The sequence below is a fragment of the Strongylocentrotus purpuratus genome, unplaced genomic scaffold (assembly GCF_000002235.5).
Source record: "Strongylocentrotus purpuratus isolate Spur 01 unplaced genomic scaffold, Spur_5.0 spur5_scaffold_5, whole genome shotgun sequence".
NCBI classification, from domain to species: Eukaryota; Metazoa; Echinodermata; class Echinoidea; order Camarodonta; family Strongylocentrotidae; genus Strongylocentrotus; species Strongylocentrotus purpuratus.
Genome location: NW_022145611.1, coordinates 5,593,326 through 5,645,864, shown reverse-complemented (window position 1 = coordinate 5,645,864; position 52,539 = coordinate 5,593,326). Strand labels below are relative to the sequence as shown.

Sequence of the window (52,539 nt, the reverse complement as noted above, 5' to 3'; positions counted from 1 at the left end):
GGTAAAGCGAAAAAAGCAGTACTATTGTCGCATGTCTATGACATTAAAGGGAGTATTGAATTCGGGTGATGACGGACGCGAGTTGGTCTTAGTCTGCAAGCACAAACCCTGGTCAGTCGTAAAATGAGTCTGCACTATAAGACTACCATAGACCATGTACTGTAGCTGCTCCTGACACAACCAGTAGGTAGCTGGGCTAGACTTCTCTCAAGGCAAAATGATTTTTTTGATTAAGTGTCAAATTAGGGTCTGTGCCTGTAGACTAAGTTGGTCTATAGTGGTTGGCCCTTAAGTCTGACATGAGGGTATGTGCCCCCGGTAAAACCTCAACCCACTAAAACACATATCTCAAACACACTAATTATTTTTTAAAGTTCATGTGCACCCCTAACAAATTATGATCTTTGAATGTTTATGCACATAATAGGAAAATTTCAAATATTTCTCGTCTATAACAGTGGCATTCCACGTTTAACCTGTTTTATAAGTTCAAGCTTTTTTTCAGCCTCCCCCCCCCCCCCCCGTTTCTCTCTATTCTCAATGGCAGATAATTACCATCTTATATTTCGTAAAATAACTTCATTCATCTTTTAACAGTCAGTAACTTAAGAATTGTGCTTATTTTAAGATAACATTCGGTTTCCGCAATTTGTTTTGGGCAACAGATGTTGCATTATCGGATAGTTCACGGATTTGCAGGGTCTAATTTTGTAGATTCAGTAGGCCTATACAGATTACAGGTGGATTGTTGCATTCTTGTTGGAGATTGATAAAGATTTCGTCCTTGGCAGCCTCAATAAGGTGTTATTCATCGAATAATTTGATTAGAGATGAAAGAGGGTTTGGAAGAAAGGGGACAAAAAGGTTCAGAGCTACGAGCACCGAAACTGTCTATTTCTTCTGATGAGGACCAGAACGAAGTGTTGATCATTCTCATAACGTTCGAGTTAATTCAATTGACCTAAATCAAGTAACAAAATAATTTAAATCAAATCAAATCAATTCAAACATGTAGGAACGTAAAGAAGGTAAACCATAGGTCAGATAGTTCACTTGTTGCCAATTAAAAAGATATTACTTTTGCTGTCCTCATAAAAACACTTTGACAACCCAATAAGTCACGTACTTTATCACATAATAAATCATGTTTTGAAACTGTCTACTGATTTTGAAGACATAATATTTACGCAGATATTTATTAAGAGTTACCGCAGGGGCAGGGTAAATATGACAATGAACTGTCAATATAATTTTATATCATTTTCAAACATACCAATTACCTGTGTAATGCATGCGTTGAGTGCACGTGTATTATTTTGATTTCCTTATTAAAACGTTTTGGCAATTTGCTTCTTTCCTCTATTTGTTCCCTTCTCCTTCCCTACCAAGTTTTGAGAACATAATATCAAACATTTGGGGGAAAGGGAGAGAATGTTTGATGCAGTAGAGTGATTGGGGAGGGGCCCCCGGGGGGGGGGGGGGGGGGAGGGGTATGTGATAGGGTTCATGCGGCCCTCTTTCAGCCCCATATCATTTTCAATCATTTTGTTTGATGTATCTATTCACGCATTTTTTTATTCAAATAAACAACGTGACAAACAGTAACTGACGAAAAAGGGGTATAACGAGCAAAGGAATTAATAGTGACAGATTAATGTCATTGTTTTCTTATGATAACTCATTGAAAATTAGCAAAACATCAACGTGCACGACACGCATGGTAATACATGTGACGGAGGCATTACAGCTTGCAAATTTCCTAACCATTTTGGAAACGGAAAGTGTGACAATAACATACTGGTAGCTGTGATACAACCTACACTCATTGTCTCTAAGCATACAAGTTACAAATAAAACAAAAACACAAAAACGAATCATTGAAGCCGTAGAAAGCTTATATATATATCTATAGAACCCAACCGCAATGTAATTTGAAGACGATCGGAAAGACCTTCGAGGAAATCAACTGTAAACCAGATTGTATTGCATAGAGAAGCAGTGTTGGGATTACGTGATATAGATTGTCATGTTTTTAGATTGATATTTTTGTTTGTTGAAATTGTTTTCGATCGTGTATGAATACAGTTTTTGAGATCAAAGGTCACCTTTTTTGTGTGGAAATTAAAAATGAAAGCAGAATTTAATCATCCCACATACATCTTCATGACTTTATAATGAATTATTAGAAAAAAGAAAGTAAAACTCGTGATTCAAGGAAGGAAACCGTGATGATATCGACCAAAGCATTCATACTTATGATAGTTGGCCTCTGCATTATCTTTACTCTTTGATTATATATATGCATTTTGTGTGTATTCAAGTTGTCCTTTTTTATGTAAATCAATTATAGTATACCATTATTGTTATTTGAATATTTTGTGTTTGATTTTTCAATAATTGCACAAAACATCTGCGTTTAAAAAAAAATCAATATATATAACACATGCTATGATAATTTAATTCATTCTAATCCAACTGCATCATGTTAATTTGATTTTAATTTAACGCAATTGAAATCCTATACATGTACCTCTGGTCGTGCATAAAATCAAGTGTTATCACATCAAAGATGAATCCACCCTCAATTTTGTTTCGAATTAAAATGAAGATTAGATTACATTTATTTTGGTAATTTGTTTGATTCTATTACTGAAAGCATCCTTGCAACAAAAGTCAAAATTGTACCTAGCTTTATTTACCATGTTTACGCATACAGTACTGAAAGGGTTGGTATTATAGTTTCGATAAGAATAAACTTTATTCTATTGTAGTAGAGTTACAGTCTTAACAAAGGACACATAAACTGTTATTTCTTTATGCCATATGGCTGCGCGAGGACAAAACTCTAGTTCTCAGCGCCTTTTCCTCAAGGTTAGCTCCTTATGATTGCTCGTAAAAAGAATAATCATGAAAAGAAATCGTTTGAAAGAGCCATTAAGGAAAGATGTAATGGCGTTATGATTTCAAGCTCACCGCCTGCACCCACCCCCAAAGCAGCTGATTTCTCATGAAACAACAGTAAATGGTCCAAATAACATAGTAGTGCTCACAATGTTTAGTGGGCGCTTTCGTAAATTTCTAGGATTCTGGGTTGTTTTTCTTTATAATTAAAAAAAGATAGATAACTACAGGACGAAACAGAATATTAGGAAGATCGATGAGGCACAGAATGGCGTAAAACAAAAGGAACATAATTAGATTGACAGTGACATCTTATGATTGAATGTGTGATAAGGGCTTACATGTTATTCATAATTATGTCTATAGAGAAACACTCATGATAGAGATTTCATTTAATTCGAACTCATGTAGTAAATGTGCACAATATAATTGTTTACAAAATTGTGTAAGTTAATCGAATAGAATATGGTTGGCTGATCACAATTTCCCAAGACCATCATCTTCTATGATTAAAAGAAAGAAAGAAGAAGACTGTTCCGTGAATTCAAATATGTCCCTTAGTTTAAAGCCACACTGTCCTACTTGTAGCTACTTGCCCCTCTATACCGTATAAAACAATGCCTAATCGGTGACCATTGGTCCCCCATGATACTCTTTTTCTTATGTTAATTGAGAGCTGAGTTGATGAGATAACCACCTGTCCAGTGACCTTGCAGTGTGGTTTAATTCCTCCTGTAAACTAGTACAGAGAAGCTTTAAGGAAGTATATTTCTACAGAATATATTGTATTGAGAAATACTCTGTTAGTTACAGAAAGTCTAGTTGGTATTGGTACAGCATACAATCGCCATTGTGTGTAGCAGTGACCAGTCGTATAATGTAGCTTCTTTCCAATGCAAACATGCTAGGTCCAAAGGTCATTTTTGTTGTGTGGAAAATAAAAATGAAAGCAGAAAAAGCATTCGGGGGGGGGGGGCGGTCTGGTTTATTCCAGTGATTTCATGTTCATCTAGATATAATAACAATATGATGATTGATAAACAAAGGCAAAACCTCGTGACTCAAGAATAATGGAACAGGAAAAATAAGTATCATCACGTTACACATTTTAAAGAGTACTCCACCAGCAAATATAACCATACAGCCCTACTTGAGTTTGTAGTGCAATGCCAAAGTCAGGTGCTATAATAATGAAGTAAAGATGAGGGTTGTTTTTTAGTTGTATTTGTTCATTCTTTAATTTATTTTTGTCGTGTGCGTGCACTGCAGCTAGGTATGGTTTACCATTGCATGGTTGCCCGCACATTTCCCACTGTTATCGAAAAACACTTTAAGCAGCTTAAACTACGTCGAGAAAAACGTCAACAAACCTGGCCGTGAACAGTTTCTTCGCATTTTCAGCTTGACATAAACCCTTAGCGACAAGGGAAAGAAGCCCTTTAATTTTAGGCAGCCTGGATCGCTCGTGTGCTTGCGAGCCTGTGATTGGCTGGATGAGCGCGCGTGACCCCAAACGTCATAATAACCCTGATTAGTTATGCGCGATTGTGCCCGTGCTTGTAGGCGTTGACAATAGTCGAAACAGCTGATGGGCCCCAGCTGATCGTTCAGTATTGCGATATACACACACAATCGTGCATGCAGCAGCGAAGTGCTGAACCAACCGTGAAGTTCGGCGCTCGCTCGCCATCAACAACCTACCTTTTCTTTGTTGCACCAGTAGAAATATTGATGTCTGGATTTTATATCTAAACGTCTTCTCATTTTACCGAGCAGAACCCAAACCTATGAGATCTCTTTGTGGAATAAGTGCCGATGTTTTCTAAGAGTTATAGCAGTTGATTAATCATTTTTGTCGCGGACGAGCAACAAATCAAGTCAAAATGTGTTGCTTTTTCAAGAATTCGTGGGGCTGGTTGGTGACTTTTGCAACCTTCCTCCTCATAATGCCCGTTACGGGTATCCTGAGCAGTTTTGGAGTCATCTTTGTGAAATTACAGCTCGAATATGATATATCCGATTTTGCATTAGGTAAGTGATATTAGAGACCAGTCGCCACATCTTATTATTTTATGTTTATAACTGTATATTGCATTGGCAATATTTAGGCTATAGATTCTAGACTTATTTTAATAGCTCTATATACATGATATAGTCATGCCATGATAAACACAATGTATAGTACTGGTTTTGAATGACGGCACAAGTAGGAAAACATAACATCTCCGCAGCAATGGCTATTTATCATGTCGTTGAATTTTCTTTTGTAAACCTGCATTGATCTTGACACGCTCTATTCGTTGTCGCAATATTCGCGATTTCATCATCTCTGAGTGAGGGCTAGCACACAGGTTATGCATGGTGCACAATACCACTGTGCGCATGTGCTGCAGCGAGGCCGAGCATTTCAATACGAAATGAAAACCGACTGCATCCCGCAGGGCATGATATTATTACATTGTCAATTTATTATTCACGAGATGATTTTACCTGGATGAATCGGACATAATGACAATCAGACAGCTTTGGGATATACTTTTATAATGATATGTATGGGTATGGTTCTGATGGTGATTGTTGTGGTGGTGGTGGGGGTGATGGAGATGATTTTGATGAAGATGATGAGAAGGAAGATGAAGATTGTTAATGATGGCGATGTTGATGATGATGATGATGGTCAGGTGGGGGTGGTGGTGGTGGTGGTGGTGGTAGATGGATAGTTGTGGTAACGACGACGATGATGATAGTGGTAGGTATGGTAGAGATGGAGAGAGATAATGGATGAGGCAGATGGGAGGAGAAGCAATGTGATCACCGTCTTGTTGTTTGGTCATGTCTGATTCTAGGTGATGGACTTGAAATGGGCAAACCACAAATAAAGGGCCTAAATATTGTGCATTAAAAGTCAAAACCTCACCGGGTTACAACACGATATTATTTCTAACTATACATTCAGTACATTGAGAATGCTAAGAGGCATTATCTTTATTTCTTTTCATCCATTTTGATGTTCAAGGTCAAATCTCCCGTCAGTCTGACATTATGTTTTTAAAGTGCACGAGACGTTGAAACCAAGCAAACGCATTATCAAACGATGTCTCGAATATATTATTGCAGTCAGGTCCTGAACTTAATAATTGCTGCTGTTTGTATATTCAAGTGCCACGCGGAGAATCTATTCAAACGAAACATTTTCAATTTCACTGATTTGAAACAAACTTTATAAAATGATTACTTTCATTTTGTGACAGACTCTGTGATGACTACTCGTTCTTCAGACTTCAAACCGTTAATCCCGGCACCTTCTATACCCCTATTTATAGTGAAAACAAACACAATTTCGTAGATTATGACTTTTGCTAATCCGACAGACAAATATTCGCCAATCCTTATCTCACAATCATCGTCACGTGAAGATTATCACTGCCCTTAAACGAGACACAGTGGATTAAGATTCCAGGGGGCAATCCACTTTGATAAGACAAACCCCTTTGATGGACATGACGTTTTACAGGATCCATTATGCTCATATATGCTAGTATTAAATAAAATCAAATTTCACAGCCATATTCAACCAATGTGAATTACATGAACACCTGTCGCCTTCGCGGAAGACCGCAAATCGATTGGTGGAATTAAATTTAACAAAAAACACACCTTACACCACAGGAAGTGGTATTTCCAAGATTTGCGCAAATATGGCTTCGAATAACATCGTTACTTGTTGGAAATTCAACAAAAGAATGTTAAACTTGTATCTCTGTAAGTGCCTTATGACACAATCATAACTAAGAGACAATATAATGAAATTTGATATTTATTATTTAGGCCATAAGATGACAAAATGTGTAATGCCTTTTAATTTGTTTTGGCAATCATCTGTTTAATTAATGAAATGAACAAGGCAGAATACCACTAACTCAGAAATGTACTGAAATTCTTTACAATAAACGCGATATTCCTTTTGTTCCCAACTATCAAGTGCATCAATACTATTTTTTAACACGTTTATAGATTGTTAGTTCCCTATCGAGGATTTAGTTGGCTTTTTAAATGACGTTTTGCAAGTTTGCTTCATCTTTCACTCCGATTTTCTTACCCCAACCCCCCTCCACCCCTCCACGCCCTCCTTATCCCCTTTCATGTTCATCCAAGGAAAGCAACGGTCCTTTAACCATTGTCATTGGCTTCGATGAAAGCAATTATCCGCGTTGTTCAGATAGGCCTTTTGTTCCACACCTTTTAAAAAGAGTATATTGCCGCTTTACAGAGGCTATCCCAAAATAAAATCGCACGGGGGTAATACTATTCTTATGCACAAGAGAGCTCCTCATCATAAAAAGAAAGCCGTTGTGAATTATCCTAAAAGAAGTGGGTTTACTATTGTCAGGGGCGCGGTGCGATCTGACTGGCGACTCCGAGCTCAATTCCTAAAGCCAAAGATATTTTGCTTCTGACTGAATTGGTCCTGAAAAGTCAGATTGACATCATTACACCTATTGTACCTAGTGTATACTCTCTTCTATATACACCTACAAGTGTACCGTCTTTTTTATACAGCAGTGCAAACTCACTATTCACAGAATACAGTTGAATGAAAGCTTCAGAGTATTTTGAAAATAATAAGGACTTACCTGAAAGGTGTATTGTGCGGCAAAAGAAATTCCAGAAAGCTGTAAAGAATTAGTACTTTAAAGATTGACATTTTAAAGGGAAATCATAAGAAGAAAAAAAAAGTACCAAACGGCATAGCATAATTTACAAAATGTTGCACATTAAATTCTGAAAACTAATTATTCATTTATTTTTTTGTTTAAATTTTAAATTCGGGATTTAGCATTTAGAAATCAAACAAGGTATTAACGGACTAATCAAAGTCTAAATGCAATTTTTTTAATATGAAAAGGTGTCTTGTTTCTGAGTCGTTATACTTCATTCCTTATCCATGTATTGTGCCAGTATTACTTTACCCTGTAAAATAGATTTGATAATAATTATACAGGTATCGAAATGCGTTCCTGCAATTCCATCACGCATTTTTACTTCATTAATCTAACCAATATAGTAGAAAAATATCAAAATTCAACTTGGGTCAATAGAGCAAAATTGTATTGGGATCGCTAACCGGTAATAGAGGTGCTAAATTAGCCACCGCAAAGAGATAAGGTTTTACGAAAGTTGCGAAATTTCTACTTTATCATGTGACATCCGTATCATCATTCTGACCAAAGTAGATAAGGCTAGGTTGAGCAATATGTACTTTGTCGAAAAGAAAAATTCATCACACAGGCAACATTCACTCTAAACTTTTGTCAAAGTTAAACCAAGAAAAGAACCTTTGCAACCTTTGCAAAAAATATATATTAGTATGGCACATTAAGAAATATAATGACTAAAATAATAAACAGTTTGAAGCAAATGGAATTCTAAATACTTTATAGCTTTTAAGTAGGCATATTCATTCATATTAATTATAGGGTCTGCGAAGTTCCTTTACGTAATATATTACAAAAAACAATAATTACGCAAACAATATAAAAGACGTCCCTTTTGGAACGTGCCTAGACATTTTAATGTGATCTTTCTTCCTTTCTGCAGAGTCATCTTACTTTAACTAGGGTAAATCATTTATAAACATGTTATGATACTGGTATTGTCTTGTAACCTTACTCTCTTTCAACCGTCATTGTCCGATTAAAATGAGGTTAGGCTACTATTCAGACAGAAGGATTTCCCACTCCCTCAATGATCTCATGATTCTTGCGAAACGATTGTATTTCGTTAAAGATATAGGGTTAGCGTTATAGTAGGATTGTGGTATGGTTTTAGGTTTTAGCCAAGGGTTAGGGTTACATAATGTAGGTATAGTATTGAGTCCAGTGTTTAAGTTAGGAATTCGGCTCGGGATCATTACCATTAGAAAATATGTCGTATAAGTATATATTACACGCAGTACAAAAGGAGTCATTACAAATACATGAAGACAAATTAAATATAGATAAATAAAGACATATGTATTTTTTTTTAAATTCATCAAAATAAGAAGAAGATGCATCAAGAACGGGGATTTTGAACTACTCTTTGAAGCCAGACTACTATGGAGTTGTGAGTGAAATGCTCAGGGAAATGGGTTGAGATCCGATTACTTTCATTTTCTTCGTCGATTGTTGTATACGGAACAAACAGGAAGGCCTATATATTACCACCTTTCCTTATACCCTCATCCATTCATGTCTCTTATGACGGTAACTTAAACCGAATTACACTTGTGTACTAAAGTCCACACCGTCTTGCTTTCGAAAAGTTTGAAATCAAACCCATTATTTGTTGGATCAATTTATTCCGCTTTGGGGCCGTCTTACTTAATTCGTTTTTTCTATATCGTAGTCCGAGCTCCGAAATAAAAGATTCAAGGGAGATCTCCCTCGAAAATTCGAACCCATAATACATTTAGTTAGTTGCATGTGAGACACACGCATATGCTGTTTATCGAATATTTCTTTCACGTGCTCTAAGATTGTTTAATACCACGAAAATACGTTCCTCCTCCATTGTTCCGACTCGTTAATGACTGTCATTAGCCCGTAGAGAGGGGGTAGAATAAATGGTCCAAAGTATAAGAACACCCGAGGAGATTGCCTATTTGTTCACAGGCAATCAATTTTCCATCTTTCTATTGTACTTATTGTATCCGAAAAATGAGGTTATCGAATTCTTATCTATAATGGGTAACATTTCCAGATAAGTCATCATCTTATTCTTAAACAAACTTGTACACGTGATCAGATGAGAAACAATGGGAAGAAAGAAAATGTATAGGCTCTGCTTAGATAAAGATCATTGTTACACGATGTAAGTGTTTATAAATGGCTCCTTGATTGCTGCGATTGTGTTAGGATATTTATTCTATAATATTTACTTTCATCCATGTATTCATCAATCCATTCATTCATTCAATCTGTCATTCATTCATCAATCCTTTAATGTTTTCATCAATTCATTCATTTATTTATCCATTCATTTTATTCATCCATTCATTCATTTATTCATTCATTTATTCATTCATTCAATCTTTCATTCACCTCTTCATTCATTTCATTTATTCATCCATTCATTCATGTATTCATCCATTCATTCATTTATTCATTGATTTATTCATTCATTCAATTATTCATCCATTCATTCATTTATTCATTCATTCATTCAATCTTTCATTCACCTCTTCATTCATTCATTTATTCGTCCATTCATTATTTATTCATCCATAATTCATCCATTCAATCATTCATCCATTCATTCATTCAAAAGAAGACATTGTGTTTCATATTTTCGAACCCATTTTCTTCTCCCTCCGCACTATTTTAGGCGACGGTTGATTTCTCCTGTCGTTTAATAACAAGGCAATGAAAATTGATGTTATCAATATCAGTTTTAGGGTATAAAATCGGGCATATTTTGAGCGGACTATTTTTTATTTTTTGACTTTTGAAACCCTACTTTCCATTTCGTATGAAACTGATCATCTATACGGTGTCAAAGTTCAATGTAAGATCTATTTTCGGATTTACGACCCGACCTAGACCCTAGAGAGACGATATTTTCATCATGTGACCGAGTGAAATTAGACACTTTGGGTTTATCCCATTCTTCAAGCTTCACATTATCTTTTTTAAACGTTCATTGCTGGATTTATGCCCTTCAAAACATGTCAAATTTACATGTAGCTTTTGAAAACACTTTGTGACCTGTGCGCCCACGGGGTCAAGAATCATGTTTCGATATTATAATAAGGCGTGTATGGATTCCATATCACGTACAGTCGCGTTGTACATATTGCAAATATCTAACTCGGGTAATTCTAAATCTTGCTGAGAAAATGTACTTTGTTTTGTTTTATATTAAAATAATTTGTATGAAGTAATAATTAACCGTGGTCTATATACGGTCATGAATGCGCTGTTGAAGAAGGACGGGCCTTTCATTGTTACCCTGTTTTAACTTTTAAGCCACCCAAATAATAATTGTGCATAATATTTCATTCTTATATCGTGAACAAATTTATCACGTCTTCTCCTCTGGTTCTATTTCCCTTCAAACTAATGACTAATAACACTGTTTATTTTAGTCAAGTAGTTCACAGTACATGTAAGTATGTAACTGCGGTCATTCACAGACAATCATACATCAAGAAAAGCAACTTTCAAAGTAAAACTTTACAATATGCTCAAGTTTACTTGAACTTTTGAAATTCGAAAAAGAAGGGAGCAACATGAATGAATTTGCGATTTCGACAAACTATCGAAAGGTGATTGTACTATTTCAATTGATAACTAACTAAAATAATTACCAATACAGTGATAGGAAGTTAACGGAAATTGTACTATCTGGAATTTACTATTACTCGAACTGGGGACGCTATCAGTGTGGGTGTGCGTGTGGGTGTGTCTTGTTACATCATAAATTGACTACGGAGTTCACGGTTAGACTGATAACCAAATCTGGATTCGATCCTTGTGATAATGTGCCATATGCTCTTTCAAAAATGGCTATCAGACTGAAAAATGTCACTGAATTAGCATTCTGTATTATAATGGAGTTTGTTCACTGGCAGCTTTTAAACTTCACCAACACCTGTCAAAATAGACGACCCAGTTTCCTCTCTTTTTGGTGGTTTTCCTGTCCTTCAACTCCAGTCTGAATGGGCCTGTGGAAGTGATTGTTTAAAAGAGAAAACAGTCATTAAAAAACAGTGTTGATTGGTCCATCTTCTTTGTAGAATTATGACATCATTGGAGTAGCTCCAATTTCAGAATACAATCAACATTGAATGAATATTTTATGTTTGGTATATACCGCTTTGGCTTGCAATGGCTGATGAGTGCCTCCTCGTCACGATTATTTCTCTCTTCCTTTTTATCTGTAAGACTTTAGTCATCGACGTTTCTCAATATCAGAGTATAGACTAGATTTAGTTTTTAGTAATCACTTTATATGAGAAATGGGAAACGAAATATTACTTTGTATGATAAATATGAGGAAACTAATTTATCTTTGCAAGTCTGCCTGAGCCTGAGGTTTGTAAAACCTATATGCTAAAACTGGAAGTGGAACATGCAGCGAATCTTCGCATGTGTCGTAGAGCCAACAAGAGCCTTGTCACGATGGCCAAGTTCCTCAAAGTTCTATTCTTTAATTGAGTCCAGGAAATGCAAAGATAATTAGTAATTAGCCGATTAGAGTTTACAGCATGACAAATGCAATATTATCCGGCTAATGTGTAAATGTGTCAGTCCACCTGTTGCCATTTTGGGCTCTTCCGCGAGCAAAGTGCAAATGACCTGCTAGATATTTTCCTAGCCGCCATAGTGCACCATTACACATGTTCTCTTTGATTCGAAAAACAAATAGGTGTGTTTCTTCCAGGAACTTTCAAATCGTTCTCTTATGGATGCAAACTGTCCTAGCTGTAAACAGGGAGGTGACTCCTTGATGTAAACGACATCATAAAGGATTTTATGATGTCGTTTACAGCCAGGACTGTTGGCATCCATAAGAGAATGATTTGGAAGTTCCTGGACCAAAACACACGTTTTTTTTAAAAATCTGAGAGAACATTTATAATTATATAACATTGAACAGAGGATCTTTTTTGTTTAAATACTTAAATTTTACATGCATTTTGAAAAAGCTAGGTGATGTCAAACGGTTTAAGTTGTACTTTGCTTTTGAATATTGGCATAGCACATAGAGTAGAGTTTAGTTTATCCTTTAGGTAGTGTATAATTATCTCAGTCTAGACTCTAAATTCCCTTTCGTCTTCCAATGTTGTCTCATTTCCCTATTTGACATAATAGCTGATTTGAGATTCACAGTTCCTTAGACCTCTCTATTTTCTCTCCATTGTTTCTTTTTCTCCCACTGTCCATGACCTTTTGAAATATAGACTATCACGATAAAAGGTTGTGGATATTGTCTGCTTTCCGTTTTCCGCACAAAAAATTTCAGTTCACCCCAATAAATTCGCTATGGTATACAGAGAGGGTTGAAAGTACCTTGACAAAAGTACAGAAAGGTTGAACCCAGTCATATCTGGTAAATTCAAGTACATAATACTTGCTCACAATAAAAATAAAATCGTGGAATGAAATCAGTAACGGATATTCATCACCATACATAGGATCGGAGACATCAATGGCATCAAGTTGTTGCATAATAGTCTGTTATTGACCTCGCTGTAAACAGATAAGCAAACTGAAACGATGAACATAGATATATATACTATTCATGTGGTATTCATGAGGTAAATCGTTCCAGTATCAACTATTGTAGATAATGAATTCATGTTTGTTTTGTACATGCGGCTGTACCATGCAATAATTGCAATTCATCGTATAGAGGGCACCAAGGTTACATTAAATGATACAGGTTCATCAAAGTTCCTTCCTCTGTTCACCCTCGAAGACCACAGGTGTCCGGTATGTTGCGAGAGGCTTCCTTGCATGATATTGTAAATTATGTGACATCTTTGACCGCTGCTAATTATGGATTAGTGCCTGGGAAGGGGGGGGGGGGGGTGCTAAAAGTTCGTGAGGCGGCCGAGGCCTCACCCTAGGTAGACCCCTCCCTTCATTCGTTAGTGCTCATTTTTACTCCGGTGACAATTTTTTCCAGGCTTTATATTTCGTCATGAGCATGGGGGTTAGGGTTGCTATGTGGGTATAAACTAAAGTTAGGTTTAGGGTTAAGCTACGATGCCTGGTCTAGGATTGAAGGCATGTGGCGTACTACCCATCGGTGGCCCACTTATGTATCCTGTACATTTTGTTGCAGCTAGGAATTGTAGGCAGCAAGAGGCTTGTATGATATTGCATTAATTGCATTTGAAGAGTGGCTCGCTCGACCATTTGGGATTACTACTTAGGAAGGAAATGAAAATCAAAATACGACATGGCCCCAACCCTACGGCCCCACCCTTGTCTGTACGTGTCATTCCATTGTTGATATTCAGCACCGTGGAACGCCTGTCGCATCTTCGGGTGGTCTCAAAGTCATCTTCAGAATCACAAAGAAAGTACGGTCGAAAACAACAATGGCTTCCTTTAGCTCTATAAACAATAGCATGTTCAAGTATAGCCTTCCATAGCCTTAAGCAGAAGGGACATGACTGAGGGTCATATCAAGTCGATCCATGGGCATTGACACGGACAATGACCTTCGTTCAAGCCAGCCAGGTCCCAACTAAACTATTAGATATGACACGATAACATACTAGTATAGGTACTTCTTGTTATAATTATGACGTAACTCCATCCAAAGTATCACTGGAAATGTACATGACAAAAAACACCAAACAAACAAGCAAACACAAAGTGGTTTCTTTAAAAGAATTATGCGGGTATATGTTTGCATTTTCACTACAGTGCTTTTCGATGCACACAGGGTAAAGAAAGAAATACCAAGCCAAGGAAGGTCGACACACTTTCATGTTTCAGTTGTAAAAAGGGAGAAATAGCTAGGTAGGTCATTCCTGGATTTTGGGGTTTTAATATAGTTAATTATCGCTATGGCAATTTTGGGAGTTTAGACTGGGGATTCAAACGTCGAACGGAACAGAATGAGACAATAGCTGAGAAGCAAATTTGTGAATCTCATGCTGATAATGTTTTCATGACATGAACATGCATGGTCATCATATTTGCATGTGAATGTTGGCCTACCGCTGTGCATTACTGTGCATGACGCCAACAGGTAGACAGGAATGGAGTCCAGGGGGAGGGGGGGGGGGGGGGACAAAAGGCAAGTGCACCCAACAAAATATTCAACCCTGCAATAATGGAGAACTAAATTGTATTTTGAAATATTTTAGATCTAGGTAAGGCTAACTCCGATCATCATTCTCGCTTACCAAATATAAGGTTTACATATTGGTTAAGCTTAAAAATAATGTAGTTATTAACAGCCTTTTTGCGTCCAAATTGTCTGATCATTTCCTTTTTTTGTGCAAACGCTTTCTTTCCTGCAGTGTAATGTGACTCTTAAATTTATGAAAGGTTTAAATTAATATTGGTCTTTCGTGCTAATTAGTAATTACTCTCGACCCTACTTCTTTTTTTTTCTTCTTCACACTCATTGTCTCACCTGTAATGCCTATAGACCTGTTTCCTTATGGTGTTAAGTTCTAGGCTTATTGTTCTAAAAGAGATTTCCTTCCTGCATTACAAAAATGATAACTAGAATGATTACTACAGGATGTGAGCTGAGCCAGTTGCAAACCTACATCCCTCAGGCTCAATGCAGGTAGCCTGTATAAAATTGTAGCTCTAGCTTACAAAATAAGTGCATATGATAAGTACGCCGATCAGGGAGGTGGGATCGAGGACACAATGGTGTAAATATAAATATAACTCCTTGGTGCATACTGTCTGCTATCGTTTTGCTCAGCTGTATGTTATTAACGAGGTGTAGGCTCATATAATAATTTATAGCAATCATATTTTAAAACCCCCTGCTTTTCTTGTTCGACATGGAGCGTGGAATGTATGGGACTTAACCTAATTTCAGCTTGCCGACTGCTCTGACAATGACTTTGAGAGTTTTGTTTTTCTGTAAAACTGAAAGCGTTTGTATTTCATATCTGTGTGTGTATCAATTTCTTCAGAACGTTCCATTGTCACTTTAATTTCTTTCATGCATATTTTGCATGGAGCAGCGTACAACCTGCCAAGTTGTTCTGAAGGTGACTTTGAGACGAACCCGTGTAAGTGCTCGTTTGGCATGTAATGAATTACGATCAGCTGTGTGTGTGTATGTTTGCGCTGTGGCTTATCATCATTGAATGGGCTCTCAGATCCCTCAGCGTTCAGTCATAATTTACGAAGAGGAAATAACAACAACCTGATAGAAAATAGAAATCCCATGTTCGAGTTCATGTACAAGACAGAACGACTCAATCCACTAACGACATTTCCTGTTTATTACATTGCGTTACCGAGCAGGGGCTCGATTGGAGGGGATGGGGGTGTTTATATATGTGGTATGATTGAGACATGAAAAGTATGATGAAAACATTATAGAGACATGCATACATATGAACAAATGAGGGATGGAGAAGAGAGGGAGAGAATGAAAGAAACAGATAGATTGTGAAAAAGACAAAGACGTAGGGGAATCGGGCATAGGTAAGGGGGCGAGGAGTACGCAGTAAGAGAGAAAATAATGGGGAGAAAAGAAAGAGAGAGATAGAGAGAGAGAGGGGAGAAGATAATTGTGGAGGGAGAAAGAGGGGGTAGATTGATAGAGAGAGAGACAGAGAGACAGATAGAATGAAAGGGAGCAGGTCCATGGTGTAAGAGAGGGCGGTAGAGAGAGAGAGAGGGAAAGGGGGGGGGGGCATAGATAGAGAGAGAACTGACAGGTATACATACTGAATGGGAACTATATGGTGGCCCTGAAGGGACATCGCGAATAGACTAAATCGTGAAAAATATGCGATAAAATTCACGATATCGTCAATTTTATCGCATATTTTTCACGAAGAAATTCACGAAATTGACGATATCGTGAACTTTATCGTGAACTTTTCACGATGAAATTGACGATATCGTGAATTTTATCGCGAAAAGTTCACGATATAAAGTTCACGATATCGTCAATTTTATCGTGTACTCTATCGTGTACTCTATCGTGTACTCTATCGTGTACTCTCCTGACGGGCGCTTCGTAAACAAAACCAGCCCTAGCTGGGGGAGACAGAGAGAAGGAAAAAAGGGAAAGGGAAAGAGAAGATAAAAGGAAAGAAAGAATAATAAGAAGAAAAGAGGGAAACGGGGGGGGGGGCGAAGGGCTCTTGCCTCCTCCTCACTCCCCCCCCCTCCCCGCCAAAAAATAAATCAGAGAGAGAGCGAGAGAAGGGAAAGGGAAAGGGAAAGAGAAGATAAAAGGAAAGAAAGAAGAGGAAGAAGAAGAAAAGAGGAAAACGGGGGAAGGGCGAAGGACTCTTGCCCGGCCCCCTCCCCCCGCCAAAAAATAAATCAGAGAGAGAGAGAGAAGGGAAAGGGAAAGGGAAGGAGAAGATAAAAGGAAAGAAAGAAGAGGAAGAAGAAGAAAAGAGGGAAACGGGGGCAAAGGGCTTTTACCTCGTCCCCCCGCCCCCCGCCAAAAAATAAATAAGAGAGAGAGAGAGAGAAGGAAAGGGAAAGAGAAGAAAGAAAGAGAAAAACGAAAAAGAGGGAGAATAGGAAAGAAAGGAAAAGAAAGAAAAGAAAGGAGGCAAGAGCCCTTCGCCCCTGTTTCCCTCTTTTCTTATTCTTTTTCCTCTTTTTTCTTTCCTTTTATATTTTCTTTCCCTCTCCCTTCTCTTTCCCTTTATGGCGGGAGGGGGGAGGGGGAGGTAAGAGCCTTTCGCCCTCCCCCCGTTTCCCTCTTTCCGTCTTCTTCTTCTTTCTTTCCTTTTATATTTTCTTTCCCTTTCCCTTTCCCTTCTCTCTCTATCTCTCTCTCTCTCTCCTATTTATTTGTTGGCGCGGGAGGGGGGGAGGAGGCAAGAGCCCCTCTTTTCTTCTTATTCTTCTTCCTTTCCTTTTTTATTCTCTTTCCCTTTCCCTTCTCTCTCACTCTCTCTTATTTATTTTTTGGGCGGGGGGATGCAAGAGCCCTTCGCCCCCGTTTCCCTCTTTTCTTCTTCTTCTTCCTCTTCTTTCTTTCCTTTTATCTTCTCTTTCCCTTTCCCTTTCCCTTCTCTCTCTATCTCTTTTTTTTTTTTTTTTGGCGGGGGGTGGGGAGGGAGGAGGAAAGAGCCCTTCGCCCTTCCCCCGTTTCCCTCTTTCCTTCTTATTCCTCTTCTTTCTTTCCTTTTATATTTTCTTTCCCTTTCCCTTCTCTCTCTTATTTATTTTTGGCGGGGGGGGGGGGAGGAGGCAAGAGCCCTTCGCCCTTCCCCTGTTTCCCTCTTATTCCTCTTCTTTCTTTCCCTTTCCCTTCTCTCTCTCTCTCTCTCTCTTATTTATTTTTTTGGCGGGGGTGGGGAGGGAGGAGGCAAGAGCCCTTCGCCCTTCCCCCGTTTCCCTCTTTCCTTCTTATTCCTCTTCTTTCTTTCCCTTTCCCTTCTCTCTCTTATTTATTTTTGGCGGGGGGGGGGGGGAGAGGCAAGAGCCCTTCGCCCTTCCCCTGTTTCCCTCTTATTCCTCTTCTTTCTTTCCCTTTCCCTTCTCTCTCTCTCTCTCTCTCTCTCTTATTTATTTTTTTGGCGGGGGGGGGGGGGGGAGGTAAGAGCCTTTCGCCCTTCCCCCGTTTCCCTCTTTCCTTCTTCCTCTTCTTTCTTTCCTTTTATATTTTCTTTTCCTTTCCCTTTCCCTTCTCTCTCTCCTTATTTATTTTTTGGCGGGGGGGGGGGGGAGTGAGGAGGAGGCAAGAGCCCTTCGCCCCCCCCCGTTTCCCTCTTTTCTTCTTCTTATTCTTTCTTTCCTTTTATCTTCTCTTTCCCTTTCTCTTTTTTCCTTCTCTCTGTCTCCCCCAGCTAGGGCTGGTTTTGTTTACGAAGCGCCCGTCAGGAGAGTACACGATAGAGTACACGATAGAGTACACGATAAAATTGACGATATCGTGAACTTTATATCGTGAACTTTTCACGATAAAATTCACGATATCGTCAATTTCATCGTGAAAAGTTCACGATAAAGTTCACGATATCGTCAATTTCGTGAATTTCTTCGTGAAAAATATGCGATAAAATTGACGATATCGTGAATTTTATCGCATATTTTTCACGATTTAGTCTATTCGCGATGTCCCTTCAGGGCCACCATAGAACTACCATGACGCATATAAGTAGAATATTGCATTACAATTGCACAATATAGATAAGAAAGAAATGAGGTTAACGAGGTTTGCTTGAAGAGGAAGGAAACTCGGTAAGATAAAACTTGGTATTAAATGTGTGTAACAAATTAAAACAATAAGAAACGAGAATACAGGAAACGCCCTAAAGGATATCTTTTTGATCAACGCCCACTATCCTATCTTACCTGTAAACTCAGTTCGATGACTTTCTCTTTCGCTTTCTTTTTCTTGCATGGTAAATATTGTCCTGTTGCAAAAAGATGTTCATTTCGCATGCAGATAATACCCTAGCAATGATAAAGATACTGTACATAATAATTTTGAATACAACAGTTATCTATCGTAATGCTGATGATGTTGATGATGATGATGTTGATGATGATGATGATGTTGTTGATAATGTACTGCGTTATATTCATAGTTGCATTTCATCTGGTTGCCCTGATGAGGCGCTAGAGCATGCGATGAAGTTCTTTGTACCGATTACCCATTTACTGAGTCTGGGTCGAGTGTGGCTACTGGCTAATGTTGTTGAATGCCTTGTCAAAAAACATAAACGCCGTGGCGGGGATTCGAACCTCTAAACTTGTGATCCATAGTGCGTTAACATGCGCGCAAGAAATGACAGCCCTGTGAAATGTATTGTAGCAATGAAAGAAAGTATTATATCTGCGACACTCGAGGAATAGGCAAACCTAAGATTTTAAGGGGGATCGTACTTTCATTTTTTCGACAAGCAGGCAAGAGAAATAAAGAGAAAACATCAATTATGGTAATTAAATTTAATGATTTGAAACAAAATACTCATTAATTCTCTGATGAGCAGAAAGAAGATAAAAAGGGGGAACTAAAAGGGCCAGACCCTCGTGGTCCCGTCTGGTTCCGCCTTTGTGATAAATGATTTAAAGTCAAATAGCACGTTTCTCATATCTTATTTCTTTTTATTTTCCCATTACAGGATGGATAGGATCAGTGGCCTTCGGGATAATGTTCGCAGCATCGCCGATCTCGACCGGTCTCTTCAAGCGTTTCGGACATCGTAAAGTCGCCGTAGTTGGCGTCATCCTGTGCAGCGCAGGTCTCCTTCTGTCGGCTGCCGTACCTAACCCATACTACCTCTTCGTCACCTACAGTCTCCTCTTTGGTGTCGGCAGCAACTTCATTGACAACACATCACTCAACTTGGTCGGGACATACTTCCCAAGGAAGAACAGCGCCCGTGCCTCCTGTTTCGCCACACTCGGATGGAGTATAGGTCAGTATAAAATAATCATTCCCCTTTCCTCTCATCCCTTTAAATCAAATTAAGTATGTATTCCGTCGATTCCTGCAAAACTAGAAACTTTCCCTCTCGTTAAATTAATAGCGGCCGCTTTTGCGGCTAGACACTTAGTCGAGTGTAGATCTGGCAAAAAGTTTGAAGTAACTTTTTTGAATTGGTATGACAGCCTTCATTTTGAATCATATTAAACATGTCTAGATGTCCTTGAAATGAACAATTAATTTCTTTGCAAATAAATCGTGACGTCAGTCAGGCAAAGCAGGAAACGAAGTATCATGCAAAACTATAGATTCTACATCTGACGATACTTCAAAGTAAGATTAATTTAATGAGAATAACAGAAAAAAATGATTTTGTAATTTTAGTGGGAATGTGAAGTCAAAACTTGTTCCTAACTCGTCAAAAATTCACATACCATTAACTTGAACGAAAATACTCACTTTTCCACCCACTTTTGTGTTGTTACAGGTTCACTTACTTTGAATCCCGCTGTCGAGCTTCTGTGCGAGAAATTCGGCTGGCGTAAAACCTTCATCATCCTCGGCTGTTGCCTCTTAGTTCATGGGCTCCTCTGCGCTTGCCTCTTCAGGAAGAAGGTCGACTACGTTGAAATTGCAATCTCTGAAGAGGAAGACGCAGAAGACAAGGAAGAATACTACAATGATGACGAGATCAACACGGTCGACGACAATGTATTCAAATCACAGACCAATGGGTATATCCCAGTAAAAGGAAGCTTCCAACTTGGCGAACCCGTTCTCCTCAGCACGCAGTTGTCAACCATCGACGAATCCGCACTCAGTAACGAGAATATCAACCAAAATTGTCACACAGGCACGGCACCAGTAACGAGAAAGGAGAGCGTGACATTCGCGCCTTCAACTCAGCTACCGAACGATGGGGAAGAAGGGCTCCAGCGAAACGATAGCAACTTATCACAACTGTCAAGTAACGGATCAAGAAGCAGTGGGTCGAAGGGACGTCAGGGAAGCAGCAACTCAGGGAAGAATGATCAGAATGGAAGACGGGACGGCTCAATCACCAGGAAAGACAGCACAGGCAAGATGAGGAGAAACAGTTCCATGAACAGACGGGACAGCATTGTTAGTTTTATCAGAAGAGATAGCACATGGTCAAGGAAGGACAGTATAAGGATTCCTGTACCAGACAACACGCCAAAGCACACAACGAAACAGTATATCAAGGCTTTCTTGCACACCATGAAGGCGCCTGGTATCTTGTTATGGGGCTTGGCCAACATTCTTATGAACATGTCACTCATCTTTCCATTTGTTAATTTTGTAAGTATGAGAAGTATGTCTTTACCTCTACACTGTCCAAATAATTTGGTTGCATACAGACTGTCATGATTATCGTTATCTTGTCAAGAGCTTAAGAACTCCATTATTGGGGATATATTCTTTTGAAATACTGAATGATGTGTTTAAAAATCATAGTTCGGCATTTGTGTCTTTACGCAGGAATAAGGGATGGTTTTCAGGACTTGAGATGTAGCCACAACCAGAGGGTGTTACTGCATTGTTTATAATAATTGAATTGAAACGAGGTTTAAAACATCATGTATACTTCATAATTGAAAAGTCGAATGTGTGTTCCTTTTTGTAGAATATTATTGATGCACTGTTTCTAATAGGAAATCTACATGATACAGAACACCTGCAAAAATAAAATATCCGTTTGTAATTTTCCCTGGAGTGATGGATTTAAAATAAAAAAAATTTAAATAAAAAAAAAAAAAAAAAATCGAAAATTGAACGTATCCTTGAAAGTATTCTCTTTATTCTCTACAGATAAAATACATGGAAACGATAGGCATCCCATCAGCAAAGGGAGTCCATGTTTTAATGGTCTTCGGGTTGTCGGATATGATCGGCCGTGGTGGTTCGGCCATCTTCGGAGATTACATCCCTTTCCACACCGTGTATGTATACCCGATCTGCAACCTTATCATGGGTGCTGTGACGATGTGTCTTCTAGTCATTGACACCATACCTGGACTTTATGGCTACGCTATAGGTAAGTTCAGGCTGATGCAAGTTGCTCCAGTGACTGTTCCTCTGGGCTTTTTTCAAACACATACTAGGCCTGCATTCTACTAAAAATTAAACGACGCTGAGCTTAAGCTTAAATTCAATATTGAAGCCTGAACGAAAGTTCTTTGTTAAACATAATTTTGAACTCATCGGCGGGTTAAATTGTATTTGGAGAAAACAGACCATCGGGATGACCTGGGTTGGAATTGCGTTATACATGAGCTTTAGGGTTAGAGTTTGTTAAATGTTTATTATTGGGCCCTGTGTTGAAGTTCGGAATGTTTAATATCATGGGTTGTTGTATTTTTGTTTTAAATATTGTTGTCATTAAATTTATAGATTCGTGTAATACACTCTTGCTAACCCCCTTTCTTTATCTAAAATTGTCAATTGAAGATTTTATCTTAAAACATTAAAGAACTTCCTCCGTTGCTCTGCTGTTTTCCATTGCCGGTAATTATTGTCTGCCAAATTCCCAAAGCAATGATTTACCTCACTTTTAAAACTGTTTTGTATTCCTTCTTGTATCTCACAGTTGTGGGTACGCTGACGGGAGTTGTGAATAGCATGCTGCTCAAAGTATCAATGGATCTTTTTGGTCACAAGCTATTAGCAGAGGCATGGACATGGACTCTACTATCCGCTGGCATCGGTATTACATTCGGCCCTTCAATAGCAGGTTAGTAAACCCGTCACTCTGTACGAAGAAAGTTCTAATGATTTGTATTCTGTTATAATGCTGGTAATGAACATGCACCTTTTAGGAAATACCTCTGGTAGTTTTACCTGGCTTTGGTGATGAATTAGACCTTGAACACCATGGAAACACTCTTGTTCGATTCCGTGCAATTTGTCCGTTACGACTTTTGTCCACATTTAATAGGGAAATCATCGTCAGATGGCCATTGAATAACCACGAATCAATGGTCATATCAAGAGACTCTTTATTTCTGGATGAAATAAAATGAATACAAGTCAAATGTCGTAAGGGACACATTGCATGGAATCATCCACTTCAATCACAAACATTATGTACATATTCAAAGTGTTCTCATACTCTCACGCGCTTAACTGCAACTTGCGAGTTATTTTAAACTGCCATCGGTTGTTTCCAGAGTTTTCTGAGGGTTGTGCCTGGCTAACTAAGGGTCCAACGTCACATCAAACTCTGCAAAGTATGAGAAGTTATGTATGAGATCTTAGGATACCCACTATTCCTACAGAAGAAGTGTAAACACATTCCACTGTTCTCCTTAAAATTGGGAAATAGAAGAACATGTATAAACATTAAAATGGAGTGCACAGGGATGCATTTTGAAAATCCATATAAGGAAAAGAGGGGGAAATGGAAAATATAAGTTTGAAGTATATCTAGCATTGAGGTGATAAACTCGCTATCAGCCACGATTGATCTGTCACACCATTGTTATCAAGTGACCTTTGGTATCAAGTGACCTTTGGTACCATGTGACACACCTCCTTCTTATCAGACACACCTCCACCTTATTGTTTGCATTGGGTTTGGATCATAGCCAATGTGACGTCGAAACTAGGCTATCGTGACGAGACAAATATGCCACAGCAAGAATTGACATTTCCCTATAGCATTTGGTGTCGACATTCCATTTTTTTTTAAACAAAAGTTTCTGATTTAAATGTGGTTCGCTGCAGATCTACACTTTCAATTTCCTTGTAATGTTTATATTTTGCTTATCGTATCATCTTCCAACACATCAGTAATTCCTACTTTGATATCCTTCTGTAGAATTGTTTAACCTCGTGAGAAAGAGGGCTGTGGATTTGAACTTTCTTGCATACATTTTTGTTGAGGTTTTACAACGTAATTGCCGCTGAACCTCAATCTCTCTTTGTATAATGATCTTCAATATCTCATGCCGCATTTCCCATGGTTTCTGAACAAAATATATGATGGGACAGATCTATGCTACTTTGTTACCGTAACGTATGGGCCAGATGAAAAAAGATAGGTGGTCATTGCATTAAGATGATAGCTCTGTTAGAGCTTAGATCAGTCTTATTAAATCCAAAGGGAAATGACACCTATGATGTAATTCTACGTTTGAAACACACCTTATATGAGACACACAAAAGTGACCGAATTTATTAGACTTGCCCACTGATCAAGGCCGCCAAACTGCGAAATACCAGTTCTTTCCAACGTCATTAATTTCCTACTATAGTTCTTTTATCGCCCAATTCTGAGCAAGATTCTATTTTTGGCGCAGTGCATAAACTTTTCCTCTACCTTTGCTCCTGTCGTATCAGCACTTGAAGAACAATATCGGGTAATCAATTTCCAATCGGTATTGTTACAATAATTTACTGACAATGGTGGGTCCATGGTTCAACGCTGTCGGGGAATCCGAAGAACAGGTTTCGTCCCGAATTGATGATAGATTGTAACACGTGGTTTGTCATTTAACACGATATAGTTCCAAAGATTACCAGTATATGGGTCAAGAGCTATGATCATGATACCATAGTTAGAACACTCAACTGAGTAGTGTTCAAACAGAAATGTGGCGAACAAACATCTGTTTTCGCTTTGATGACACTTAGTGTAAACTGTCCTTGTCTGAATCAAATTCACGAAGGGTACTTTTTCAGTCACGTCGCCGAACACCTGAATAGCATAATAAGGCAAGTCCAAGGTCTTTTCGGTCACTTAATGTCCCATTTGTTAAGCCCATCGCACCCAATACGATTTTCCTGCGATCTTCGGATTTTTGCAATTACATACATAAATCGAAACAAACATCATCTTTCTGATGTAGGTTCTAAAAAATTATAAGAAAACTAACACCGGAATGGGCTTCAAATCGTAGACGATCGCACTTCCGAGCTTAAAATCAATTTAAATTTGAATTGTATTAATCATATGATTATTCAAATCATCGATCAATAAGATTATAGAAAATTGCATTTTCATATCAAATGCTATTGCAAATTTTCAGTATCAGATCGCAGTCAGGTCGTTTAGGGCGCGGTGTACCAACTAAATAAATTCTCACGTATCAATTTCCTTCTTAAAACTTGCGTATGTCTTCATTTTTTTTGAAAGTGCCCTTTTGTTTGTTTCGACATCTCAGGTGCATCATACGATTTAACGCAATCCTTCGATGTCGCCTTCTACATCGGCGGCGGTATCTACATCCTAGCAGCTGTCGTCACCCTCGCTATCCCCTTAGTCCAGAGGTGGAAAAAATGGGTACCAGAGAAGCAGAGCAAACCAGGACTCGACGCCCTGCCCGAAGATGCCATCCCCGAGAACTTGAGGCGTCTGTCCATTAAGCCATTGGAGGACTCGAAGGCGAAAGCGGAACTGCATAAACAGCAGACGGAAGAGCTTGAAAAGAGTGCGAAACGGCTGGAGGAGAGATTGACCGTTGTTTAGATGACTCCTTGACTGTGTTGTTTTTTAATACATCTGTGCGGGGAGAGCGAAATGAGCGCTCTGAGAAAAGAAACCTCACCCGATCGAAGCGCTTTCGCATATCTACCACCGTCTCTCTCGCTTCGTCTTTTCTTTATTCACGAACAACTCGCCAAAGTTTGTCGCAATATTTATGCTATCCTGTTGGTTGTATATATTGTATCATAGTGAGAGAAAGAAACGAAAACAAGCCAATCAAGAATAAGAGCAGTCTTGAATAATGCCTCATTTTCATGATGCCTTTTTATCGACATTTTTTCGTGGTATTTAATTAAGAGCACAAAAAAGGGGTTTTATTCAACCCCATGCTATCTGTAATTTTTTGGCAGATACAACAATGTGTGTGTGTAGAATTCCGTTGACATCTCAAATGCTTTTATAAAAGATGGGCCTTACAAATAAAATTGCGTCCGTCTCGGTATGGTTTTGTTCTAGAAGCAGATGTGGACTAAAATGGAGATGATCATGCAGTTGATTATTGTAATCAATATGTAATATATATTGTGTAGATTATATATAAGCAGCGAAAGTTATATTCTTCCTCGGCTATATTCAAACCAATGCTTAGGGATTATATTTAAATTGTAAATAAATTACAAATCAAAGAATATTGCTAATGTATAAACAAGCATGCAAGTGTCCGAAAGTGGATCATTTACAATGCTTATGCTTTATTATATTGATCTACGAAAGATAATTCTCAGTTTAAAATTTAGCTCCTTTTGAAAACGGATTGCAATTGTTTTTTTTAAACTAATTTTGCCTTACACATGATGCTCTGCAAATTTTGTCTTTATGTTTTCAGCTGTCACCATGAAACCTCATCATTGTAAAGCACAGGTCGCACAAAAATTGAGTGCTCATTGCGATTACCGTAATTAAGACGCAGTGATTAAGTTAAGCAGCAGCGCTCTCAGGAAATTCTCATGCAGATCAAGCGTCGGCCATAATCACCGGCACTGCGACTACTTGTGTTTCTCCAAAAGGACGCCGAATCAAGAAAACTCTTCTACAAGGTGTGAAAAAAGCGCATTGCGACCTAGACGATGCCGTTGCGTTTCATCAGATTTTCCTAAGACGCTGTAGGCATATGTAATGCCAGAACGCCAAAGTAATGGTCGGACCCTTCTGAAAGTCTTTAGCGACTGCATGGGCAGAAATGTGATGGAGTTATTTAAAGAAGTCATATCTTGAGTTTGCATGCTAGGCTTGTGCACTACTGTGCCTCGGGATTTATACATCACAAGGAAAATGATAAAATAGCAAATTTTTAAATCAAGATGTTAGTCCCTCCCTCCTTTTTTGTTCAGCAAGAATTTTTTTTGTCAAGCAAATGAAGTATAAACAAGGACTTCGTGATACTAGAAATAAAAGCAAAGTCTACCCCCCCCCCCCATCCAGTTTTTGGCCGAGAATATTTCATTTTTGCGCATTGTTCTGTGCATCGTTCATAGTTTTTTGTCCTGTCATGTAACTGTCACGGTGGATTTTTCTTCTCTTTTAAAATCTCGATTTGTGGTTGGACAAACACTGTGAATCAAGTGTTTCTTGTGTATAAACCTTCTGTGAGATATATACTTTAATCATCATTTCCAGTATTGTAGACATAATATTTAAATTTTCACTGTTTAGGCGCACACTATTATATATTGCACTTTCCCTCAAAGAAAAATCCACTCAATATAACAGATTATAGATAATACAAAGTCAATGTATGTAGTATTTATTGTGGTTTAGTTTTTATTATTCCGTTCAGTATCGTAGAAATGTCCTATTGATGTTAATAAGACTTGTGATTAGGATATTTTCATATATGTCTTGCCACTATTAGCAGATTACAATTTATATCATAATTCCCCAAAATTGTGATCGTTGAGCATACCATTTGATCAAAAAACCAAAATTTTCCATTCGTTCTCTGTTTTCGTTTTTTCTCTCTCTCTCATCTGATAGAAACTTGTGTCAACTCGAAGTTACTTTAATAAAACGTTAATTGAGCAAATTATTACTGTAATTATGAAAATTATATTAGGATTTCTTCCATTATTTCCCTGCGGGTCGTTATGCAGAATGTTCAGTATTTTCATACATTTTCGAAGTTTTTTTTAAAAAGCTGATAACGTCATATAGGCGCATTAACGGGAAAGGGCTCATTCAATATAAGAGATTTGAAGAAACCAACTGATGCATTTTTATGTAGAATTAAGCTAGATCTTCGAATGAAATTTTGTATGGAGTTGACGAGTATCCTACATCAACATGATTGTTTTCAATGAAAATATAGATGAACACAGGCCAGACTTTGTCATTGTGCTCTACTCTATTTCTGAATATAAGTACCCACTTTACTGTTGCATTATTTTCATATAAAAAAAATCAATTCACTAGTGTGGATGAAAACAAGGATACAATTAATGTTTATTACGTTCGTCACGGACTTGACCTTTCCGAAAATTAGCCTCCGGCGTTTTCAGATTATTTGAAATGTGAAGGCTTCTTCCATGTTACCTATAATTACACTACAAGTAATTATGTATATCTTTCTATCTGTCATGAGATACGGTAGAATACATGTTACATGATAAAATGCTGTTATGTCGAGCAACATTCAGGTTACCTTTTGTACCATTATATACAACACGTGCTTGAACTCTCATAAGCAAACATACCTCTCATGTTTATGTGTCACGTGTTGCAATGACGTCAATATCAAGTATACATGTGTATCGTGTGTATAGGGAGTTGTTTGAGTGATTGCCTATAAACATGTTAATAGTGGGCAAATCCTGTGATGATACCACCTTCTCTCTCTTCTCTCTCTCTCTCTCTCTCTCTCTCTCTTCCTCCCTCCCTCCCCTTCACTCCCTCCCCTCTTTCTCTTCTCTGTGATAAAGAGTTAAATTATTGTTCACATTTGTTCATCATTATTGTGAATTGCTTATCAAATATATTCAATACCTCAATACATAATAACTCACTAATATCATATAATAATAATTTTTATTTTTTCGTGGCAAGCGTTAGAAAAGTATTATATGTAACATGCAAAACATGGTATAGTATCAGTCAGTTTGTCTGAAGTTGTATGAACGGTATTACGTATTTCGTGCGTACAGCACATTGTATAGTATTCCGCTAGACAGGTTTCAAATTAACAATATTTGGCTTAAATATATACTTCGGGACGTCGTGTACAGTGGATAGGCTAGGCAATTTGTCCGTGTGTAGAAGCACGGTGATTGTAAAACAGTAATTATAATAATAGCCAGCGTTTCTTCATTATCACGTTATATAATATAATGTTGATTCATGTTGATTATGTACATGACATGAAATGTACATAATTATGTCTAGTGTTTAGCAATTTCCTGACAAAATAGTGCCTTGACTTGTGGCCGATCTGTTACTAGCTTATGTTCCGTATTGACTTGTTTACGGTAGATGACTATGACCGTACTATACTTGTTTTATTCTTGATATGTCGATATTATGTGAATACTCGTTTAAAAAACATCATAATTTACTTCTTTCATGAGAAAGAAAACTATAAAAATTAAAAAATCAAATTAAAAAAAAAGCGTGTTCGTGTCATATTTTGTTTCTTGCCTACTGGTTTTGGAACTTCCTTTTTTTTATATTCAATACCCCTGCGGAAAAAAGGTAAACCCATTTGTTGTGTCTTTGTGTACGTATCCCCTATTAAAAAAAGAAAGATATCTAGACATTTTGAAACAAAAATGCATTAACAATTTCCGTTTTAAAAAGGCTTTTTTATTTCAACATTTTCAAGTAAAAACATCAGTTCAAAAGAGACCTAAATTCGGAGCACAGTCCGGCATACAAATTGTAATAATTTGACATGAAGTTTTTAATAAGCCACTTTCGTAATGTTACCAAATTGAATCTTTACGTCTTTGTTCAGTGTCTTGATGGGAACGTTTCATTCATCTGTTGGAAATAATTATCGTATTTCAATAGTCAGAATGTGAATTGCATGCATTAGTTATTGTTTAGGTAGGATAAAATTATGGCTTGCGGAATACATGCATTCTGACTATTGAAATACAATTATTTGTAACGAGGCGCTTCACAAAGGAATATGCATAAATGTGATTACATTATGAAAATGGTCTATTGAAGGAACTAGTGATTGAAGCTACTTCGGAGATGCTATCTGCGCATGGTCAGCTGTACAAAAAATAACCCTGTAAAACCATTCGAGACGTGTGCTGGATACGTGCCGGATACGTGCCGCATACGTGTTCATGATAGTTACGTAATCATTATTCATTTATGCACCGGCGGTACATTCTAGATACACAGGTGGAATAATTCTTTTCAAGTGGGCAAACAAAAGGTATTCATGAAGCACCTGCATCACTTGTAGACCTGTAGACATTTGGGAGTCATTTGTACAAGTGCTATATCCGAACAAGGGGACAAGAAATAGGGACTTTTAGATTGAGTGGACAAGAACACGACGAACGCCGACTGATCATGCGTGTCAACGTACTTAACCGCCCATGTTGACTACAATTAGAAATCTTTTAGATTGCACTCGACGATATACATGCAGGCTTAAGTAACACTATGAACATCACGGACAAAGAAAGAGGACAAAATATACAGTTCCTCATTCTACCCTCAACAAAAGAACATCCCTTCACTGCTAATATGTAAAAATGTGTAGAACAGGTGAATATGCACGTGACACCTGTTCTACACATTTTTACATAAATAGCAGGGAAGGGATGTTCCTTTGTCTACTTGAGGAACTGTATATTTTATGCGCACGCGGCATACTAGTACCTTGAGCATGTAAAGGCGCTATATATAAATACCAATATGTTTGTGTATGTACTAGATTTAGGAAAATCAAGGTTGACGCATTCTCGATCGCCGACTGAGACGACGTAACGCATGCGCAGTGCCTTACAATGACGTCACACGTTGCAGTCAAAGATGTCGACGTGCAAATCTAAAAGTCCCTAATAAGGGGGTGAGGACGTGAGGTAAGCATTTTAAATAAAATCACTGTCTTTTACAATTTGTGTTTTCTCAGCTTGACGTGGTGAAACGATTTTAGTGGAAGATGCCCTCTACGTTCATACACGAGCCGTATTTTTCAGTCGCCTTTTTTGTTACACCAACATTTTTCGTGAACCCTTTCTGTTGTAGTTGTATATATTATCGATATCAGTGGAAACATGTTGCTGTATTCTGGTAGCTCAATAACACTCGACCAACTCGGGATTTTGGTCTGCATACTTTTGTAAAAATTAGTGAGCACTAGTGAACATTTCTTTTTTTGGGGGGGGGGGGGGGGGGGTGGGGGAGGGGGGTCTCCAAAATTTGAAAAATCGACCCCCCCCCCCCCCCCTTGAGCGCCAGGGGAGGGGATCCATCTAAAAAATTAAAGTAAAATTAAAGTGTTTTTACCTGTTTTTTTTTAGGGGAGAGGGGCCGGGCCCCCGGGACCCCCTGGATCCGCCACTGCTGAGACCCATGAAGCTCAGGGGTTTTAGGCATTACATTTTGTATATTAAGGTCAGATGAGTATCCAGGGGGCAGAGCTCATGCAAGCTCAGGGGTTTTAGGAATTTTATTTAAGGTCAAATGAGCATATTTTGATACCTCATTTTGTGACACCAGCAGGTCACTATTCATTCTTTCTTTCTATTTCTCTTCAACATACTTTTGCAAAATAAGCATACTTTTTGTCTGACTGTAAATTTGGGAATTTTGTCATTGTTCAACAAACGCAAAAGAAACTATAATGTACAAAAAAGTGAGAAAATATCACGGACAATCATGTCATTTCAGCAACATTTGTAAATCACTGGTATCGAATTAGAAATAAACCACGTTTTAATTGTATGGGGGAGGGGGGAACTGCCCCCCCCCCCGATCAGTACGCAAGTGGCTATCACGGTGATCCCAGCGGAATGCAGATATTCTTTAAAATTTTGGAGGATATTATGTGAGGGAGCGAGAAGAAATTTGCATTTTTATTTGTCTAAACGCTGCACTCTTGGGCCCTCCAGAGCCTAACTGTTGCAGTCTTCAGTCAGTGTTTGTTATACATTTTCTTTTCGCACTTTTTCAAATTTTCCAGGGGGGACGATCCCCCTAAACAAAGATGTATCGTCTGAATACATTTTCTTGTCTGGCTGAAAGAAGAAAATACAAGTAATTATGCTCGTCGAAATAAGTAGAATTGAAGCTGTGTTTAGAAGGTAAAGAACGTTTAGAAGGCCTCTGCGTTTTACACGGTTCCGATCACGTTCGGCTCGAGTTTCCTTTTTACTTTGGTCAGGTCGAGTAGCTAGAACCATTGCCGCTACCCGACGATTTGACCTAGCCTGTTTCACTGCCACGGCAATAAGTAAAAAGTTTAGTAGGACTGTTGCGACGATGGGTATAGAGAAATCGAGTAAGATCAAAACGGTGTAGAGAAAAAAGCCAGATGTGGTGATTCTGTCAACAGATTGCAAAAGACCAGATACAGAACAACGACCTAAGTCCGCAAATGGAAAACCCTCCAAGGGTAAAACACCAATTACACATAGGGAGAGAATCCCGCCTGCAACGAGGAACCCCACCACTCGACGTTTTGTCACCATGCTGTAGTACCTCAAAGGATACTTGATAAAGAGGGATTTGTTTAAAGCAACTGCACATAATATCCAGGCAGACCCTTGAAAACAAAAGAAACACGTGGACGCAAGCGTCATGCATGCATCAGCATTGATATGAAAATACTGGCCCAAAAGTAGTGAAGAATTTAAGACGTTGTATAACAGTGACAACACGATATCTTGATAAGCCAGAAGTTTGTAGAGATATTTGTCGATCTGGATGAAATCAAGGTCGCGATCACTTGCAAGGACTGCGATGAAGAAAATGTTTAGAGCCACTTCGAACACGAAAGAAGACTGCAAGCAGAACAGTCGGGCTACATCGACGTTGTTGATGGTTGAACTTTCGTCCTGTCCAGCAGAATAATTCGAGGTGTTGGTTATTGCGGCCATGTTATTGTCTAACTTGATACGATTGCGTGAAGAAATGAAACGAATTCGCAAGGCTCTCCAACTCGTATAAAGACCTTGTTGGCTTCGGTATTATAGTACGAGCAAAATGCGTTATTTGAGTCTTTGGACGTCACTATTTCAGTGCTGACCAATCTAACCTTTACAAAATGCATGACAAAGTAGTCTGCTTCTTGCAAGCAAATGTAAAATCCTTAGGTGAAGACATCTGTGAAATGAGACGAAGAAACATGCTATTCGATCTGTTAAAATGGAAAGGTTTCGGTGAAGATATTAGTCAATATTAGACGAAAAATAGACGAACGAAATCATAAAATTGTCAGGTTCAAATGATGATATCGATCCGTACGTTTGATTCAATTCTTCACGGAAAGTGGGATGCGACGAAAATCATTTTTTTTTTATTACCAGATTTCTTTCCATAATAATTATTGTCGTGCAACTCATGATGTGGACTCGTCTTTACTTTAAAGAGAAGGTTGAATTCTGGGATGAGGTGAAAAATAATTTTCAATTTTTTGTCATTGTTTTATGCAAGTGTGGAAGAACATGAGATTTAAAAAAATGTTCCCTGAATAGCATGGTTCTTCAAATGCCTTAATATTCTAGTATGGCATGTAACATCTAAAAAGGCGGGACGGACTTTTATGCCACATATTCGTACAGTACAGTACAGTGCAGTACACACCAATACTTATTTGCTAGGTGATCGCATTTTCTGATCGATTCCACAACGTTTCGTTCACAATGCAATCGCATGACCAAAACTCAACCTTATCTTTAAGTTACAAATCTAAAGCTTTTCAAGCTTCTTATGGTATCCGGCACGTTCCTAATGATTTCCTCACCACTTTGATTGTAGTTCCCATGACGACAATCGACATAAAATGAAAACATTTGCTGATAGATGCAACTGTGAAGCGTTGGCCAATCCTCGTGTCAAACTTGGATGTTTGCTGTGAGAAGAGATGAAAAGGCAATCTGGTTAACACACTGACTTGAGTTTGATGAGGGCGATGTTCATGCATATTTGAGAATCAGCAACATGTCTTCCACTGCAAATTCGTGCTTAAACTAATCCCTCACATCACACAGCAATAGGCTCATCACCAGGGTGACAGACTAATAGATAAATCTAGAGTATCACAGAATTGGACTGATTTATCGATCAGACAAATCATGCCATACTCAATAAATATGTATTTTCAAGTAAGAGACGTACGTATCACGAATCAGCAAATATCATGTTCGTGTTAAAGGAGAATGAAACCCATCAGATAGTATCTGAAAGTCTTATTCAAAATGTTAAGTTCTAGATTCTAAGTTTTGTTGAGTAAAGATAATATTAGGGACTTTTAGATTGAGTGGACGAGAACGACGTGAACGTCCACTGATCATGCGTGTCTATGGCAAGCCGTTTTAACATTTTAGTCCTATGTCTTGATATCTAGAATTATCATTGCTTTACAACAGAAAATCATATATTGATATTAAGAATTGAATTATTGATATCAAGAAATAAGAATTAATTTTAAACGGTTTGCCATGGACATGCATGATCAGTGGACGTTCACGCCGTTCTCGTGCACTCAATCTAAAAGTCCCTAATATCTTTACTCAACAAAACTTAGAATCTCGAACCTAACATTTTGAATAAGACTTTCAGATACTATCTGATGGGTTTCATTCTTCTTTAACACGAACATGATATTTGCTGATTCGTGATACGTACGTCTCTTACTTGAAATACATATTTATTGAGTAATAATAATATCAGAGTCATACAACTTGTAGTGTACCCCCTGAGCTTTATATTTTAGCTACAATGGAGGACAATCCCCTCTGAAATAACTATAATAAAGGTTCCCTAATAATAGTCCATTTCGGTAATGTATTCAAATGAATGGATATTTCCTCTTAACATATTGTGACAAGATATTTGATTCAGCTGTTTCAAACAGTTGAGCACTTTCTGTTGTTAAGCAACATTGTGCATGCATACTATGGTGCTTGGTCAGGCAAAGCTTCGCCAATGATTCAAGAGAGGGATGACGGCGTACATAGAACTTCTGACGGCTGCTTTTTGCATCGATGGCTCTGGTTGTACACTGATGCAACACCATATCCATCACGATCATGTAGGTCAACAGGTATGTATACTACTCTGACATCACTATTTTAATCAAAATGGTACTCCAATGGGAGACTGGCTAGCAAGGGAACTGTTAACTTTGGAGAGACTGTCTTCCTTGCTAAGTAATCAAATACATGTAGTATTATTTTCAAGACATTTTTAACTGGCTGAGAATTTTGAATAAGACTATCAGCTGAGTTTATTGGGTTTCATTCTTCTTTGAGTTTGCGCATTGGCCTATACACAGAATGTAGGCGTAGAACTTTTTATGAAACAAGTTCTGGAGGTTTGTAATTGAATACTCATTATTATTTTAATCAAGAAAGGCAGTACATGTACATGTAGATGCTTATAATTCTAAATCTTTAGTAATATTGTTGTTACTGAACTTTTAGGTGCCCTGTGTATACCGTTTGTGTATGGGGAAACTGTTATGTGCCTTCAAATGTCAAATTTATTGTGTTTATTGTATTTTTATGGAATTTTGTGTAGATGAATAGAAAAGAATAGGGATGAGCAAGAAATTTTCAAAGGCAGAAGTAGAAGACAAACAGGTCATGTATTTTTGTATTGATGGAAAGTGATATGCATTGTATGAGTCCTCTGGCTAGCTTAGAGTTTGTTAGAAATACTACCCTTTTGGAAAGTTAACAAATAATAATAGTGATGATGATAATTTAGATGAGCTGATTATTATATCTCCTTTGGGATTATTGGTGATAAACTACTAGCAGTTTGACTGTTCTCCAGCTATATATCACCACTATGAAATTAAAAACCGCACATCCAAAACAAAGGTTTGTGTACAGCATTTTTAAAAGAATATTTGTGTCATAATTGGGAGAGTATATATCCATGTATTTCTAGTCCCACAGAATGTGTGTGATTAGGGCATGCATACAGGTAATTTTAAGATTATTTGAATTGTTTCACAATCCTTTAGTTACAAGGTGAAATTTTTGAACTAAACAAATGGAAATGCTAAATTAAAATAACATGTTCTCTCACACTCCATCCCAATTTCTGTATCTCTATCTCTAATCTTTCCCCTTTCTTTTCTTTTGTTTAACATCATTATTATATTCCTAATACCTAAAAAGATGCCCTTCAAGTAGATTGGTATTAATTCATAATTTTAAGGTACATGAAGTATCTATTAATTTAAATTGAATCATAAACAGGTGAGATATGTAATCATCTTTTTGATAATGTTATCTTAAGATATATATATTTTGGAAATTCTCTTGTTTACTATTTAGCTACATGCATATGTCGTTATTAACAAGGCCTGCTGGTAGAAAAATCCTTGGTTGATTCGACAATAAATTGTGTTTCTATGAAATGTCTTTTAAATTTGACAGATGTTGCACTCCGATACGTTTAAAGTAAACTTACAGATGTGTGGTATCATTCAATAGACTTTGTTTTTTGCCTGTTATGTAAAATAACATTCAGCATAACAACAATTCTTGTTTTAAAAGGTTTGTAATTTCTTTTACTATCTGTACAATGCCATATAAATATAGAATGAAGTTAAACTTAAAGAATGATTTCTTGTAGAATTAATGTTTTCTATTCTTTTCATTCTTGATTTAGTTGTCAGATGCTCAATACAGGTCTTTATTGTTGATTGTTATCCACTGTACACCTAAAATTCAAGGATTCTCTGGGTTTTTTAAATAAATATTGTTCTTATTTGGTAAGTTGGATTTAAACGTGGGTGGAGATTAATGCGTGGAAAGTGTGATAAAGTTATATCCAGAGTGTAACGAAAGTAAAGGTTAATACTCGAACTTTTCCCCGGATTAAAAATTTCACATTAATATCGGGAGGATTATGGACGCGGATCTTTTCAGTCGCTTACAAGTAACACTAAAGTCGCAACAAGAAGATGTATCGTCGGTATAAATCTTTCTTTAAGGTACCAGATCGTCGCCCTGAGATACACCAATCGTGAATTGGCCCATTTTACCCTCTGGGTACAAGGACGGGGTCTCCGATTGATACACGTCTGTAAAAGCCCAATTACACACACACACACACACACACACACACACACACACACACACATACACCAAGTCACCGCATTTGGTTTTCTATCTAAAGACTTTCCTTCTGCCTGTTTTTGAATAATTATACTGTTTTGTATTTTAAGTAGTGTAAAGTCACATGGCGACTGAGCGGAAAATATCGAAAATGATTCACTCTTCACACGATGCCAGCCAGATTTATTCTGAATGATGGCATGACAAATCTAAAAACGAAGAGGGGGGTCGGTGAGGCATTAACAAAAAACAAAAAACAAAATCGATTCTACCACCACCTACAATGTATAATGATGGCCCACTCCTTTGTGCATCTCCCCCCCCCCCCCCCACCCCTCCACCGCTTCTGGCGTCGGTAATAAATGTTGAATTCTTAACACCCCACCTTCTTCTCTTGACTCATGATACTAATACAAAAGACCAGTGCAATTCAAAATGGTATTTATAAAAGCGATCGCATGTCGCAATTAAAATCTAAGTTGGATTATTTACATTGTAGCGACTATTGAAATAATACATGCATTATACATTTGAATGGATATTTGACATTGAAATCAACTATAACAATAAATAGGCCTTCATTAATTTAATTATTCTAAAATGTCCATGATTATCAATTTGAATGATTAATAGATGGTCGTAAAACAAGAAAATGTTCATCGTTGTCAACGTAAGTTAATTTAATTTCTAGTATTATTTAGTCATTCAGGTTGAATGAATACTAAAGACAATTTTGGACTGGCAATCGTATTACGGAATTAGCCGGCTTTGACCACTCACTTCTGTCAGTTTAATTAAGTACTGTGCTCAATACAAGTATTTCACCTCGGTTTTAGCCGAACAGCCTTAACGGTAAAGACCAGTATTGGAAACGCCCCAATTTCAAAAAATGAAATGGAAGCTCCTATTACCAATCATGTAAAAAATATGTTTTGACTAATACATGATGATATAAATTTTGCCGGGAAACCGCCTACTTATTGATATATTTGGTAAATTAGTTTATCTACATGGTCTGTGAGAGATAAACGCACGTGTCGCGCACGTGTGCGTATAGTCCCATATACATCTTTCTGTGTACAGTGCTTGTAACTTTGCGAAGACTGGGCCATATTTCTTATCATTTTGATGATTCCAGAACCTTGCAGTACACACCAATACTTATATGCTCGACGATCAACCTTTTCTGATCGATTCCACAACGTTTCTTTCACAATGCAATCGCATGACCATAACTGGTCTTTACCTTTAATAAAGCGCTCAAGCATCTAATGAACTTTTTTTCTACCAGGTACCCATTTACCTCACCTGGGTGGAGAGTGGCAAATGTTGACTGAGGTTTTGCGGACTTTTGCCCCAGGACAATAATAGGGACTGTTAAATTTGCACGCCGATAAAGTGGACTGCTAAGTGTGACATCCTTTTAAAGTAGATATTCATTGATTTTAAAAAAACTAACTTTATTTTCATTATTGCAAAGTTGAAACTTTGATTAGACAAGGTTATCAAAATTCAATGCTTGGAAACATGCGAAGTAATGATTATTATAAATTACAAAACGCTTAAATACAGCCCCAGCATAGCACCTGAAGAGCTCTCCGAACGCTGCTGAGATGTGTGACATTACAGTATGGACATGATTTGCATAAGCAGACGATGTCAAATGACATCTTACACATTTTCAGTGCCTGTTTTTTCATCTTCTCTTGAGTTCTTTCTCTTCACTACCGTCAGGCCAAAAGTATAATCTATTGCCTCACTCTAAACCATGGGCATGGTTTTATTTTGATGACAAATGCAGCGACACAAAAATAAAGGAATCTGTCGCTTGTAAACAAAATAAGACGCCATTGTATATTCAGCTGCACACACCGCGGAATGTTCGGCGTTTCAAGAGGGAACAAATGCCGTCCTTAAATGTACTATGTCCCTTTTGCAGCCAACCTCAAATTCTGTAGAACTTTGCAGGAATTATGAATATGTCATGTATGTCCTATTTGTGACATTTAAACGTTAGCAGTGTCCTCATATTCAAATTATGCAAGGAAACCTGTTTACTTGCTAGACTTCACTGTCAGACACTATTGAGTGACTGACTGGCCTTTTTTCTTCTTTGGTAATAACATACAGGAAAAGACCTGATAAAAATAATAGTATTTCAATAGACAGAATTCGAACTGCATACATTATTTGATCTCGGTTGAGTGAATTCTCCCGTCCTCTTTGCCTTCCGTCTCGTTACTAAAGCGCTCTACTGCCGGTCACTGGACGTCACATCGCCTTAAAAGGATGTCACACGTAGCAGTCAACTATGACGGCGTGCAAAAATAATCTAAAAGTCCCTAATTCTATAGCAGGAACTCGAACCCCCGTACCCAATGATCCACAGTCTGATGATAGTATCGTATTGATGAAGATACTGTATTGACCATTCAATTTTACTAAACAAACTGAAATATTATTGAATAAGGGGAAATGCAATACAGTGGTTTGAAAGTTATTTGGGCAATAGGAAGCAATATGGAAGCGTTGATAATTTTAATTCAGAATATAAAAGTATTTCAGTAGGTGTACCTCAGGGATCTAATCTCGGCCCCCTTTTATTTTTACTTTATATTAATGATCTGCAATATGTTAGCAATGTTTTATCAGTAAGTTTATTTGCAGATGACACAAGTTTATTTTTTTCAGGTAAAGACCCAGTTGCAATAAATAATCTACTGAATTCAGAAATGAAAAACATACAAACTTGGTTTACAGCCGATAAACTCTACCTTAATCGCGATAAAACATGTTTTATGAACTTTAAGAGTAGGAATTGTAGAATACAAGATAATGAAATAAATATTAAACTTAATGATCTAAGTATAAAGAGAGAAACCAGTACTAAATTTATTGGCGTAATCATTGACGAAAACTTGAACTAGAAGGAACATGTTAATTACATTGCTTTAAAAATATCTAAATCCATTGGAGTCTTTAATATTTTAAAACACATTTTACCATTGAAGATTTTTAAAAATTGTATAACTGTATGATTCTATCACATCTTATGTATTCTATTATAGTTTGGGGCGGTTTCTCATTTTATTCATCACAAAAATTGTTTTTACTACAGAAACGTGCAATACGAGCAATTACCAAATCAAACTATTTAACACATACCCAACAATTATTTAAAAAGTTAAAAATACTGAATATTTTTTATATAAATAAATTACAACTAGCATCGTTTATGTTTTCTTATTCTAAACAACTATTACCCAATAACTTTCATGACTATTTTGAATATAATAGCAACATCAACAAGTATAAAACAAGAAATTCCAATAAAATGTATGTACCTTTTTATAATTTTAACTTTTCAAGAACCACAGTTAGTTTTAAAGGCCCACAGCTTTGGAATGAGTTACCAAATGTATTAAAGAAATATCCACTTTTTTTGTATTCAGGAAAAATATTTATGTTATCTTCTAAATTGTGAGTAGTTTTATTTGATCTAATTGCCTTTTATGTGATTTATGTAAATAGTTATGTTGTGTTTTTTATGTGATTATGCTATGTTATATTATCTGTTTGTTTGATTGTTTTTTATTTTTTATATTTTGTATAATGTATTTCTCTTGAAGGGTGGTAAAAAAGGGGATCAACCTTGACAGGCCAATGGCCTTTGTTAATCCCTCGCATCCCCAACCCTTCATCCTTCTTTCACAGTACCATGTCAACGAATGTTTTTATATTTATATTATTTTAATTTATATTGATTTGTTTGTATATCTTTTGATGTGTTATTTAAAGAGATGAGAAATAAAATTGAATTAAATTGAATAATGAGAGTGAAAATGATAACGATAAAGTATACTGAAAAGCAAGTTGTAGCTTGCGTTCGCAATCGTAATTATTTATGTTATGTATATTGCTCTCTTATTCGGTTGAATAACTCTTGATCAAGTCTTAGCACTTAAGGATTTGCAAAAATCGCTTGCTGGTGGCAGCATCAAACTTGTAGGCCTGTAACGTTTAGCTTACAGCTTGTTACCGATAAATATGTTGTGGCTGCTTTTCGCATCTTCACATCACTGATGATCAGAACACCAATTTTACATAACCACAACAGCTTCGGAATATCAGACGCAAATACAACTGCTTTATAGCTAACATTTCCTGGCTGAAAGAAGAAAATAAAAAGAATCATGCCCGTCGAAATAAGTAGAATTGAAGCTGTGTTTAGAAGGTAAAGAACGTTTAGAAGGCCTCTGCGTTTTACACGGTTCCGAACACATTCGGCTCGAGTTTCCTTTTTACTCTGGTCAGGTTGAGTAGGAACCATCACCGCTACCCGACGATTTGACCTAGCCTGTTTCACGGCCACGGCAATGAGTGCAAAGTTTAGTATGACTGTTGCGACGATGGGTATAGAGAAATCGAGAAAGATGAAAACGATGTAGAGAAGTAGGCCAGATCTTGTGGTGATTCTGCCAACCGATCGCAAAATACTAGATACAGAACAACGACCAATGTCCGCAAATGGAAAACCCTCAAAGGGTAAAACACCAATTATACATAGGGAAAGAATCCCGCCTGCGACGAGGAACCCCATCACTCGACGCTTTGTCACCATGCTGTAGTACCTCAAAGGATACTTGATGAAGAGGAATTTGTTCAAAGCAACTGAACATAATATCCAGGCAGACACTTGAAAACAAAAGAAACACGTGGCCAAAAGCGTCATGCAGGCATCATCATCGATATCAAAATACTGGCCCAAAATGAATGCAGAATTGAAGACGTTGTATAAGAGTGACAACACGATATCTTGATAAGCGAGAAGTTTGTAGAGATATTTGTCGATCTGAATGAAATCGATGTCGCGATCACTTGCAAGGACTGCGACGATGAAAATGTTGAGAGCCACTTCGATCACACAAGAAAACTGCAAGATGAACAGTCGAGCCACATCGACGTTGTTGATGCTTGAACTTTCGTCCTGTCCAGCAGAATAATTCGAGGTGTTGGTTATTGCGGCCATGTTATTTTCTAACTTGATACGATTGCGTGAAGAAATGAAACGAATTCGCAAGGCTCTCCAACTTGTATACAGACCTTGTTGGCTTCGGTATTATAGTACGAGCAAAATGCGTTATTTGAGTCTTTGGACGTCACTATTTCAGTGCTGACTAATCTAACCTTTACACAATGCACAAAGTAGTCTGCTTCTTGCAAGCAAATGTAAATCCTTAGGTGAAGATATCTGTGAACTTCAGCTTAGGAAACACGCCGTTAAAACTGATAAAATCTTTAGGTTCAGATGAAGATACTGATAAACATTGGGCAAAGATATTAACGGTCGACAATATTAAATCACAAGGATTAAAAGACTGTAAAATGTGCAAATGAGACGAAGAAACATGCTATTCGATCTGTTTAAATGGAAAGGTTTCGGTGAAGATATTAGTCAATATTAGAGGAAAAAACAGACGAACGAAATCATAAAATTGTCAGGTTCAAATGATGATATCGATCCGTACGTTTGATTCAATTCTTCACGGAAAGTGGGATGCGAAAATCAATGTTTTTTTCATTACCAGATTTCTTCCCATGATAATTATTGTCGTGAAACTCGTGATATGGACTCGTCTTTACTTTAAAGAGAAGGTTGAATTCGGGGAAGAGGTGAACAATAATTTGCGAGCGTTATCATTGTTTTATGCAAGTGTGGAAGAACATGAGATAAAAAAATGTTCCCTGAAAAGCATGGCTCTTCAAATGCCTTAATATTCAAGATATGGCATGTAACATCTAAAAAGGAGGGACGGACTTTTATGCCACATGTTCATGTAGTCCCATATACATCTTCCTGTGTACAGTGCTTGTAACTTTACCAAGAGTGGGCCAAATTTCTTATCATTTTGATGATTCAAGAACCTTGCAGTACACACCAATACTTATTTGATAGGTGATCACATTTTTTGATCGATTCAACAACGTTTCTTTCACAATGCAATCGCATGACCAGAACTCAACCTTATCTTTAAGTTACAAATCTAAAGCTTTTCAAGCTCCTTATAGTATACAGCACGTTCCTAATAATTTCCTCACCACGTTGATGTAGTTGCCATGACGACAACCGACATAAAGACAGTGAAAACCTTTGCTGATGGATGCAACTTTGAAGTATTCGCGATTTCTCGTGTCAAACTTGGAAGTTTACTGTGAGAAGAGATGAAAAGGGCAATCTGGTTAACACATAGCCTTTAAACAAGGCTACATGCCTGATAGACGCCGAGCGACTAAAAAGAGACTAATCGCGAAAACCTGAATGAACGCCAGTGCGAATTGTCCACATTCGGTCGCGCGTTCACTCCGGGTATCTAGACTCATCTCAGCCGCTTAGCCAGAGTCAACGAGGCCTTGTCAAAAGGCTAGTTAACACACTGACCTGAGTTTGATGAGGGTGATATTCATGCATTTTTTAAAGTCAGCAACATGTTTTCCACTGCAAATTTATGCTTAAACTAATTCACTCCCACCACACAGCAAATAGGCTCATTACCAGGTTGACAGACTAATAAATAAATCTAGAGTATCACAGAATTCGACTGAAATTAATTTTTTTTTTTCTTAATGAGCGAACAGACATAAAATCATGCCTTACTCAATAAATTATATGTGTTTTCAAGTAAGTGACAAACAATATCACGAATCAGCAAATATCATGTTCGACGTGTTAAAGGAGAATGAAACCCATCAAATATTATCTGAAAGTCTTATTCGAAATTCTAGGTTCTAGATTCTAAGTTTAGTTAAGTAAACATAATAGGGACTTTTAGATTTGCGTGGACTGATACGTGTGACGTCCATTCAAGGCAGTGCATTAAAAGGACGTCGATCGTAGCAATGCACGTTGTCGTTGTGCAAATCTTAAAGTCCCTTGTGACACTCGCCTGTCACTATGAATATGACGGACAAAGAAAGAGGACAACATATACAGTTCCTCAGGCAGACAAAGGAACATCCCTTCACTGCTTTTATGTAAAAATGTGTAGAACAGATGTCACATGCATATTCACCTGTTTTTACTCATTTTTACATGATAGCAGTGAAGGGATGTTTCTTTGTCTACCTGAGGAACTGTATATGTTGTCCTCTTTCTTTGTCCGTCATGTTCATAGTGTGTCAAATGCAGCTATAACAAAGGTTCCCTAATAATAGACCATTTCGGTAATGTATTCAACTGAATGGATATTTCCCAATAAAGCCTCGATCACAAATGCCATTACAAACTGCTTCGAACGTCGTACGAACGATTTTTAGATAATGGCAATTCGGGAAGACAATGGAAAAACAGGGAGATTCATACGAAATTATCGTTCGTACGAACCTTTGTGACCATAGCATAACATATTGTGACAAGATATTTCATTCAGCTGTTGAGCACTTTCTTTTGTTAAGTAACATTTTGCGTGCATAATTTGGTGCTTGGTCAGGCAAAGCTTCGCCAACTATTCAAAAGAGGGACAAAGGCGTACATAGATAGAACTTCTGATAGCTGTTTTTGGCATCGATGGCTCTGGTTGTACAACAATGCAACACACCGGGACAACACCATATACATCACAATCATGTAGGTCAACAGGTATGTATCACTATGACATGACTGACAAAGAAAGCGGACAAAATATACAGTTCCTCAGGTAGAAATGTGAAAATGTGTAGAACAGGTGTCACATGCATATTCACATTTTTACAAAATAGCAGTGAAGGGATGTTCCTTTGTCTACCTGAGGAACTGTATATTTTGTCCGCTTTCTTTGTCTGTCATATTCATAGTGTATACTGCTCTGACATCCCAAACAAAATGACGACTCCAATGGGAGACTGGCTAGCAAGAAAACTTAACTTTAGAGAGACTGTCTTCCGTACAAGGTAATCAAATACATGTAGTAGGATTTTCAAGATATTTTTAACTGGCTGACAATTTTAAATAAGACTATCAGCTGAGTTTATAGGGTTTCAATCTTCTTTAAGTTTGCGCGTTGGCCTATACACAGAATAAAGGACCCATTATGGTTTGCGCAAAGGAAACGAATGAGACGTTGTAATAACGGTCTATGCTTGAATCATAGAAGACATTCGATGCCTTTATGATTTATAAGTCATTTCGGAGATACTATTTGCGCATGGGCAGTTAAAGGTCATTCGTACAAAAGAGTAAACATCCATCGAGACGAATGTTGGATAAGTATTCATGAAAGTTATGTCATCATTATTCATTCATGGCCTGACAGGAAATTCTATGATTCCTAGGTGGAAGTTTTATTTTAAAAGGCAAACAAAGGTATTCTTTAAGTTCCTCCATCACTTTGAAAGTTATAATTCTACAATGCGCACATTGATAATTCTCCATGTTTAAAATAGCTGTTGATATTTGGCGGTTATCTTTACATGCGCAATCTCCAAACTGGTCTACTGTTAAATAATCAAACAGGTACCGCTTCACAGTTTAGTAGGATCTGTACTTATTGGGGATTATATATTTGGAGGTCCATAATATCATGACGAGGATTTAGATGTTCCCAAGTTGAACTTAGTAACACATTACTGGCAAACGCTTTTTGGCTGCTTTTCGTAACTTCACATCACTGATTACGAGAACACCCAGTTTGCTCCACCAGAGAAAATTTGAGATATCACTCAAAAATAAGAATGCGTCAAAATTTGTATATTCTGGCCGTACTAACAACAATAAAGTATGTATATTTGCTACCAGTAGTAAGAGTACGGCTACGTTTACCAGATAAATAACATTCAGAAACCCTCTTAGTTTAGCCCGGTTTTGGTCTTGCTCGGCTCGAGATTCCTCAACATTTTGCTCTGATTTAGTATGGACCATCACAGCTACACGACGGATAAACCTGGCCTGTTTTATGGCTACTACAACGAGCGCGAATTGCAGGAGTACTATCGCGACGATGGGTATAGATAATCCAGATAGAACGACTCCGGAGCAGAGAAAAAACAGTGAATTTGTTGCTTTGGCTGGTCGAAAAATACCAGAGATGGTGCAATCCCTGATATTTGTGAAAGGGAAGTCTTCGAAGGGTAACAGTATGATCGAATTCAAAGACAGCATCCCGCCAATCAGCAGAAAACCTATCATTCGACGCTTTGTCACCATGCTGAAGTACCTCAAAGGATACTTGATGAACAGGAACTTGTTCAAAACAACGGTACATAATTGCCATGAAGATAGTTGAACAGATAGCGCATACGTGGACGTCAATATCAAACAGGTAGATGTATTGATTTGAGGGTAATGCCCAAAAATGAAAACGCAGAATGTAGCGTTCGTGACAACAGACGCAATGACATTGCAGAGATATGGTTCAAATCGAGGTCGCGATCACTTGCAAAGATCACGATGAAGAAGATGTTGAAAGCCACGTTTATCACAAAAGAAACCTGCAAGCCGACCAGTCGAGTTATATCGATTGTGTTTAAATATCCTCCTGCGCCTTGTGTAGCATTTGCATCATAGTCAATAAAGTTATGTGAGCTAAGTTACATTCATGGATGAAGCCATTTTACAGAAACTGTCGATATTTATTTTGGAAGGTACCAAATTAGGTATGAATTCCTATCTTCCAAGTTCCGGAAAGATGAAGTGGTTTCGGAGTGGATAAAGAAAAACGTTTATCTGCATTTTTTCGATGCTATTTAACCTTCCTGGCTCTGTATAATCCACTTCACAATAACTATTGCTTCTTCTTTGGCTTGCGGCTCGGCGATGATAATTCTCTGTGGTTGGTATAAAAAAATCATCAGTTCCATTTTCCAGTTTGCATTCACTGAACATATTTACTGCGCCGTGTTTGTTAAACGCATGTCTTTCTCTTATAGGGATTTGACATGTAATTTTCTTTTGTTGAGATTTGACATGTTATGGGTTTTACTTTTTTGAAAGGTCATACTATCTGTTTGTTAAGTATAATATTCTCCCGCTGACATTACACCTATCGATGCTTGGCGGAAATAGGTTCATCAATTTGAAAGACGGTGAATCGTGGTTTTTCATAATCTCAATTGATGGGAAGTAATTAAACATAATTGTGATCGAGGCAAAAATGTTCACGGACCTCGAGTATTGCGTAAAAAACCAACAGCCGTCAAGTTTTATATTTTTGTTTTTTGTTAAATAATTTTTTTTTAGATAGATTATATGCAAAAAATAGGTATCACAGATTATTTGTTAACATGATATTATCATTTTGTATCATAACAGAAATAACACAATTGACAAACAATCCAACGTGTTATTCAAATATAGAGGTGTCGTGGCCTAGTGGATACGGTACTGGACTGCGGATCACATGGTTTGCGGTTCGGATCCCACCACTTTTGCCCCACTCGACCCAGGTGAGGTTAATGATTCCTTGAAATGCTAGAGCGCCATGATAGCGGCCATGCTAAAGCCGGGCTAATAACCGTGGAGCACAAGGAGTGTCATGTCTGAAAGACATGAGCACTTTACATGAACCCATTACAATTATTTATATTTATACCTATTATTGAAAGCATGGGCGAATGCATTATGTAGATGTAGAATATGATAGATGCACAAATTCACTCGCAAGCATAATGCACAGACAAGTAAGATTTTGACTTCAGTGAAAATAAAGCTAAATTAACAGCAATCCATTTTAGTCCTCTTAAATCATCTATAGCAACGTTCCCCAACCTTTCCTATCTCTTACTTTGCAAGCAGAAACCTTCCTTTATCATTAAAATTTACGGAGTTCCGTCTGGGGGTTCCACTATCTATATACCTTCTTTTTATTATACATTCATTTAGTTGTATTCATGTTGTAATGGTTTTTTTTGTATGTGTAGCTACATGAAATATGCGTATCAGATTATCAATGAAAATACCTGTTACAAATCGTTCGAAGAAATTTGCATTTATTAATTTATTTAATGAATATGTTATCATAACAAATTTTTAGAAACTAGAACGTACAATATCCGGGTTACCATAGCGAAAGTGTGCCCTACTGTTATATAGTGGCGACACTCTTATAATAATAATAATAAATTTATGTGGCGCAGCTTTTATACAAAATGAATTCAGCTGAGCTGGTTCAGAGCTCCTTTTTTCACTCAATTCTACAAAATAAATAGAACCTATCAATAAATTGAACAAATCTGTTTTTAATTTGGAAATAAAATGAAGACATTGAGAGATTGAGAGCTTCTTATTTCTATTGACAAACTATTCCATTTTTAGGGGGCAGCAAGATGGCAAACGCTAGGTCCCCGAGAGTTACTTTGGTTTTGCCATGGGGACTCTGGAACAATAATTTATCTCTGATTTATACACTATTATCACAATTTTGAATGAAGTTCTTTGATGGACTGGCAACCAGTTGAGCTCACTCTCTCAGAAGAGGTAGAGGTGCGGTTGAAGTGAAATTTGACCGACAATAGACAAGTCTTGCACATGCATTTTGGACTCTTTATAACCTAGCTATAAGAGAATCAGGCATTCCAAACAGTAACCCATTACAATAATCAAGCTTACTTGTGATGAGAGCAATACGACCGATTTCATACTTTCTGGATCAAAATATTTTCGGATACGTCTGAGATTGTATAGAAGATAATACGTTGATTTGCATATATTTGTAACTGTTTCCATTTTCAAATTAGTATCAAAGTATACTCCTAAATTCCTTGCTGTACCAGAGGGTTTCACATTGGAGGAACCAACTCTTACACCGTCAATGCTTATTTTTTTAATCTGTTGTTAAGTTCCGATAACCAACAATTCACTCTTACTATCGTTTAGCTTAAGATTATTATGAAGCATCTATCTATGAATGAAATTAGTACATTTTCCAACATTGAAACACTTGCATCTTGAGTATTAGGGGATAGTCTAAATGATAAAAATAATTGTGTAAGGGGTACTTTTCGTGCGACAAAGTCCGGCCCGAGAATTGTAAAAAAAAAAAGGGTGTATTAACTTTTCACCCGGAGATTTCTTTTAAAAGGGGGTGTTTTTTTCTTTTTTTCTCTCGTCTCTTTGGAATCCTGAGAAATTATTCCGAATTTATGGGGGTACATTGAGCATTTTTCATGATTTAGGGGGGTCTCCAAGGCAGGAAAAGCCCGCAAAAAGCCCGCGAAAGGGGGTTCGGAAATGTTGGCAGTCCTCAGATAGGGAGTGCTTTCAAAAAGAGGGAACGAGCATATGCGTACCCTAAATAACATTGAGTGGGGGGGGGGGGGGGGGAGGGCCGGGCCTTCTACCAATTTCGAAATTTATTGTAAATTACTTTCAGTCTAAGATTACTAAATTCAACATCAATCCCAGGCTTTTTCAACAATTGTGAAACAAGGGCGACTTTCTATTCTTTAGGAAAATGGCCCGTAGACAAGGAGACATCGATCATGGATTAAACACAGGTAGTATAACATCAATATATTGCAAGAGAATCTTTATTGGAATCGGATCAGCAGAGCAAGACTTCTTGCTGAGCATTATCACAAGTTGCCCTACTTAATTTCAGATAAAAGTCTAAAAAATTTAAACTTTTCAAACTTAATACCTTCAGAAACTAGAAAAAGACTTGATGAATCAATATATATTCTATCCATCAAGTCTATGCTAGTTTGAATATCACTGTGAATATTTAGAACTTTGTCATGAAAGAATTTTCCTAAGTCATTCATAAATATCTTCTTATCAATGTTTCATTGCACCTCTGGTTGTTTGAAACATTTAGCAGAGATTTGATGACAATGAACAAGCCCTTTAAGTCATCTTTGTTATGTGTTACTAAATCTTTATGATAAGTTCTGTGAGCCGCATACAAAACATAAAATGCTGCATTGTGAGCGTTTTTTGTTACTCATTCAGATCGTGATCAGATCTTGTTCTAGACCATCATCTTTCTTCTTTATCATGCCTTTTTGCTGCTCTAATTTCGTCCGTGTACCATGGCACATGATGACGGACAACTACTCGGTTATAGGAGCATGTTTAGCTAAGACCTTTCTGGGTTCGATATCTTACAAGGAAGCCAGTTCGGAAATATCACCTGGCACATGTACATTTTGGCAGAGCATACTTTCTGTAAAATTTCTACTAAACATCCTAGTATTATTATGGGAGTATTTGCGATACGGCACAATTTTGACAGCCAATAATGGTTTACAAGTATTGAGATGGCACATGACAGGAATATGATCTGATAAAAGATATTCACATGACCATGGTTGGCCAACAATTACATCATCAGACTTGAGACAAATACGTAGGTCAAGGGTATGACCATGTGAATGAGTACCAAAATTTACAAATTGAGTACAACAGAGTCATTCGAGGAGGTCTCTCAATGACCTTGATTCTGATGAGCTTACATCAGTAATTAGTGGTGGAACATTGGACAAAAGGTGATCGTAAATGTATTTATTGAACTGAGAAAGAAACAGTGAAACAGAAACGGGATGAGATTCTGAATATGGCGGTCTATATAAATTGATCGATTGGAGACGAAACGATTCACAAGAAACAATATGGCATTCAGCAAATTCAAATGGTTCCTTTTGACCAGCAGCAACTTGACGTGCATCGATGGAATCTTTGAAGAGAAGACCAGTTTCACCGCCACGGCGGCCAGTCCTTGGTTGATGAAGAAAGCGATACGCAGGGGGAACAAATTCTCGTAAAACTGCAGTGTCACTCTCAGTTAACCAAGTTTCCGTCAGCATTACTTTCATAGACAAAGTCGTGACTTACAGTTATTTTACAACGAACAGAGTGTACATTGATTGAACAAAGTTGAAGACAATCTGAATGTGATGAATTTCTATTTGACTTGCATGTCGAAGACTATTCTTCTTCCTTCCACCTCGAGTGAGTACCCCGTCTGGTTTTCTTACACATCGTCTTTTGAATTACATATAATCTAATAGTTTCACAAACATGCAGATGAAACATGCAATAGAAGAGGTGCAGTGAATTCTTTCCATTGACACTATTATTCTCCGGAACAATATCGTTGGTCTAGAATGGTATTCTTAGATATTTCTTGACAGCCTTCCTCAGTTTCACATCACTGATGATGAGGATACCCATTTTGCAGCACCATAAAAAGTACGAAAAATCATTAAAACATACGAGAGTGTAGATATCTCTTTCCTTCACGGTTGACGTCAGGAATGCCATTACTGTTGACACGATTACCGTAACGAGGGCCGTGTTGACGAGGTAGACAACGTTGAGAAGACCTCTTCGTTTTGCACGGTTTCGAGCTCGGTCAACGCCCGGGTCGAGGCCCGGTTCTTTCTCAGAGGCGCCAGGTCCGTCGAGATGCGCTAAGGCTATTGCGTCCACCCGACGATTCAATCGTGATTGCTTTACGGCAATGGAGACAAGCGCGAAGTTTAGGACGACCGTTATGACGACGGGAATTAAGATGAAACCTAGCAACACTTTGGTGTACATAGGCGATGATGTGTTGATCCTCGCGTTCGCAGTCTCAGCTATTGAGCACAGAATGACACCGGTGAACGGAAAATTCGTGATAGGTAGATCACAAATTGTGTTCAGTGACAGTATCCCGCATATCAGCAGTAGGCAAATGGTTCTCCGCGATGTAACTAGGTAATAGTATCTCAGAGGAAACTGGATGAAAATGAACTTGTTCAGAGCTATGGTGAAAAGTAGCCAGGCGGAGATGTTAAAACTCAACACGTATAAGAAGTGAAGAAAATGGCAAATCGTAGGATGTAACTCAAAGCTGGTTTGAAATGCATAAATAACTTCTAGAGCGTAGAAGACAGTGGCTGCCGCAATGTCAACAGATGCAAGGCAGTTGTAGAGTACTGTTCCAATTTGAGTGGATTCGAAATCACCTTCTCGTGAAAGAACAAAGATTATGAAACTATTAAGAATGGCTGCAATCACGAAATAAAACGATGAAATCACAAAACGTACGATAATGATGGTATGAAAATCTCCCTCTTCGAATAGAGTTTTATTTGTGGAGTTACTTGTAATATAGTCAGCAGCCATTACTAACATAGTTATACCGTTCCTGAAGGCTTTACGATAACTACTACCATGAGCGTCTGTTCAATTCCAGTCCTAAATATCTTTATAGGTAAATTCATTCCGACAATGCTCATATGAAATGATAACGGTGTATGTATCTCTGTAAATTAGAATGCCACCACGACAATCATCTGTAATTCTCTTCAGCCAAGAGAAACCTACCGTATTTTATTGGGAAATGCGAGCGGAATATCAAATTTGACTTTTTTCACTACTTCAGACAATACATGGGTTGATGCTCATGAAAATATATCGCATCACCTTAATTAGGAAAATGTCAGTTAATGACGGTTTCATATTAAGAACATGTCATTTACCGACGGTTCTGAAAAGCTAATAGGAATTGTCTTCTTTTTCGAATGTCACCAAAGAACGAATCGATGTTAATTAGTTGGCACAGGGGCGTACGCAGGGAGGGGGGGGGTTTGGGGGTTCAAACCCCCCCCCCTTTGGTATTTTAATGTGTGTAAAACCCCCTAAAAAACTTTAAAAACCCCCTTTTTTTTTTTTTTTTTTTTTTTAATTAAAAAAAAAAAAAAAAAAAAAAAAATTATGCCCACAGCTAACGTAAAGTGACCTTACCCCCCCCCCCAACGAAAAAAAATGTCAAATTTTCAAATTTCGAGACCAGAAAAAAAAAAAGTGTCCCCTTACCCCCCCCCCCC

The 52,539-nt window shown here is 37.6% G+C and overlaps 1 protein-coding gene across 1 annotated transcript; it reads left to right on the top strand.

Moving 5' to 3' along the window:
* The first annotated feature begins 4,470 nt into the window (after positions 1-4,470).
* On the top strand, positions 4,471-29,105 carry LOC575976 (monocarboxylate transporter 9). Its single transcript, XM_776333.5, has 6 exons — positions 4,471-4,932; positions 19,697-19,993; positions 20,489-21,321; positions 21,832-22,057; positions 22,610-22,753; positions 25,185-29,105. The coding sequence occupies exons 1-6, from the start codon at positions 4,785-4,787 to the stop codon at positions 25,487-25,489; spliced, it is 1,953 nt and encodes a 650-aa protein (XP_781426.4). The 5' UTR covers positions 4,471-4,784; the 3' UTR covers positions 25,490-29,105.
* The last annotated feature ends 23,434 nt before the right edge of the window (positions 29,106-52,539 follow it).

Excerpts from the sequence above, each read along its gene's own strand:
- LOC575976 (XM_776333.5), top strand. The coding sequence starts at position 4,785 with ATGTGTTGCTTTTTCAAGAATTCGTGGGGCTGGTTGGTGACTTTTGCA. Across the intron at positions 19,994-20,488 it reads CACACTCGGATGGAGTATAG|GTTCACTTACTTTGAATCCC; the intron begins GTCAGTATAAAA and ends GTGTTGTTACAG. Across the intron at positions 22,754-25,184 it reads ATTCGGCCCTTCAATAGCAG|GTGCATCATACGATTTAACG; the intron begins GTTAGTAAACCC and ends TCGACATCTCAG.